The sequence below is a fragment of the Lineus longissimus genome, chromosome 15 (assembly GCF_910592395.1).
Source record: "Lineus longissimus chromosome 15, tnLinLong1.2, whole genome shotgun sequence".
NCBI lineage: Eukaryota > Metazoa > Nemertea > Pilidiophora > Heteronemertea > Lineidae > Lineus > Lineus longissimus.
Genome location: NC_088322.1, coordinates 5,955,232 through 6,026,878, shown reverse-complemented (window position 1 = coordinate 6,026,878; position 71,647 = coordinate 5,955,232). Strand labels below are relative to the sequence as shown.

At 43.2% G+C, this 71,647-nt stretch overlaps 9 protein-coding genes across 9 annotated transcripts; 3 read left to right on the top strand and 6 right to left on the bottom strand.

Annotated features, from left to right (window-relative positions):
• The first annotated feature begins 8,172 nt into the window (after positions 1-8,172).
• On the top strand, positions 8,173-9,096 carry LOC135499385 (uncharacterized). Its single transcript, XM_064790130.1, has one exon. It carries the CDS (start codon positions 8,173-8,175, stop codon positions 9,094-9,096), a length of 924 nt encoding a protein of 307 aa, XP_064646200.1.
• Positions 9,097-13,943: 4,847 nt separating this feature from the next.
• LOC135499384 (uncharacterized) lies at positions 13,944-14,624 on the bottom strand. The gene has a single exon (XM_064790129.1). It carries the CDS (start codon positions 14,622-14,624, stop codon positions 13,944-13,946), a length of 681 nt encoding a protein of 226 aa, XP_064646199.1.
• A 12,004-nt stretch (positions 14,625-26,628) lies between these two features.
• LOC135499383 (uncharacterized) lies at positions 26,629-29,340 on the bottom strand. The gene has a single exon (XM_064790128.1). The coding sequence runs from the start codon at positions 29,338-29,340 to the stop codon at positions 26,629-26,631; it is 2,712 nt and encodes a 903-aa protein (XP_064646198.1).
• An 857-nt stretch (positions 29,341-30,197) lies between these two features.
• Positions 30,198-31,531, top strand: LOC135499382 (uncharacterized). Its single transcript, XM_064790126.1, has 2 exons — positions 30,198-30,897; positions 31,455-31,531. The coding sequence occupies exons 1-2, from the start codon at positions 30,198-30,200 to the stop codon at positions 31,529-31,531; spliced, it is 777 nt and encodes a 258-aa protein (XP_064646196.1).
• A 1,054-nt stretch (positions 31,532-32,585) lies between these two features.
• On the bottom strand, positions 32,586-34,329 carry LOC135499381 (uncharacterized). The gene has a single exon (XM_064790125.1). The coding sequence runs from the start codon at positions 34,065-34,067 to the stop codon at positions 32,694-32,696; it is 1,374 nt and encodes a 457-aa protein (XP_064646195.1). The 5' UTR covers positions 34,068-34,329; the 3' UTR covers positions 32,586-32,693.
• Positions 34,330-36,596: 2,267 nt separating this feature from the next.
• LOC135499380 (arginine and glutamate-rich protein 1-like) lies at positions 36,597-37,443 on the bottom strand. Its single transcript, XM_064790124.1, has 3 exons — positions 37,364-37,443; positions 37,002-37,177; positions 36,597-36,775 (listed from the first exon to the last, which is right to left on the bottom strand). The coding sequence occupies exons 1-3, from the start codon at positions 37,441-37,443 to the stop codon at positions 36,597-36,599; spliced, it is 435 nt and encodes a 144-aa protein (XP_064646194.1).
• A 1,807-nt stretch (positions 37,444-39,250) lies between these two features.
• LOC135499378 (uncharacterized protein K02A2.6-like) lies at positions 39,251-40,180 on the bottom strand. Its single transcript, XM_064790123.1, has one exon. It carries the CDS (start codon positions 40,178-40,180, stop codon positions 39,251-39,253), a length of 930 nt encoding a protein of 309 aa, XP_064646193.1.
• A 2,209-nt stretch (positions 40,181-42,389) lies between these two features.
• Positions 42,390-44,672, bottom strand: LOC135499377 (uncharacterized). The gene has a single exon (XM_064790122.1). It carries the CDS (start codon positions 44,670-44,672, stop codon positions 42,390-42,392), a length of 2,283 nt encoding a protein of 760 aa, XP_064646192.1.
• Positions 44,673-55,496: 10,824 nt separating this feature from the next.
• LOC135499376 (uncharacterized) lies at positions 55,497-55,964 on the top strand. The gene has a single exon (XM_064790121.1). It carries the CDS (start codon positions 55,497-55,499, stop codon positions 55,962-55,964), a length of 468 nt encoding a protein of 155 aa, XP_064646191.1.
• Positions 55,965-71,647: the final 15,683 nt, after the last annotated feature.

The window sequence follows — 71,647 nt, the reverse complement described above, 5'->3', positions numbered from 1 at the left end:
TCTACTAGGAGAACCGCTAGTTGGCTAATTGGCGTAATTGGTGTAATTGGGCCTGGTGTGCAGGCAATCTGATTGTTTTGGGGCTAACATGAGCTTTTATACCCCCCTACGGGGTCCTCCCACGGGCTACCCCGTCCCCAGACAAATCACGATACTTGAAAGATGCTCAAAGTTTTGAAAGACGCACCAACTTTAGGCACAATTTGTGACCACACTTCAAAATCCAGAGCATTGAAATCGACATCCCCAGATGCTATAAACATAGTTTTACCACATGAAACACTTTAAAACACTCTTATGCTCAAAATATCCTGCTTTTGAACCACTTTAAAACTTACAACATGTGAAAACAAGGGTCCAGCTTCCAAACAAATTGATGAGAATGACGTCCTCAAACATGGCGGACAAGTTTACAAAAGTCCGAAATTGCACCCATAAAAACACTTATTACAAATATACGGTTACTTATAAACTTACCAGGAAGCTCTAGACGCAAGGGCCCAAAGCCCAAACATTTATAATGGGTCACCGTCACTTATTATTGGACTTATAGCGCATTTACGGGGTTGCAACTATTTTGCTTTATAGTGTCACCAGGAAAGAAAAGCATGCGACCTAACGCCGATCTATTTGTATAAAGTGATAATTGGAAGGTATATAGCAGGAAATATCAATAAAATAATCATTCTATGTGGTCTTTTGAGGGCATTTTTGATTGTAAAAAATATATGTGTACGTCACAGGAGTCTCTGCAATGATAATTTTATCACAGCAGTCTCGCGCAAGTAGAAGTTCTTTACCTATTAGTTCTTCACTTATTAGTCTCAATGTCTGGCGCAAAGCCAGACGTTTTCCATTACGATTTCACTACGATGTTTGGCAAGAAGGAGCAGTGCGCGAGATATGCTAATGAGCAGACTTCCCTCGCTTGAGTTTCGGAAGAATGTTCCATATCGCGCTAAGCTGACCACTGCTGACCATGACAGGCGTGCATTGGACTGGTACAGGTTGGAACTGAACATTGAATATGCTGGTGGTGACGCTTTCTGATGAGAAGTTGGTCGTGACTGATGCAGTATCCTTGGACTTGTCCACAGCATCGTTCAATCATTGCTCTCTGAGCTGGCTTGATTCTGTACTTACCCAAATACTGAGACCAAATGCCTGTTGACTGTGCTTTAAGAGAGACTGGCGCCATGCCTAGTCTCTCTTAAAGCACAGTCAACAGACACCAACCCCCTCAGACTCAGAAACCACAAACGCCCAACCCTTCCTGCTACCTTAATACTTCTGGATAAATTGGTCCTAAGGAGACAAAGGTCTCTCCAAAGTTTGATGATCTAACACCACACAGTTTTGTGTAAAATTGTCTTCAAACACGAAAATCTGCTCCGGTAAAAATCTCCTAGGTACACATAAAATTCAAACCCGGAGAACGGGAAGAGACTAGAGAAGCAGGTCCAGGACAGATTGCCGCGAAAATTTATAAATAGTTCGGGAAACTTATAAATAGCTTGGGAAACACTGTGATGTCACTGATGACGTCACTAGGGAATTCTCGTTGATTAAAATAGATCAATGCACGTGGGTTTGTTTACGTGGAAGACAGCTAATGAAATGAATTAATATCAAGGGAAATAAAGGAAATATTGAAATATTTTTTTAAGGAAACCAAGTCTAAGCCCTTTCACACTTAACTCCAAGATCTTATTTGTGTTTTTGAACACCAGTGAGTAGACTCCATGGCACCCTGGCACACTCTCTATTCAGATAAAGGGGGATAAAGGGCCGGGTGGCTGGGGAGATATGGCAATTGTGTAATGCATTTTCTGTCTCCACTGATCCAATGTTTGTTAATGTTGACTACATATGTTGCCCACATAGCTGCCAATAGGGTCCCTTTAAGAGAGGTTCTTTTGCCATAGCTGGCCCTTCTGGAATAGGGGAGGGGAGATTTCCAGAATTCCATGGTAATTGGCGCATGCCTCCAACTATCAATCCAGCATCCTCTTGCAAACAGGGCCTACTCCTTACGCATCTTTCTGATTGAGGGAGTAAACATATCGAGGCCACATATCGAGTGATCGATGGCCGGATTTGTCAGGATGTCAAGCCAGCTGCTCCTACCTCTTCGAAGGGGGGGGGGGGGGTTAATAGAAGACAAGGACTTGCTAGTTCTTCTTCATCACCATTCTTCATAGTAAATATTTCAGATGCAAAGATACAAAACAAAAACAAAGTACTGCTATTTGTGACATAACACAAACTCTTTATTTATCCACAAAATGATGAATTTCCTTTACTGTACTCTTGAGTGCCGTTATTACATCGTAAAACACCTTTAAAAACTTCTAAAGCTGTCAAATGAAATAATTTTGAATAAGCAACCTCAAATGCCATCCCATATATGAAAAACAAAACTAGAGCAAGCCAAACTGTTTCCCTGTACATAGGGCCAGGAAATCGAACATCAACCCCTGATTTCCAGCTCAGACATATAACATTTAAGTAAAGATTTAACAGATCTATTTTCGAGCTGGGGAGAGAGCAATAAATGTGTCAATCTACAATGTAAATGTAACTCATGTTGCGAATAATACCTTCCGATTCCTTATGGCTGCTTCCCTCGCCTTCTTCTTTAAATTCCTATCAATTCCTTGGTGGCAACGAAGTTTCTTAATGCCAACCACAGCAAATGGTGTTGCTCCTTCCCAGTATATCTTAGGGGGTTTCTTTCTTTCATGAAAATCTGGAGAGAAAAGTATGATTATCAGTACAATACAATATTACTTTAAAAGGGCGACAGAAAGGCAGCCCTTACTTACTACCTTACTAATGCCATGGGATTTATGCAATATCATTCCTTCCTTCATAGCTACATGTACAGTATAGTTAGTAGTATAGTTATCGACGGACGGTAGCAGTACCGGGTGGGCAGCATTACTGAGCTATAGACCAAGAGGCCCTACGCCTAGGGGTGCCTAGGCTAGGCCCTACAAAAGAAGAGTGGGAAGTGGCAGCGCTGCCCGCCCCCCTGGCCCTGGGCAAGACTGACATATGGGACTGACATATGATTCGGCTAGTCTGTAAGGCGTATAGCCTACACGCCTATAGCCTACACGTACCCGGTTGTATGCCGGGTACGTGTAGGCTATAGTATAGGCCTAGGCTTATATGTGCATAAATATTATGATCGATAAATCTGTAGGTAGGCCCTACCAACATCATGATGTGATGATAAAAGCATGTATGTGAGGCAAAGACGCCTACAGTCGAAATGATAATGACTTAAATATATATGCCAAATATATATGCCTGGCTAGCAATGGGCTAGCAATAGCAATTCATGTAGGAGGCTATCGTGATGTACAAGGACCGATGTACCATGTACAATGACAATGTACATGTACTTTGAATGTATTATATATACGTCATGTACATGCCTTTGAGGAATTTACCAAAGTCGGGATCTTTCCAATACGTGATAAAGGTAGTTTTCGTAGCAGTTTCGAAACTCCGGATGGGGAGATGAATACGGGATAAATCAGCCTCTGTTCTGAACTTCGTCTGATCCTTATACATAGATGAATCGTCAATTTCTGCGTCCCAATACGCTTGCCACTCCGGTTGAACCGGAGGGGCAGCTGTCATAATATTGGTCGCCATATTGGGTTGATATTTCCCGCAAAGCAGGCAACCCCATAATGACGTCATCAGGGACTTTCCCAAACTATTTATAAATTTTCGCGGCAATCTGTCCTGGACCTGCTTCTCTAGCCTCTTCCCGGAGAACGAGTACTGACGGCACAGCGGTTGTATGTATAATGCGGACTCAAACCGGTCCCAAGACGAAACAAAGAAGCTAAAGGTTAATTTTGTTACACAAGCAAGAGTTAATGCCAAGGTGCCCTGCATGTATCTTATCTTTCATTTCACGGCGCATGCTTTTCGGAATCACAAAACGTTCACCGCGCATAATAATGTCATCCAACATTGAAAGTTCGTCTCTGTAATTGAAGTACAACACTTTTAGGTAGGTCACTTTTGATGTCAGGCCATCCTTGCGCAATGGTTTCCATCAATGCTGTAAGTTCAGTGTCTCGCGCAGTTTCATCGCGTATTTTGCTCAGTTGTTCCTGTTTGATCGGAGAGAAATTAATGAGGTTGACTGTTACAAGTTCGGTTTCAGGCTTATCAGCAAGTGGAGCCCTCGACAGCGTATCTGCCAGAGGAATCGCGGTCCCAGCCTTATGCGTAAGGTCAAAATCATACTTTTGGCTACGTAGGAGGAGTCTCTGCAGGCGTCATGGTGCCTTATACAACGGTTTTTACATGATCGGTACCAAAGGCTTGTGGTCGGTGATAACGTGAACTTTACGACCATAGGTGTAATGATGGAATTTTTCGAGACCAAAACAAATTGCGCACATTTCCTTCTCTATCTGAGCCCAGTTCTTTTCACTATCTGTCAGTGATCGGCTTGCATATGCGATAGGTCTTCCATTTTGGAGTAGGGCTGAGCCTAGCCCATACTCACACGCATCATTCTCAAGTGTCAGTTCCTTTTTAGGATCATAGAGAGCAAGCACGGGTGCTTCACAGACCATTTTCTTTATGGCAGTGAAAGCAGCGTCCTGAGAAGAGGACCACACAAAGGGTGTGTCCTTCTTCGTGAGGTTGCGTAGCGGCGTAGCTACAGAGGTCAGATTCGCCAGAAATTTCGACAGGAAGTTAACTATGCCCAGAAAACGTCGAAGTTCCTCCAGATTTGTTGGAGGGGGCATGTCAGCAATAGCACGGACTTTCTCAGGGTCCACTTGTAATCCTGTCCTACCGACTTTGTGTCCCATGAAAGTAATCTCGGGCATGCGCAGTTCCAGTTTTGACAAGTTAAGCTTGATCCCCTTTTCACGACAACGCGATAGAAAGTTCCTCAAGTTTTTGTCATGGGTTGCAACATCCGGACCATGGATAACAATGTCGTCGGCAATACACTCAACACCATCGAGACCATCGATGGCCTCCAGAAGCTTTTTCTGGAACAGTTCGCTTGATACATTCAAGCCGAAAGGTAGACGGCGCCACCTATATCTGCCAAAGGGAGTTTGGAACGTTGTCAGCATACTAGATTCATCATCAAGTTCCACGTGCCAGTACGCGCTTTTCACATCCAGCTTAGTGAAGACACGGGAATTTGCCATGTTATGGAGAGTGTCATCCAAAACAGGCAGTTGATAATGCTCACGTTTAAGAGCACGATTTAACGCAAGCGGAGAGAGACATATGCGTATGTCACCAGACTTTTTCTCCGCGATAACCATCTGGTTAAACCATGGGGTCGGTTCCTCAACAGTAGCCAAAACCCCAATATCAGCTAGCTTAGGGATCACGTCCAAAGTCCTCACGCGATATTAGCCGGCGAAATTCACCCTTTCGCCTGCGAAATCTGTCCGAAAATCGACCGGCGAATGTGAGGCGATAATATGAAATCGCCGGAATGTCAGATGCGAAATTTGCCCACAATCGCGCCAATTCTTTGATTTCGCCCCAAAAATCGCTCCAGGCGATAATGGAGCGATTTTACGAAATTGGTGGCTCTTGCATGCTTGTCCGATATTCGGAACGATTTTGCAACGACTTTTGTCTTGTTTTATTTGCGGAAAAGTGCAGTAACGTGAACAAATCGGGTCATACTAAACAGCGTCCACCAGGTTTAAACACATACATACATTAAAACCATCCAAGTAAAATCTAATGGTCTTAAACAAAATAAGCATGAAATTGTTAAGAAATGTATTTTTTATGGTGTACGTATGACGTTTTGGCCACAAAATTTTATTTTGATGACTTTATACCCGACTTTAAACCTGGTGAACGCTGGTGGGCGCTGGTGGACGCTGTTTAGGATAACCGGATACTACAACGATCTTGATTGGTTGGCTGAGACTCGGAAACATAAGCCTAACTATGATTAGCTGTATGATTCGGTACATTCCGCCACAATCCTTCGGAATACATACCATAATACTAAGAACCTCAGACCTCTGTGCCATATTTGTGTAGCTCCTTGTGGATAGATGTGATGTATATGATTACTGCAGTCAGGTTGACCGGGAATTCCAGTTTGTGTTTTTATTCGGTCTGCTATCAGCTGATGTCGGAATAGGCATACTACAACACATATAGGCCTCTAATATTGGCTTCGTTCCGATGGTTGGTGAGAGCGAATTAGGCGCGATTATTATTTTCGCCTGCGATTTTTATTCAGTCTGAATTTTCGCCTGATCATAATAGAATCGCCGAAGCAGGGAGCGATTTGGAGGCGAATGAATGTGGCGATATTCGACCAGGCGAATTTTCGCCCCGATTCGCGCAGCGAATATTCGCGTGCGGACTTTGGACGTGATCCCTTAGTCAGTTCAGTTTTCAGTCTGTCACGAAGTGATATAAGTGTGCGGTGAACAGGAGAGATAACAGGATGAACAGAGTCATCGACCTTGAGAGATACTTTGCGTGGGAGTTTCCCAAGGCCACCATCGAACACATCAGCAAATTCCTCAGTTGGTTCAGATGCCATGATATTGGCAACACGGTCCATTTGAGAGTCATTAATGTGAACGAGTTTCATAGCTTGAGCTGCTTTGAAGCCTATCAGTGGTGTCAGATCCTCGCGGACAATTATGAATTCAACATTGTAACGCCTTGAATTTTTCGGATTGACAACAACGACACGAGCGACACCTAGCGGTACGAATGGCGAGTTATCCCACAGCTTGAGTTTTCGGTCGGAAGGCCTTATTTCAATGTGAGTAGCGTATCTCATTGGCAAGATATTGACACAAGCTCCAGTGTCAACTTGAAAAACAACCTTTCGTTTCTCAACAAGCAGCCTACACTTGACCTGACTGGCCTTGTCACTGATCGAGTTGATCGACGAGATATGACTGATCCAGTGAGGTTCAGCAGAGTCAGAATCGCAACTAGAGTCACTTTCAGAGTAATCTGCAGCATGCACTTTCCTTGAGGTGTGCCTACCAGTACCAGTACACATGGCCTCAAAGTGGTTTTTACCGCCACACTTATTACAAGTTTTGCCCCACGCGGGACATTCAGTTTTCTTGTTTCATGTTTCTGAGTGCAGAACTTACAGTGACGAACAGCCGTCCCTCCATGCTGTTCCGATCGTGAGCGAGAACCAGAGTAAGAACCAGAACTTCCTTTCTTAGAGTAAAAGCCATGTCAAGACGAGTACGATTTCTTAGACGATGTGTACACTTTATTAACAGATTCATTTCGGAATTCCTTTCCATGAATATTAGCAGACTCCGCAACTTTCCCAATATCGATCGCACGAGCTAGAGTCAGATTGCGTTCCTTGAAAAGAGTTCTCTGAGTTTCCGAGTCTCGTATGCCGAGTACGATCCGGTCTCTCAAGATCGATTCTACACTATTTTCGTGGTAGTTGCAGGTCTTTATCAGTGCACGAATTGCAGATAGGAAAGTCTCGAAGGTTTCGTCTGGGAGCTGGTCCCTCTTGTTAAAGGCAAAACATTCATACGTTTCATTGGTTTCCCAGACAGTGAAAGTCTGAAACTTCTCCAGGATTTCAGCCTCCGTACGGTTCTCATCCGCAGTTTTGAATGTGAACCCGTTGTATATCTTCAAGAGATCATCCCCCAAAGAATGAAGGAGCAATGCCACCTTGTACTCCTCATTTTGCTCACCCAGGCGGGTAATAATCGAGTAGTTCCTCCATTTCTGGCGGAACACCTTCCAGTTCTGAGCAGAATTTGCCGTAAGGTCAGGTGCCTGAGGCGGCTTGATGCCCTGTACAGGTCTTGGAACGGGAGCAGGTTGAGGTGGGTCAGCCATTGGGTGAGGTCAAATGTCTGAGTTAACTCAAAGTTAACACTAACACTAGCACTAACCCCAGTGTTAACCATGAGACTTGACCTCTTGCCAAAGTGTAGAGTTAACCCAAAGTTAATCCAAAGTTAACACTTTTTGGCTCTGGAGTTAGTGCTAACTTGGAGTTTACTCGAGTTAACCTGAGCACATGGAGCTATTCAGTCAAATTTGTATTACGGATTGCACTAGGCTAACACTAACCCCTAGAGGTTAACTCTGAGTTAACGCTTTATGAGGTCAAGTATCAGAGTTAACTAGGCAGCCATGTTGTTCCTCCCGATGATTCAAGCTGTTGCTGGTTTTCGCCATGCTAATTACCAGAGAACACCCGCATCTTCAGAAGAACTACTTCACAGGCAGCTCCATCTGATGGAGAGAGACTTGGAGGAGGTTACGGAAGAGTATCATAGGTTTCGAAATGCTAGAGACTGCTATTTCCAGACATCTGTGAAGCGGATGAGAACATTCCTGTTGTATCTGGCCTCTGGTGGTTACCATCGGCAGGTGGGCTATACTCAAGGTATAGCCAAATCAACTGCAATTCTCCACAATCAGGATGTTGCAGACTTCTTTTTCCAAGTTAGCCCCCGCTACATTTCATTGCCAGGGCGTGAGGAACTGGACATTTTGAGTTCAAGACTGCAGGATGTGCAGGGGAATGAGAGAAATGTTATTCTTTATATTGACGGAGTCATTATAAAGATCCAACGCCCAGATCATGCTGGGGATGCCTACTACTGTGGTCGTCATGGTAAAGGATGTGACTCAATAAATGTCCAGATAATCTGTGACAAATTTGGTAGAATTAGACACGTGATAACTGGAATACCAGGGGCAACGCATGACAAGACGGCAGCAGAGTTTTGTCGCCAATTCAGGACTTTTCTTGATGGACTCCCCCCTGGGTATGTTGTTCTTGGTGATCCTGCCTACAGGGGTTTACACCCATCGGTCCTTCATACTTTCATCGGACGCAACCTGAATCCAGCGCAACTCCAGTTCAATGACAGGTGCACTCGTCTCCGCCAAATAGTTGAAAGGACAATTGGTGCAAACGAGTTAAAGTGGAGGATGAACCAGCTTAAGGAGAACCGGTACCCCGCCAAATCTGGGCCAGAGTTCGCTTCTATGTGTACCATTGCTACATGTGTTCTGCATAACCGGTTCACAAACTTTCTGAATAATTAAGATTCTGGATGGGACTGTTTGTGAGGACAGCTTTGCACCAGATTAGTCTTGGTTTCTTGAGACTACGGTACTGTTGCGGCTTAGTTTTTTGAGACTACTGCTGCTTGTAAACATTGTAAATCCATGAACCAGAACCTGGAATAATTTGCTTTTCAGGGACCACCACAAATACATGTATCACCAATGCCATGAAACTATGTGTAGAAAGATTGAGTTTCATTTCAGCAATTTACATTTCAATAAACCATGTACATGTAAGCCATGGTGTTTTCTCTATTTATCGGCAAACATGTACCGGTAATTATAGGCCCCAGATCCCGTCTGGGGACTATATTGTTATCACTGGAATTCTCGAAACTGTTATTTTCTTCCACCAACACATTTATTGCGGTAGTCCAGCAAAACGGCGAAATAAGCCAGAAATCAATCACCCTTACACCACCAAACCCAATTCCATCTATGGACTATCGCAAAAGTATTTTTAAAATCCTGAGTATTTCGATACTTTTGAAGCATTTCTGCTGAGATATCGTTTGATCGTCTTCTCCCAACATGCCGAAGCTGCGATTCAATCTGACATGCGCTGTGACATGCGCAGAGGCGAGACGCTGATACATTAGCATAAGCTCCGTCCCGTCATAATGACGTCATTATTCTCAGGAGTTGGTCGAGCGATGGGACAATGGAGGTATTATAAAGAAACCCAATTCGATTCATGGACTATCGCAAAATGATTTTTCAAAACTCAGAATATTTCGATGCTTTAGATGCGTTTTTATGACTCCAGCTCCTCCCTCTGAGAGCTGGAGTCAGTATTGTTTTCGCTCAGGTTTCTCGTCCAATCATGTGACCTCTCCAACGCTCGATAATGCACTCTTTTCGTCCACGTTTTAGGCCAATCTTTGGCATGAACATGAAATCTAATAAGCGCAGTACTTAAATCAGATGTTTCTCTCGCCTTGAAAACATTCCTGGGTAAAATCCATTGAGATTAGCCGAGTTAATCTACTTTTTCCGTGCTTAAAATCTCTGCCGCTGAATTCTATAAATAGAAACTATTAACATCGCGGCAGTGTGGTTCCCATTGTGTGCCCTCCCACTTCACACCATGTCAGGAAGTTTTACGGAGAGGAAGGGCGTGCGGTAAGAAGAATGGCCAAAATGACGTCACGTTTTCCTGACAATGCCTCTTGCCAGACCAGTCAAGCATTGGGAAAGCATCTTTAATTCAGACAACGTTAGAACTAAAGTAAAAGCAGATTTCACCACTAACCAGTCAAATCGGAATACGACGGCGCAAAATGTTCTCGCTTTCTACTCTGTTGACATGACGACTACCTGGGGACTATCAAATTTGCTACCAGCAAATTTCGGAATTCTAGTTTGAGATCTGATGTGTCCCTAAGGAGAGTCTGATAAATGATTTGAAAAAAAGGAAATTTAACACTCTAACAAATAACTTTTTTCTCTCCATAATATTAATACATGTATAGCAAAACCAGTAACAACTGCTATCTACATGTAGTATTATTTTAACAATCAATGAAACTTAAATACTTTAGGAATTGATGAAAAATTTCATAATGTCATGTTTTGTATTGCACCGAAGCAAACAAAATGCATAATATCAACTGATGACGATCTAGTTCAGTCTCAGCGTAGAGTCTTTTAGTTACATGTATCTTTAAATCTACTTGACACCAGTTCCTGTCTTAGATCGTTAGAAATCATCATCATATATTCAGTTCAGTTGAGGACTGGGACTCCCTCCGATTTCCACGTGGTCTGGTTCAGCTTCTACTACTACCACTCGGTCTGTTCCTTGAACAGTCATGCCGGCTTGGGACATCATGACATGTCGAATCAAGGTCAACTCCCCTAACAAGGTGCCAAGAATCTTATTCCTCTCCTTCATGAGTTTGTTCTACTCAGCCATCAGTGAAATGTTTTGCTCCTGCAGCTCTACAGAGTTCACCAAAAAGTCACCTTTGGGTGGGACTTTCTTACTAGGAGTGAAATCCTCAGGCATGTTGTCAGGGCAAGAGGCAGATGCGCGTTTCCTCCTCTCCACAGCAGAAGGTTGATGACTGACGTGGCCACTTTTTCTTTTCGTCGGCAGCAGGGGCACTGGTCTCCCACTCCCAGCCATCTCAGAGAAGAAACTTGTATCCTCCTCAGAATGCTCAGGCATGTCACCCAGTCTTGGTCTTCCGACATTCAAGCTGCTGCTACTACTACTAGCATGACTAGTGCTGCTACTTGGTCTGACAATCGTCCCAGGTGTCATAATGACACTGGGGCGAATGGCCCCTCCCTTTGGGTAAAACATCGTGTAATATTCATCATACTTTCGAAATAGGATCTCTGATCCACGTAATTTCAACGTGGGACTCATATCATCCGTCTCCAGCCCAGATGTTTAGCTTTTAGCTAGAACTTGACGGTACTCTTTTCCCAAGTTCTTTAGAAGATTGTCCACAATAGACCCATCGGAAACACCAACAGCGGCCTCAGCTATTTTGTGGTACCAGGTTGTTACATTTCCGCCTTTTTTTGCAATTAAAAACTCCCCATGCATCAGCAGCATCTGTTCTAACACATCAATAGTCTTTTCTTCAGTCCACTTAAACCTTTTGGAAGCAAATTCAGTCATTTTGTCAATGCAGTAACAGCTTTTCTCTCTAAATTCAGGCATCTGCTCTGTTTATGTTGTTGTTGTTGTTTTTGCACATTTGTCTAATTCCGCTCCTGCCGTATTGCTTGTTTTTGTCTTTTGGGACAAATTCACAGTATTTTAGACCCAAGGTATTGCCAAATGACTTTGTTCAAAAAAAGTGCATTTGTTTGCGGCTACAAGGTCAAACCAGACAAGTTAAATTCTTACAATTTAGTTAACTCAAAGTTAATTCAAGGTTAACTCAGAGTTAACTCAGTGTTGACTGAGTGTTAACTTTTAGTTAACTCAGTGTTAACCTGGTGTTTACTGCAACCATGTTTTTTTCTGGCTGAGGTTAACACTAACACTAACACTAACTGGGACACTAGTGTTAACTCAGACATTTGACCTCACCCATTGCCTCAAACACAGTGTTCAGAAAGATGTACACGTAGAATGTACAGGTAATGCACTAGGGGGCGGATCAGTTACAGCATCCAGTGAGCACTTGCAGAAATCTCTTTTTATGGGCAAACTGCACGAAGTTCAGAGGTCACTCACGGTTTAATAGAATGTCCAGTCACTTTGACCGCTGCCACCATGTTGAGTGGAGTGTCCACGTCCTTAGTGAGGCTAAGAATGATGAAATAGAACACGGAGGTATAGCACAGGTTTGATACACTGAAGAAGCCATCTTAGAAGGAAGAGCACATGCTCATACATGCATACTAATGATGCAGACAAGACGATGCTGCCATCTGTACTAATAGAAACTAACTAGCATTAACTAACAGAACTCAAGTGATTTAGGATCACGGAACACAGCCTATCTTGTAAATACTTCATGCTTGGTATCCTCCAAGCGGCCTCGTAATAAATTAGCAGAAGGCAAGTTCTTGTTTAAAAGCCGATTTTAATCACCGAGAAGAACACATTGATTTACAACAACCTCGTCTCCAGCCTTACATCAGTCTCACGCCCAGTAGCGCAAGGCAGGTCTCACTCGCGGGTGGGGCCCGTCTCAGGGGTATCATACATCACCCCCTTCTCTAGCGTATAAGGCTCCTGCCATACGCTAATAAAAAAAACATAATACAACGGTACTTCTTAAGAAGGCAAAGCTAGGCCTAAAAATACTAGGCCTACTCATAGTCTGAAGTACAAACCAATATAATCACTAGGCAATACTATGCCTTATCTATCTTTGATTAGTAAAGCATAGGTTCCACATGAACAAAGATACATTGTATAAACGGGTTTTACGAAATGTTGGCAGCGACTGGCAACAATCCAATCAACTGTCTACAAGAAATCAGCTACATGTACACAAACGTCATAACTATCCTATCCAAGATACATGTAATAAACGAAATATGGGCAGTGACTGGCAACAATCCAATCGACCGCTCTATCATGTCCACAGTTTATATTTCATGGCGACCGGCAACAATCCAGCCAACCACTACAAGAGTTCGTTAGTGGATCATGCGTGGTGACGAGCAACAATCTAGTCAACCGTAGTAAGAAGAATGTAACCACACAAATGGCGACAAGCAACAATCTAACCAACCACTGTGGCTACGCGAGTCCAGAACAACAGCAATAAGGAATTTTCAGAGTCAAATACAGATACCATATGGGTACAATTATCAACATCGTAGCATAAAGAGCAACAAGTGGCCCAAACAATCACTTAAACGATAAAGTTAAAAAACATGTACCAAGTATGACTATGGACTTAACGTGGCCTACAACCTGATAAACCTACTCGTAACAATAATATTCAGCATGATGAGTGTACCATCTGCAGTGAGCAGGAGTTCCAAATGAACAGTTTCGCTTACAGCACGGAAGAGCAAATTTCCAAGTGTTCCTAAACTGGAACATTGAATACACAGCGTATGGAACAATAAATGCTAGCAAGATGCAAGTACCCGAGTCCACCCTGTTGCAAAATAATCACATGCACACATCACAATATCCTGCAGGAAATCACACAAGGAGGCAAACACACATTCACAGCTAGCGCAACAGATTTTAACACAAGGTCACAAGCACAAGCATATGCAGAGGTTGATACAACTCACATCACGCAATCACACCATTCCAGTAGGCAATGAATGTCCACTAGCAGTCAAAATCTAGTACCCAAGTATGGTAGCGTACAGCTTGTTCGGGATTTCTAAACTCTCTATCGTGGGCGCCACTCCAAATTAGTTCCGCGTGCTATCCGCAGCTTATCTGCATGAGTTCTAATTGTCTTCCCATTCTCATTACACTGTAGCAACACTGTGAAATCCTCATTTACCTCCAACACCAAATATGGACCGAACCAAGGGCGGTGCCGATCACCTTTGAACGACTTCCTAGGGTTGAAGTAATAAACAGCATCTCCAGCTTTCAATGCCTGGTACTTGGGTGATGATGTCTCATACTGTTTCTTTTGGCTGCGTTGTGTGGTTTTGAGGTTGTCTCTAACTATCGCGAAAGCCTTATGGAACTTGGATTCGAGGTCCTTTACATAGGTAGGAACATCCGTGGATGCCTCAGATGGAGTGGTGTACAGAAGATCGAGGGGCAACTTCATCTCCCTAGATGTCAACAGGAAGTGAGGGGTCTCACCAGTACTCGAATGGACCGAGGATCTGTAAGCCATCAGAAATATTGGGAGCATTAAATCCCAACTGCCTACGCTTTCTTTGTGATTTTCTATGTACGTCTTCATCATGTTCTTGATTGTCTTGTTGAAGTTTTCGATGAGTCCATTACTTTTAGGGTTGTAGGCTGTCGTCAGTGTCTTATCAATCCCTAGCTTCTTCATCAGGGCAGTATACAACTGTGAGACAAATTGTGCACCACGGTCGCTATGCATTTATATACATGCATCCAAATCTCGAAATTAAATCCTTGATGATAGCATTGCAGATCTCCTCCGTTTCCATAGTGCGAAGTGGTGTGGCCTCCACTCACTTTGTAAAATTGTCTTCCATTGTGATCACGTATCGGTATCCTCTGTTGGTAACCTTCAATGGTCCAATCAGATCAACGCTTACCCTCTCAAACGCTTCCCCAAACAACTGCTGGGTAAGTGGTCGTCTGATCTTCTTGTGGGGACGTTTTACAATGTTGCATGTGTGACAGTAGGAAACAAAACGCATGGTATCCTTACGCCATCCCACCCAATATAACCTAGTTTTGACACGTTCCAGAGTTTTAGGTGTTCCTAGATGGCCCGCAGTTGGATCGCAATGTAGCTTTTCCAAAACCTGTTGGCGGAGAGCTCGAGGTAATACCACTTGTACCCTTAGGTCTTTATCCTTCACTTCCAGTTTGCGATATAGAATTCCATCGCGTACGAAAAGATTCCTCCAGTGTTGCCTTAGCACTTTTACACTGAGATTTTCCGCTGAGATGGCTCTAAATGTGGGATAGTCAGAACCACTGTTTTTTAATTGAAGGATTGGAGCTATGTCAGGGTCACTTCGTTGTAAGTTAGCAATTTTGCCTAGGAAGTCTGCATCCATCAGTTTGGAGGTTGGTTCAGTTTGTTCTTGTGCAATGCTCTTCTGTGCTTCCGTCTTCTTCATTTGCGATCGTGTCATTACAGCATTACAAGAGATCATGAGGTCGTCAACCCTTTCCTCAAGGCTGCCATCTGTTTCACGGGTTTGCTCACAACGTGGCATTTCAGTTGGTGTTATTACACGCCTAAAGTGTCTTGGCTTTCCAGGACGATCAGTTGATTTAGCTTGTTCACACCGACATCCACACTGTAGACAGGGCATCCTGCTCATTGAATCAGCATTTACGTGAAGGCGTCCTGCACGATGAATCAAATCAAACTTAAATGACGACATAAACAATTGCCAACGCTGGATTTGTTCATTAGCGTCCGTGAGAGTAAGTAAGTGGCTAACCGCACTATTGTCTGTTCGAATCAAGAAATGTTGCCCAAAGAGGTAAGGTTTGAAGTGTTCGATTGAACGAATGACTGCCAGTAACTCACGCTTGGTGATGCAGTAATTTCGCTCGGAGTCTGAAAGTAATCTGGAATAGAATCCAATGACGTGCTCCTGTCCGCTTTGAACTTGGCTGAGCACAGCTCCCATCCCAGTATTCGAGGCGTCCATGTCTAGAATGAAATTGCCACCTTTGACGTCAGGGTAGGACAGTACAGGTGCTGATGAAAGTGCTGCTTTGAGTCGGGCAAAAGCTTCTTCACTCTCGGCTGTCCAAACTAGATTACTGGAACTCTTGGTTAGAGCATACAGCGGGGCCGCAATGTCACTCATGTTTCGAATGAATCGCCTGTAGTAGGACACCAGGCCCATGAAACGTTTTACTTCAGTTCGTAGGCTGGTCTTAGGTACGGTTGACAACGATGGCCATTCCCTGACTGCCTCTATCTTACTATTCAGCGGAGCAATCCCTTTCTGTGAGATGTTGTGGCCCAGATATTCCAGTGACTCTTGCATCAGCATACACTTGCTAGGTTTTATTTTCAGGTTGGCCTTTTGCAATCTCTGCAGTACAGCTTTCAGGTTATTGAGAGTTTCATCAAATGTTTGGCCATAGACCAAAATGTCATCACGGTAGAGGAGACACTTTTCCCATTGCAAGTGACGAAGTACGTTCTCCATCAGGCGTTCAAACGTTGAGGGGGCGTTGCAGAGCCCAAAAGGATGAACTGTGAACTGAAAAGATCCCTGTTTCGTCAAAAAGGCACTCTTTTCTCTATCACATTTGGTGGCCAAGGGGACCTGCCAGTACCCCGCCTGTAAATCAAGGGAGCAGAACAGGGAACTCCCGTGCAATGAATCCACACAGTCGTCGAACTTTGGTAGAGGGTAATTATCCACCTTGGTTAAGGAATTCAAGCGCCTAAAGTCTATGCAAAACCTACTGGTTCCATCCTTCTTACTCACGATCACGGGTGCACTCGCCCAAGGGCTACTAGACTCCTCCATGATACCCCTAGCTAAACCATCCCTAACCGCTTCCTTTATGATATGTTCCTTCTTAAATCCTTGGCGTCTAAGAGGCAGTCGAAACGGCTTTGCATCACCAGTATCAATTTCATGACTGACCAGAGAAGTTCGCCCAATATCTGTTGGTGATTTAGAAAAAGTTTCCTTAAATTGGACCAGCAATGACGCAAGTTTTATTTTCTGAGGCACATCGAGGTCAACACTTGACTTGAGATATAGGTCTAACAGGTGTCGTGGCATGTTCTCTTCGAGCTTGTCCAATAGCTCATCATCATTGGTGTCAGGGCTTCCACTACCTGCATGGTAGATCTGCTCCGGCACACCCTCCTCGACTTCAGGAATGCTACCTGGGAATGCATAACCAACCACACTATCCTTTGGAATCACAATTTCATCTTCCGAAGCATTGAATAACTGAACAACAGTAGATCTTCTCTTTCTCGCTTGGGTGGTTACCGACCTCGCTGGGAGCACACCATTCTTCTTTATGAAGTATATACTCGGTTCAAAGGTCACATCTTCCTTGGAACGAAATGGACTGGTCAAACATGCTTTGGTAATCAGTTCGGCTCCAGCTGCTATCCTAGTTTCGTGTTGCAGCCTCACAGAATGGGGAAGAATACTATGCTTTTCAGTTATCATGGGATACTCTGTCCCATTGAATACAAATGTCTCAGTGCTCATCTTAAAGTCACATTTAAACTTGGCAAGAAAATCCATTCCCCAAATCCCGTCCATGCTATTCATATCTGCAACTGTCATTTCAAATTCAAACCTAGTATCATAGACTCTCACTGGCATCCTAACTGTTCCAAGTATACCAAGCTTCGATGCTCCATCAGCCATCGTTATCACATCTCTTGTTGGTTGCAATGGTGGCCTATACTTTTTCGGTATCTTGAAGTATGCCTTTGATGACAAGAAGGTTGACTGTGACCCAGAATCAATCAGAAAACATGTTGGCCTCCCATTTAAGTATGTCGTCAGATAAGACCTAGATGGAGCTCTATTGGTAATGTTCACATGTGCGCCGTGCCCCACCGCTGCTTCAGGGGAGGCACGGCCTATTGGTTTTCCGATGGATCAGATCGTGAATTTTGACCCACTCCACTGAAGTGCTCAACTCCAACAGGGCAGTCGCGCCAGAAGTGATCAGGCGAGTTACAAATAAAACATGTCCTGTCTGCTTGCTTTAGCCTCCTATCCTCCTGATTATAACGTCCGCGGCCATATCCTCGCCCCCGTCCAAAACCACGGCCTCGTCCACGGCCTCTCTGAAAAGGGGTTCAATGAAACTGGGGCTGCACGTCAGATGATGCTTCCGGAGGGTTGAGAGCTGCTACATCATCTATGGAATTCTCCTTGCGGTTGTGCACAGGTTGATTGACGGCCAGAAGATGTGCTTCATAACTCTTGGCATGTTGGAGGACGTCAGCCAGGGGATGGTCTTTGCGTTCAAATAGCTTGTCTCCTAGTGGCCCATCGCGCAGAGCCAGATAGAACTGCAGCCCTAGGTGTGGTTGCAGACATCCGTAAGCCCTCTTACTGTACAGAGAGATACGGAATGATAGCTGATCAAGAGTCTCTCCGGGCTCTCTTCGCACATCCCTGAGTTTGGCTACCCACTCTGACCTCTCCCCAACGTAATGCTTCTCGAGAGTGGCCACCAACTTCTCAAATGTCACATTTTCTCCTCTCAAGTCTAGGGCCACTAGTACCTTGGCTGCTGTCCCTGTCAATTTTTCCCTCAGTAACGCCAGTTTATCCGGTGATGACCAGCACGTGGTCATGGCATTGAAGTTGGTCATATAGGACTCAATGTCAATCTCACTATCCTTGAATGGGGCCATCTTGGGCTTTCTCTGAGGTGTGGTGGAGGATCCAGGGGAATCACCAAACGAGCAATTTGTGAAATTGTTGACGATGGGGGCACTTTGGTCTCCGGCATTAGCGTCGGTACTGTGGGCTGGCAACAATCCAGTCACATCAGTACTTGTATCAGTCATGATTACTTTAGGCCTACTCCTGGTCGGCTCCACAAACTCATGTTCCTTTACCCGGTTGGTACGCTTGAGTAGCTCAACAACCGTAGGTTCCTCTACATTATGTGTGCTTCTGGGTGGTTCACCTTCCTCTTCCGATTGCCGTAGCATACTGTCCGGCAATGGAGATCTGGTATGTACTGGAGCCGGTGTAGAAAAATACCCCATGGGTATGGGACTGGTGGTTGGTGTCGTCAAATCCACCTTTCTGTTTCGAAGCGGAGCCGCTGGAGTTGGTGTATGAAGCTATCCTGACGTTCACGGTTCCATTCCCGTGGAAAATTCTTCTTCAACAAATTGGTGAGCGGAGCTACCACCTGGGACAAGTTTGGGCAGAATCGCCGGTAGAAACCTATCATACCGAGAAATCGCATCAACGATTTCCTATCATGAAGCGGTGGGTATTCCACCATCACCTTAACCTTTGCTTCATCTGGTCTCACCTGGCCGAATCCTAACTTATGCCCTAGATAGAGAACCGCAGCGTGGACAAACTCGCTCTTTACCAAATTTATGGTCAGATTAGCCTCTGTGCACCTATTAAAAAATGCTCGCATTGATGCCAAGTGTTGTGCAAATGTGTCATGCCCCAAAATTGCATCATCATGTAACGACTCACAACCATCCACCCCTGTAAACACCTTATTGATCAATCTCTGGTATGTACTTGAAGCACCTTTTAGACCAAAAGGCATGACTTTATATTGGTAAAGACCATTTGGAGTTGCAAAAGCTGTGAGCTCCTTAGCTCTGTCTGTCAAGGGGATAGCCCAGTATCCCTTGAGCATGTCAAAAGTTGTAATGAACTTAGCCTTGCCCACTTTTTCAATGCAGTCGTCAACACGCTTGTTTGGGAAACTGTCGCCCTTTGACAAAGCATTGAGGCACCGAAAATCTTGGCATAGCCGAAACTGACCATTCTTTTTTGGCACTAAAACACAAGGTGAGCTCCATTCTGAATTGCTAAGTTCTACTATGTCATTTGCGAACAAATATTGGACTTCCTCATCTTGGTATTCACTTTTTGGCTCACCGTAGGGGAGTCTATACAATACCGCAGTGTCCGTCGTCCGTCGTCGTCCGTCGTCGTCGTCGTCGTCGTCGTCGTCGTCGTCGTCGTCGTCGTCGTCGTCGTCGTCGTCGTCGTCCGTCGTATCCTAGTTCAAAAACAGTGGCACGTTTCTTAACCGCTAGGCCTATGAACTTAAAACTTTGTACACATGACCCCCTAGGTCAGATGACCCGTGACACTAAATTTCTCTCCGATCTGATTCTCTACTTGGCCACCAGGGGGCCAAATGTGGATATCTAAAAAGTGTGATATCTCGCTTATTAGTGACTTGTTTTCGATGAAACTTTTGTTGTAGGTACTCATAGCAAATATACATCTTATATCATACGGGTTTTTAATTTGACCTACTTTTCAAGGTCACAGAGGTCATATGGCGTAAATTGGCCGTTAGAGTGTAAACTATGGCACGTTTCTTAACCACTAAAGCTATGAACTTGAAACTTGGTACATATAACCCCCTATATCACATAGCCTCTGGTGCTGAATTTCAGTTTGATCTGATTCTCAACTTTGCCACCAGGGGGCCAAATGTGGATATCTAAAAAGTGTGATATCTCGCTTATAAGTGACTTGTTTTCGATAAAATTTTTATGGTAGGTACCCTTAGGAAGAATACATCACATATCTTACGGGTTTTCAATTTGACCTACTTTTCAAGGTCACAGAGGTCATATGGCGTAAATTGGCCGTTAGAGTGTAAACTATGGCACGTTTCTTAACCACTAAAGCTATGAACTTGAAACTTGGTACATATAACCCCCTATATCACATAGCCTCTGGTGCTGAATTTCAGTTTGATCTGATTCTCAACTTTGCCACCAGGGGGCCAAAAGTGGAAATCTAAAAAGTGTGATATCTCGCTTATAAGTGACTTGTTTTCGATAAAATTTTTATGGTAGGTACCCTTAGGAAGAATACATCACATATCTTACGGGTTTTCAATTTGACCTACTTTTCAAGGTCACAGAGGTCATATGGCGTAAATTGGCCGTTAGAGTGTAAACTATGGCACGTTTCTTAACCAGTAAAGCTATGAACTTGAAACTTGGTGCATATAACCCCCTACATCAGATAACCTCTGATGCCAAATTTTGGCTCGATCTGATTCTTTATTCGGCCACCAGGGGGCCATAATGGAAAAAGTAAGAAGTGCAATATCTTGCTTATTTTTAGTGAATTGTTTTCAATAACATTTTTATGGTAGGTTCTCCTAGCAAGGATACATCACATATCATATGAGTTTTTGATCTGACCTGCTTTTCAAGGTCACAGAGGTCAAATGGCGTAAATTTGTCGTTTGATTGTAACTATGGCACGTTTCTTAACCACTAAAGCTTTGAACTTGAAATTTGATACACATGACTCCCTACGTCATGTAACCTCGGACACCGAATTTCGATCTGATCTGGTACTCAACTCGGCCACCAGGAGGCCAAAACTAAAATAGGTAAAAAGTGCAATATCTCGTTTATTATTGACTTGTTTTTGATGATATTCTTATGGTACTTACTCCAAGCAACGATACATCACATGTCATACCGACTTTGGTTTGACCTATATACTATACATGTACAATGTTTCTTAATCTGGATGAATTACAAAGCACCAAATATCTATACGGTGAGCACAATGGCCCCTGGCCGTTTCATTTAGGATTTACCCTATATGGATGTTGTTTGACAGGTTTTGCATCTCCTACATCAATATCATGTTGGATGAGAGGGGTCTGAGTAGGCACATCCCCGAATAAATGCTTGTATTCAAGAATTAGCCCATTGACCGCTTTGCGATGAGCAGGATTCTTGATGTGGCCAAGTTTGGCATCAAGGTTTTTCAAAACATCTAAATTTCGCAACTTTGGCGAACAACCCGCTTTTTCTCCAAGACCCGACTCACTTTCATCACCCTCAACATCCGTCAACAACAAAACAGGCTTACAGGATTTGTCAACATTCTCATCATCGTTACCATGATACTTTTTAAGCATGTTGACATGGCAGAGTCTCTTTTTCTTTGTGCGATCTGGAGTACGCACCACATAATTTAGGTCATTGACCTTGCGCTCAATAAAATATGGGCCAGAAAACTTGGCCTGCAGGGCTTTTTTGCGTAATGGCAAAAGCACTAGGACCTGATCCCCAGGACTGAAAGTCCTTTCCCTGCTTTTCTTGTTGTACCACGACTTCATCTTTGAACGAGTTTCCCCAAGATTAGATTCTGCCATCTCACCAGCTTCAGACAACTTTAGTCTAAAGTCTGCAACATAGTCCAAAAGATTCACTTCCTTGTCTAAGTCATCTTCATTTAACCATGATTCTTTCAACAATCTGAGAGGACCACGGACTTCATGTCCAAACACAAGTTCAAATGGACTGAACCCTAAAGACTCCTGCACGCATTCTCGTGCAGCAAATAACACTAGACAGGTTCTGCTATCCTGTTTCCGAGATCGGCTCCGGGCGGTTAATCTGATCCCGATCGCGGAGACGTGACGCTCTATTTCAGGTTCTGCTACGCCGGTACGTGATATGCGATTGGTGATTCGACCGACAGATGTCAGCCTTGTATCAAAGTGAAAATGGCGGCGGATTTTAGTTTTGTCGAGCTGGCAGCTCTTGCAGATGATGACGATTTAATGTTGTACGCATTAGATAAAACTCTAATTACTGTTGAATCAACCTTTGATCCTCAGTTCGAACGATTTAACATCAACAAGTATAATGATGAGCAGTGTAAAGCTATGTTCAGGTTCACTAAAGCTGACATTAGCCAACTCGCCGATGCGCTTGTAATTACACCTGTCTACAAATGTAAACATGGGTGTATTGCGAGTGGGCATGATGGTTTATGCATGCTTTTGAGGAAACTGGTCTATCCCAACCGACTTCTTGAGCTCGAGCGGGAATTCGGAAGGCCCAAAAGTGTTCTTTCCGAAATCATCACTACTGTTCTCGAGGACATCTATTTGCGATTCCACACTAAGTTTTCCAGTCTTGAACAACCATGGATGGGCAGAGACCAACTCCACGAATTTGCAAACGCTGTGCATGAGAAGGGAGCACCTCTATCGAACTGTTGGGGGTTCATAGATGGAACGCCTAGACAAATCTGTCGACCCAAATACAATCAGCGAGCCTGTTTCAGTGGCCACAAAAGATATCATTGCATCAAGTTTCAATCAGTAGTGGCACCAAATGGGTTGATTGCTAACCTCTTTGGTCCAGTAGAAGGCAGGCGTCACGACTCAGCTATGCTTAGGATGAGCAATCTGATCCAGGACCTCGAAGAAGTGGATTTCCGGATGAACTATGAGGACAGGCCACCAATGTCTGTGTATGGGGATCCTGCATATCCCCTAAGAAATCAATTGATTGGGCCATTTAGGGGAGCTGTGCTGAATGATGACCAGAAGAGATTCAATAAACGAATGAGTTTGGTGAGAGAGAGCGTCGAATGGCAATTTGGCAAGATAGTCAAAGATTTTGCCTTCCTTGACTTCGAGAAAAATTTAAAACTCTATCTTCAACCTGTTGGGAAATTGTATATAGTGGGGGCGTTGCTGGCGAACTGTCATACATGCATATATGGATCCCAAACTGGACTCTTCTTTGGTATGGAGCCACCTCCACTAGAAGACTACTTGTCTCTTCAATAGGGCTACTTCATCATAGTAGGAGGGTACGAAGAACAGGAGCCTCTTCATTTGAAGAAACCTCTTTATCCAACTAATTTCATTTAACAGTTATGAAATTGGAATCTTGACTTGAGGTCCTTCAGTTCCTTGAAATTATGGGTGTCTCCTTACTTTGCCCAATATCCACTGATTTCTCTAGGCAGGCTTATCAATTTGTTGTTGTCAAATGTAGCCAAGGATCAGTTATTGCATTTTACATGTATATGTAATTCAAACTCTCACTGCAGTGCCTCCTACCACGTTGCTTTTCATCCACTCAGGCAGATGGAAATAAGTGAGATGAGAAGCTCTGCTATGGGAAAGTGGACTTTTTCATGAATCAAACCCTTGTATATGAATTGAAGATGTGTACATGATGAAATGGTCTGAACCATGTCCTCATCTGTTTACAAAGGACATGAGGGGTGTGTGGCGTCTGTAGTGCAGAAATCAAGTCATAACGTTCAATCTTCTCAATTTCGTCTTTATTACTACTAATCATCACTATGTGCACTACGTAAAACTGAAAATATACAAACGATTGGAATCATAAGAAAACATAGAAATTAATCATAGGAGAATCAAATATCACAGTTAATAGGAAAGGGACGGATAAAGAATACAGCGGGCCTTACATTAGTAGTACGGTACATGAAATGGTGTGTCACAACCTTAGGGACTTCTTACAGGAGACACTACTGTAGAGACAGAATTTACAGCTAGGAACTTGTACAGGAAGACAGTCTGGGATTCTACAAGGACAGCTACTATAGAGACTCTTAAGATGTTACAAGGGGCAAGATGAAAGTCATAAACTATTAAAGATGTTCTGTACTGTCATTAAAACCAACAAGATGAGCAGTGTCTTCACTGACAGCTGCTGCCACCTATCGTTACAGTTGGGAACTACAAAATTACAAAGACCGCGAGGGTGAGGAAACCCATCGATTAAAACACTGAATTTGTATCTAAATGCGTCATATCATTATCATGACAACTACGTCAGTACAGTCTATACATGTTACTTTTGATATACGTTAAGAACATTTACCTCTATACACCCTCAGTCCTCGAGAAATTCAAAGTTTACAAGACAAAAATCCACGGATTCTTCACAAAATCATTGTATAGTCTTAGGCGGAAACACATGGGGCTGCGCACGCATCCAAAACATCCCATATCGCCGCGCTTCAGCTCAAAGGTTTGGAGGCGGGAAAATTCAAAGGCATGCGCGCACCCACATGGCTCCCCTAAATTGAACACATAACAGGGCAATTTACCAAAAATCAACTTCCGAAAGTGAGACACTCAACAGGGTTGAGATACCAAAAACCAATACAGTTCAACTTTAAGTTCTGACAAAGTCTCATTAGAAAGACAGTTCAGCTTTAAAAATCTGATTTCTAGACCGATTCTTTATCATTTTCACATACAGTGTAATACAAGTAACTAAGTACACAAACAAAATGGAATCAAACTTGATTCTTTACATGGTCTTAGCAAACCTTTGTCCCAAAGACAAATAAACACTAATCACTCAAGAGATTAAACCTAATTCGCATGTCTTACATTGCAACAACTAAATTTCACCAACTTCACCCAAAAAACTGGCAACGTCAGTGTCTTTTCATAGAAAGTCATAGGAGCATTTCACTCACAACAGTTATTTTTTTTTTAGCAGATTTTAAACCTTATCCACTAATCTTTCAAATCCAAATACAGCAGTTCAAACTTGGAACTTCAAAACATTTGCCTGGTAGGCAAAGAAAATGCAAGTCTAAAAATACAGAAAATACAAATATGCAATGTGCAAGTTCGAAAATACACAAAAAATACAATCCACATGTACTCAAGTACTGTGTCTTTACCAAATACTCGAAACACTCAAAATACTTGTTAGTCAAACCTTGACTATTCTCGAATGCCTTCAAATGGTCAAATGCAACTTATACTAGTATGCAAAATGTCTTTAGGGAAACAGTCCGGACCGAGGCGCCAGCTAAGAAAAGGACATGGCACCAGGGCCTAATATCAGGTGTCAGGTCTCTAATCCTCAGAAGGCTCCCCGCTCGGGACTTCCCGGGCAATCAACAAAACCACTTTCCCGATGGGCCGTTCCAGTGTAGTTTGGCTTTTACCAAGGGTGACCTGGACCTTACGGACAAGTCCATCTTCGCTGGGGTATACTCGCGATATCCGGGCCAATGGCCAGTGATTTCTAGGCAAATCGCTGTCTACTACAATGACAACATCATCCACCTTCAGATTCCTGTGAACCTTTTCCCACTTTGGTCTCTCTTGGAGCAGGGGCAGGACCTCCGATCTCCACCTGGACCAGAACTGGTCTGCCAAATACTGCACCCTCCTCCAACGTTTCCTCGAATATACGTCCTCTTTCACAAATTTCCCTGGTGGAGGCGCCACGACAGCAGATTTCAAGGTCAGCAACTGACTGGGACTAAGAGGCTCTACGGACTCTCCGCTCTTAGAATCAACGTAGGTGATAGGACGACTGTTCACTACTGCCTCTGCCTCTGCCAGGAAGGTCGTCAACAACTCATCATCGAGTGGGCCAGGATTCTGCAGCAAGATGGCAGACAGGACATCTCTGGTGGACTTGATCATTCGTTCCCAAACTCCTCCAAAGTGTGAAGCCTCAGCCACCTTGTTCGGTGCGATAACCACCCAATCACAGTTGTCCTTGCCAAGCTCGGAACGGATTTTGTCATGATTCATCTCCGCGACAGCCTGTTGCAACTCGTTCTTACCCCCTATCATATTTGAACCTTGGTCACATCTACAAACCCTCACAGGACCCCTCTTACAGACAAATCTACGGTAGGCATTCAGGAAACTACTCGTGTCCATGGAGTGGGCAACCTCGATATGAATTGCTCTCGATGCCATGCAGGTGAAAAGGACGCTCCATCGTTTTAGCTCCTTTCTACCCTCCTTTACGAAGAAATGGCCGAAATAATCCACTCCACAGTATGTGAAAGGTGCTGCTGGGTCTAACCTATCTGTGGGCAGGTCTGCCATCTTCTGAAGATAAACCTTGCCTCTCAATCTACGGCAAACTACACATTTCACAATGTGCATCGTTACAGCTGCACCCTAGCGCCAACTATCCAGAAACCTGCCTGACGACTAGCATTCAAGGTTGCGCTGCGACCCCCATGGTAGACCGATCCATGAAAGTGCGCGACAATCAGGTCAGTAACATGTCCGTGCCTTGGAACGATGACTGGATGTTTCAACTCCTCTGGTATTTCCGCTCGCCTGACGCGACCACCGACACGTAGCAAGCCATCCTCATCCTCAATCGGGTCCAAAAGCTGTAGGTTCCTCCTTTTTCCATCGAAAGACTCCATCTGAACAGCCTGGAGGATGGCCGTCTCTGCTCGCTGGAGGTCCTTGACATCTAGCTTCTTTTCCTTGGCACCAGTTCCCTTTGCAACCCTCTCACGAAGTATGTCCTTGTACTTCAGGCAGCAGGCGACGGCCCTCTTCAAGCGATACCAGGATGAGAAACCCTCGAATCTCTCGGACATCTTGCCAAAGGGTGCGATCTTGGTGTCTAACACTCGGACAGTTTTCCGGACCTCTGGGTCATCATCGATCGTCTGTGCGTCGTCTTCAGACAAGGGGACGGGAACCTTTTCCTTCCTCAAGAAGTCTGGACCTTCCCACCAGGACTTGGCTCCGAGTAGGTCACGGGCTGACATTCCACGAGACGCTATGTCCGCCGGGTTGACACTCGTATCGACATGATGCCACTGGTCTGGTGTGGTGGATTTCCGAATCTTCTCAACTCTGTTAGCCACGAATATGTGAAAGCGGCGCGTTTCATTAGCAATGTATCCGAGAACCACCTTACTATCTGTATAGTAAAAATGCTCTATGCCCTCGTACTTCAACTCCCTCTCTAGGAATTCACCCACTCGAACTGACACAACTGCGGCGGACAACTCTAGCCTAGGTACTGTGATCGGTTTTAGAGGAGTTACGCGCGACTTTCCCATAACAAGCGAGACACTAACATTTCCCTTGTCATCTGTGAGTTTCAAGTAGCTACACTGGCCCAGCCCACCAGGTTCCAAACTCGCATCACTGAAATGATGCAGTTGTACTGAGACAACCTCACCAAACACTCTAGGGTGGTAACAGCGTGGGATCTCAATATTCGCCAAGTTTGACACCTCTGAGCACCATTTTTCCCACTGTACACTAATTTCAGGTGGGACAGGGTCGTCCCAATGTAGCTTGCCATTGCACAAATTCTGCAGAATGCGACGTCCTGTCAGTATGAAGGGAGCAATCAGGCCAAGTGGGTCAAAAATCGAACTCACTGTGGACAATATTCCACGTCTAGTTACAGGCTTTTCCCGCATGACCACTTTGAACTGGAAGGAATCTGATTGCGTGCACCACTGAAGGCCCAGGGTCCTCTCTGTAGGCAAGTTTTCTGACAAGAGATTCAACTCCTGCACACCCTTAGCCCTAGCCTCCAATTGTACAGCCATCGTAACTTCCCTATCGTTGCTTAAGTAGCTTCTCAGTGTGAATTCACCCTTCTTGCAAAGTTTCCTACTGCCACATGCTAGGTCCTTTCCATCATCAGTAGTTTTCTCAGCCGACAATCCGTTGTCGCAATAGAACCCAGCACGGACAAACTCAGCCGCCTTTGACCCACACTCAGATTCATACTTGTCAGCATTGGCCCTCAGTGCGAAGGTGGCACAGCCTGGCGAAGATCGAGCCCCAAAGAGATGTCTCGTCATGCGATACTCCACCAGCTTGCCATCCTCATACCAAAGGAATCTGTGAAAATTCCTGTGCTCCTTCTTCACCATGACCATATTGAAAAATGACTGCACGTCGCAGACTACAGCTACAGACTGTTTGCGGAAACGCAAAAGGACCTCTACCAAGTTGTTGGTTAGGTCTGGACCCTGGAGGAAATGCTCGTTAAGAACCTCGCCCTGAAACTCGGCGCTACAATCGAATACCACCCGGATACGTCCAGGTTTGTTTGGGTGGTAGACCCCATGATGACTCAAATACCAAACCGAGCCTTCGGGACAGCTCTCATTTTCTGGCACTCGCTCACAGAAACCCTTTTCAATCATTTCCTTCATGTACTGAAGATAATCCTCCTTGAATTGAGGATTTTTCTCCATCTTGTGTTTCAAGCTGGACAGACGCTTCAAAGCTTGGGCTCTATTGTTGGGTAACCTTACATTCTCATCGCGGAATGGGAGTGGTAACTCATAGTGACCGTCGTCAAGTTGACGAATTTGTGACCCTAGTATCTGCAGAAACTTGCGATCTTCAACTGAGAGGCCAACGCCCTCCTCACTACCTGACCTTTCAACAAATTCTACATCAAACATATTCATGACAGCTTGAGGGGTTACCTCCGTGATCTGTGTTCTAAATGAAAAGTGATGGCGCTGTTGTGGCCTTGAACCCTGAGGAGACATTCCAACCACGCCCCAGCCAAGTGCAGTACGTACACCATAAGGGTCATCCTCTTTGCCAGGAAGGACTTCCAGAGGCTTTATGGCCTGCAGACAAGACAGTCCAATCAGAAGTCCTATCTCAACATCGGCAAAGAAGGGAGCTAACTTGCTATGGACTGGCTCTAAGTGGGACCACTGCCGAACATTCTCTGGTCTAGGAACTTGGCTAGGCTTGGCTGGGATGCCTCCCCTGGTGTAACATACGGGCATGTCAAAACTCTGTGACTCATAAAGACCTTTAACCACAAGGCCACGAACCTGCCTACATTCAACAGTAGTATTGGATGTCATGGTAGCCAACCTCAAGGAGTAGGGTTCGCCCTCTACCCCTATCTTGTCTAGAACAGAATCGATCACGAAACAACCATCGGACTGCTCGTCAAGTAGGGCGTACACGATGGTTGTTTCGTTCACGTTATCCCTGTGACGCAGAGTCACAGGGACTATCAAGCTGGTACATTCTCCGGAGTCTGCTCCGATGAAGTGGGTTGTGACCTGGGGTGGGGTAGAACTATCGTCCTTCGGTACGCCGTTGTCCTGGTCTTGTGCCGTATCTTTGTTGTCTTTGTTGTCGTTGCTGGGGTGGTTCCTATCCTGTCCACCCCTTGGCCCTTCTCATTCAGCCTGAATGTGTGTGACATTGTGGTGGAAAACGTCATGGAGGTAAACGACCAACCATTTAAAACACTGGTTGCAGCTGATCATCCCTACTCTTCCGCAAGCCCAAATACTGCTAAGAAACCGAAATCGACAAAGGGACAAAAGGTTGGTTTTGCAATACTGGCTTTGGCATGTTGTAATGCTGTGGAAAGTCATTAAGTCATCATTTGCTGTGTCAGACAGAATTGGTTTGCCTCATAAAATTATTCCTCAGAATCAGATCACTTTGATTTACATTGATTTTTTCTAATGGCATCATTGTAAAAAAACCCACTATATTTTCACTATCTCTACAATACAAGATACCGTTAATATATTTTGACCAAATACTGCTGTAAGTCCTGTCGGTATTGTACTGAGGTATTGGTTATCAACTCAAGTCATGTCCTCTCCTATTTTCAGAGCCACCGGAACTGCTGTGTTCCTCATTGCACTAAACATGGATATCATGATGTTGAAGGGCATGGAAAAGGGCAACGAAACCTGACATGAGGAAAAGGTGGATTGCCAAGATAAGGCGAGACGAGGACGAGAACTTTCAAATCAGACACCATACATTTGTGTGTTCACAACACTTCAAAGACAGCAATTATGAATATTCACAATTCGCAGGAAGGCGCTTCTTAAATGCAGATGCTGTTCCATCGTTGTTCAAATGTTGGGAAAGTGTTGGGAGCAGGCATCTCGTAAAGATAAGTAAGCCTAGGAAAGCAAACAGACTCCAGCAGAATCGCACAACAGCTGCGGAACCATCTCACAATTCTGACTCTGACCCTGACATGACAGAATTGGTTGGTGATACACCATCAATGGAACAGGATGCACCATCAGATGGACTCTCTGATGAGCTTGAAGACATTTCTTGTGAAAATGAAAGTGCCGATATTATGTCCAATGAAGAGGTTCTGCAAGGGAAACTGGCTGATAAGGAACTACAGTGTAAAATATTGCAAGAAAAGGTCCGATCATTGACGCAGGAGCTTGAAGCTGTGAAATTAGAACTGAAACAATGTGAATTTGCCATTGATAATGTTCGATCAAGTGATATTGTGTTCTTCACTGGTTTTCCAAGTATTGAAGTATTTGATCAAATGTTGACTTACTTGAATCCTGGAGAGAATGGGGAGAATGTCATAATGGCAAATCAAGAAAGCCAGGCTTCAACCCCAACTTCATCTAGCAAGCGTGGTAGGCCAAGAAAACTGACACCAAGAAACCAGTTCTTCTTGTACTTATGCCGTGTTAGATTTAGGGCTGCTCGAGTTAGATTTGTCTTACAGATTTCGTATTTCACTGTCTTCTGTTAGCAAAATAATCATAACTTGGGCAAACTTTGTTTACTTGCGTCTAGGGTCTCTGAGCATTTGGCCTACCAAGGCACAAGTCTTGAAAAGCATGCCTGAAACCTTCATTCAGAAGTACCCAGACACCAGGGTCATCATTGATGCTTGTGAAATCAAGCTTGAAATGCCCTCTTCACTTGTGCTGAAGTCCCAAAGCTATTCCAACTACAAGAGTTGTAATACACTGAAAGGCCTCATTGGAATATCCCCTGCTGGTAACTTAAGTTTTGTTTCACAGCTTTACACAGGTTCCATCTCTGACAAAGAGCTGACCATCCGCAGTGGCATCTTGCAATTGCCGTTTGAACGAGGCGATTCCTTGATGGCAGACAAGGGTTTTGATATTCAAGACCTACTGGATAGAATTGGAGTAAGACTCAATATTCCTCCATTTCTTGGCAGAAATGATCAAATGCCAGCGGATGATGCTAGCAGTACGCAGAGTATTGCGGCTGAGAGAATCCATGTTGAAAGATTAATCAACAAAGTGAAAAATTTCCACATATTTGACCAAGTCATTCCACTAAGCTTGGCTGGAACAATAAATCAGATTTGGACTGGTTGTGCCTTACTCACCCTCTTCCAAAATCCTATTATCTCTTGTACAGACCCTGTTGATGATGAGAGACTGTAAACTACAGTAAGAGCACTGGTACCCCAGCTCAGTCACTTGCTACAGATTTATAGGCTAATAGGATAATTGCCAAGTCAGGTTACGCTCCAGTTGAATATCAAGCCAGAAAATAGTGTTTCGGTACAATGTATGTAGGCCTACATGTAGGTGTATGCCAAGGTGCCGGGCAGTGTTTACTTTCTGCCTGGATTTGGTGTCCTGTCCCCCAAAATTAAACGGTGTCAAGGTGAAAAGTTGTAGTGACTACGATCAGTGAGGTCTGGTAGATCAGTGTGTCAAGTTTCTTCAAACGAACTGTAGACCGGGAAATTTTCGTGAGTTAGGAAGCAAATGAAGACTAGTACTGAGGCCAACACAAGATTCAGTCCCACTGAAGTTTCTTGGCCATTAACCTCCACGGTGGTACAATCTGTCTCTGCCAGCCCAGGTCTGATGAGAAATTCATGCTGAGCTGCTATGTTGCTAGTGGAAACACCTCCTTATACTGCTGCAGAGTTAATCAGGAGATATCACCACCTTCTGGACAGCTGCCCCAGTATGCTGATGAGAAATATTAGATCACCCAGATTGTACTGCCACCTTAGCATTTATCTGCTGTGGGTTGGGGATCTGAGGGTGGTCTTCCTGCAACCAAGGTCTCTTGCTAACCTATGGCTCCTACAAAGAGCAAGATTATGAGGTAGAGGTGGCTGAAACTTTAGTCAAGATTGCAAGTAGTAAAAAGGAGTCGCCTGTACTGTAAAATAATTTTTCCATTTATTGTAAAAAAATACTTCAACACCAATAAATTTTAGCAGCAATGCATGGTACCTCACTGAGTTCAATTCATAAAACCAACAATACATATAATACAAACTTGATTCAGCAGATTTCCACACCAGTTAGCAATAATGCGCGATACCTCATTGAGTTACATTCATAAAACCAACAATACATATAATACAAACTTGATTCTTCATTCAGCAGATTTCCACACCCATTAGCAGTAATGAGTAATGCATGATGCCCTAAGCCTGGCAAAGTAATTTCAAACAAGTAGTCATGTAAAAGTCTGTCAGTTTGTTGAAGACATCCAACCAGAATGACTCATCAAATTTTATTCGAGAAATGAGCAGGCCTTTTTTAGTGTACACAACAAAATCGCACCACTCAACACAACAAATGCCCATCTGACCTTGGACCTGATAAAAATAGTTGTGACTCCTTTTCAAAGTTGGCTTTCCATCTACCAATTCACAGTAAAACTCGTCATCTTTACATGCATCTAATGGGTCTATATCTTTATATGACATGGAACACTTTATCTCCAATAGCCCCAAGCCTGATTTTTCATCCAGGATTTTTCCATCTGGTGAAGCCCCCAACCATGGAGATGATGGATTGACAGCTAGTCCATTCTCTAACACTTTGATATTAAACCCAGCATTAGTCATGTACTTCTTGTATCTGTCAATGGCTACTGACTCGTTCTCTCTCCCATACCTAATGGCAGGTACATGGGACAAGTCTTTCACATCCGTCAAAACCGAACGAGTAAATTTATCAGTGAATGCAGCCTTTCTCTTGAAAATTAACCCAAAATTACTTGCAGTCAACCGATTCGATCTGCTGGTTGTCCACAACTCATTGGTTGACTGACCAACTGTTTTTGACTCAAGCTCATGGGCACCTTCCAGTGAAATATCCAAGTTACCAACAAGTTTCTTGCATTGTTCTGACATGTTGTACCGATCAAGATTGACAGAGGGTCCCAATGTAGTCGGCAAAATTGGACAGCATGTCAAATCAAAACCTTCACTGAGTGAATCTGTAGCACTTGTGTCACAAGTTACATAAAAATCACCTTCAGTTAATGCTAACTGATGACCTATGGTAGAGCCAACCAAAGCTTCACAGCCAATCGCTGTGGACACATACAAGTCCTGTTCAATATCAAGGTTCTGACAGATTCCCAAATGTGGGTTAATCTCCGCCATGGCCTCCACAAGTTTTCTGACCTCATTCAGCCTAGCAGTTTCGGGACCACGTGCTTCGTACAGAGTACAGCCTACACCACGGGTGTTTTTTGACTTACTGTTGTAGGACGGGCGTATAACATGATATCCCATGATGGGCTCTGGTTTCATTCCAGAGGTTCTTGGTTTGTGCCATTGCTGTGGATTATCTGTACAGGTTCCAGCCTCAGGAAATTCTTTGAGACCCATGATCAGGACATGGTTCAAGCTGTACAGTAATCCAGCAACATGGTTACACAAACCTTGAACCCCTGCAGCACACGAACACTTTGCAGACACAACTTTTGCAGCCTGAGACAGCTCAACATTAATGGAATGGGGCGGTTCAGTTTTTTTTTTGAGAGCGATAGCACTTGGCCTTAACATGAATACATGTCCGCCTCTTCACCGCCTGAATGTTGTGCATGTAATTTTCATAAAAGAATTTGTACCCCTTTTCAAGAGGCTTCTCAACATACATGGTGTGTTTGCCCGACTTCTGAATATGATCCATAATGGAATGATGGCCAAATGTCCGGGGCAAACAACTCGTATCCTTCGACCAGCCGTCATTTGGCACATTACCAGCAGAATTGTCAGTGGTCGGTGATACTGGCCGATTGATGGTGCTGCATTTAGGGCATGAGGCTTGTTTCCTGCGTATGTTGCACTCTCCGGGGTCTGGATCAACGATCCTATGGGGTATATTTTGCTCATGGCGAACTCTGAAAGGAGATTATAGGAATGTACTGATACCGCTACTGCAAATGGACAAGAGGATGAAGAGACATGCACTGTACATGTATTTGGCATTCATAATGATCATATTACCAATACCACAGTGTAGTATAATTTATCAATGGGATAGTCAGGTGTAGCATTACCCTTCAAAAACGAATCATGGAGACAGCTGCCGGTACATGCTCACCTGTTTACCAGAACTGCCCTCGTATCTCTGCCTCGGTACTTTAAATTTCGGCAATTGAGCCAAAGTTGCAGTTGCGTCTTTTTACATTTGGCTGGGGTTTTTGGGAGTTTGGCCCCCAATACATCCTCTTCAGTGAGCTGGAAATGAAAGGGAAAAAGATAAACCTTTATCCAACTGACCATGAAGTGTGTGCAGGGGTTGACAATAAAGATGCCCTCTGTGGATCAAGGCAACTTCTATCATCAGATGCTCTGGAGCTGTGTCATTCATGACTGGAGCAGTATAATGTAATGATGAAATAGTTGAAACTGAACTTCTTTCTGGCTCTGTTTATATATGTCTCCAGATACCCGTCTATCTGGATCTAATGCAGAGTTATGTGAAGTTGTTTTTGCTCCACAACCCATGTTTGCACATCAAAATTAAAGCCAGAACAGAATGCATTTTGGAACTTTTAGTAATTGCATGGCAATATAATTATGACCAGATAGATCATATCAGTTCACATACCTCGCCTCCACATGTGCACTGTGGGTTGTCGCTGTTTGACGTGTGGGTTGTCGCGGATCCAGCTGTGGTTGGCAATACCTGGAATACGAGTGAAATATACGTTTTGTGTTTCATTTTCATCACATTCTGGTTAAACTACACTAGTCCCATAAAACCTTTTCTGTCAGGAAGATCCATATCTCTAAGGTAATACGGTACACTGGACATAGCTGCTGCTGAACTAGCTGGCATTGGAGGATTGAAAACTTGTCGAGCTTAAAATGACAAATCTTAAGTTGGCATCGGCTACAAAAACACAAGTTTGACAAGAAGTTTGACTGTTGTTTTACTCACATTGGTGATGTCCAACAAGCTAGTGCCAGTAGTGGTACGACTGGTATCACTACTATTAGTATTACTGGAACCATTTTAAAGGGTTGTCATCTTTCAACCTAAAAAAATAAAATTAAGAACATGCTAAAAAGTAAAACCATTTTAAGGAAATGTATTACAGGCTACCCTTCGCCTATGACACTGATCTGTAGCACAGGCCCCTGAAGGCTAGTAAGTTACAGGGGTTTAGAGGGCTTAACAGAAGGGATAAGCCTAGGAAAGTAGGGTCAAGCAGGAGGCTAGGCTTATCTGCTTCTTCTTCTATTAAGCCCTCTCTACCCGGTCTCTATATTAGTAGGCCAACTCTAAACCCCTGTGTAAATCAAGTGTAGCAGCCGACCTGCCTTGTTTCTTCAGGGCCAGGGGCATGTGGCTTTGTGTCTATACTCATGTACTGTAGCTAGCCAGTGAGCATGGCATGACGATTGACACAGTCCGACAGGCAGTGTGGGGCTGACTGTACACAATGGTACATGTAGGCCTATGTGATGTCATGGAGCTATGGGCGTATGGCTATACGACTAGCTCAATGTCATGTCACTCATGAGCGCAAGCTGCTAAGAGCGCAGCTCCAGCCTACTACAGTACACCACTACACTAGCAGTGTTAGCACCACTAACAGGCCTGTCATAGCTCTCTAAGACTCTAGTCTACTACAGCTACAGCATGCGAAGATACTCTAAACTGCTTTAGAAACGATGCATGTAGGCCCACTACAAAATTATTGTACTTTGCACTGTGAATGTGTGCAATGCTGTAGAGTAGAGATGTATGTATATCATGTATGTATGATGATGCATGCAGATGCAGCAGCAGTGCCAGTGAACAAGAACGAGTGAAAGTATCTTAATAACTGCAGTTTTCAATGCAATGTGGCACACAAAATGGCCAGCAAAGTCACTGCCAACTTACATTAGGTCCTTATCTCTTTCATGGATCGTATTATAAGTAAGAAATTCAACGTTCCATGTTCAAATCCTACTCATGTACTTTACTTGAAAATATTGTGGCCCAATCTGATGGATTTCCTCGTATGACGTCATTTCCTGTCAGTTGAACAATAGGCGGCGCTGTTTTATGAGAGTCATGTATAGCATCAACTTTTATTATTTCATCTGACTATTTGTTACAGAATTTGAGAAGGGCCTCCATGAAACCCTCCTCTCCTCCCTCTCAGCCTCTTGCTTCTTCTCCTCAAGGGAAAGCCTCCTTTCCTCAATGTCCGCCTTCCTCTCCAAATAATCACCCACATCAAACTTGGCTTTCTTCGTTGGTGTTGGATTTTCTGAAATGAAACAAAATGTGACACCAATGTTTCTTTTTATTCAGGAAAACGTGGATTTCAAAGGCTATTTTTGGGAGTCAGTTCTTCTGAAATGACTAAGCCAACAAATATAGGTATTTGTAAAATATATTTTGTATTGCACTTGGATTCAAATTTGACCGAGCTCATAATTCACATTTATTCATGTACGCCATTGCTCAGCAACAACTGGCCGTATTTGACTTACTTGTCATGCCCTCCATTGCCTTCCGACGAATTTCTTCACCTTGACACTCTTCCTTTTCCTTTTTTGCGGCCTTGTCTGCCTTCTTCTCCTTTTTCACATTCTCAGCCTCATTCTTCAACTCCCTTATTTCCTGCAGTAGCTGCTCCCTTTCATCATACTCCTCCTCTATACCTGATCTACAAGGACAATGAGAAAGCTATCAATTTTTACAGCACAATTCACCAATGAATGAAACGTTTAAAAATGCGTATTTTGGAGATTCTGTTTTAAATTCAGGGCTTCAGTCTTTAATCCTGAATTTAAAAGAAAAAGCTACTGGAGGCGTTTTCACTGGACATGCATGATTTCAATCAATTTCTTACCTCTTAAGGGAATCCATGTCTTCTTTTATATAGGCAGCTAGAAGCGTTGCTAGTCTTTCAGTCTTTTCTTTCAGCCGCATTGCTGTTGTCCACAACTTTAGTCCATTTGGTAGGATTGTCGTGTGGGTTTACCGCAGCTATTTCTCTTAAAACTAAGATGTCTATTGCTGGTGTGAAGCGAATAAAACGTTTTGGGCTGGGTGTTGCCATGATTCTGAAAATATACAAGAACAAGTGAGAAAATTTCATTCTCATCCAGTATCCACAGCATGGGGGTTAAAAGCATGTTTTGTACTAGTAACTATTTATAAGAAGCGCTGATGATGACCAGAGTCAGACGGAGGGAGAAAGGGTAGTAGGCCTAGTCCCAGTTTAAGAAGCTTAATAAAGGCCTAGGCCCCATGCTCAACATGCAGTCAAGTTTCAACGCTGTCAGAGTAGATTATGACCTGTCAGATCATCATGGTCATGGATGGCAGGCGTCTCATCCGTCGCCATGATCAGTGAGTGAATGAATTAGAGATCGTTTTATCAATTGCACCGCATCCGAGTTCCAAATTTTAAATGTATCATATTTTGGGACCTCACTCAGGGGAAATTCTATGACTAGGGCCGGGAGGGGGGTCTTGATACGACTGGAACACAGATACACGTATGGTTGACCCGCATATGGAGGGCGGGGGGGGGAGTACCAGTAACATACAGTTTGCTCTTGGACTGTGTGTCCGTGTGTACCTAGTATGTAATGCATGCATGTAGGCACAATATAGTACACGATTCACAGATCTTGTCATGGTCTGTGAACGGCACTTCACTTTACGGATAAAATGATCATAAATACCATGAAATAATTGCGCAAACTGCCCATTCACTATGGTCTTCATGGCTCAAGTACTGTATAATATGCAATACGTGGGAATTGATATTGGTACTTCCTTGGTATAGCTGACGCGACTTTCTACATTTTGATTTCGTGTTTCCTGTAAGTCATTTGAGCGCATTAAGAGTGTGCTTGGGAGGCTAAATAATCCTTCTTCAAGATGTGTTTTCAAAATGAGATTGGAATAGATAACTCTAGGATACACAATTGGTACGGGAGTCTTTTGATAAGTCACACTTCAGAACTATCGTTGGCAAATCAAAATTCACAAATTGTAGGCCTATTTTACACAATGTACACATGGGTGTCCTGTATATCAGTGTATGTAAGTATAGTCTGTGCATTTGAAGTATTTTCTATTGTTATGTTATGCATCTAGCATTTTTGCATGCTTTGCATGTGTAATGGTTTGGAATTGGTCTATGTCTGTGTCCTTGGGTTTTGTTGCTGGGAAGAGGGAAGATGGGGAACTGTGGAAGTAAGGTTTGTCCTCCTGTGGAAATATGGACCTGTTTCTTGCTCAGGCATAGATGCAACACGCACAACGGTCGACAGGTATAAGCCAGTTTATTAAAGTAACTAAGATATATAAAGATACAGGTCACGTGATGATTAGTAAGCTATATAAGGTATATGGTTAGTATGGTTAGTATAACGAATAATAGGTAATATCATAACATTCCCCTTACGGAGAGGAAGCAAAGCAACACAAAATAGTTAACTGCAAATCCAAGAGTCAATTACAAACATCAAAAACTCATATCGCACGAGACGCTGAATAAAGATTAATCCAAATAGTCTGCAAGTAAATCACCTTGTTATGTCTGAATGAAAATAACTATGAACTGAACTAAGGTCACGCTAATACTAAAACATAAACATTTAAAAGTTATATAAGAACCACACGCATTTTCCGAAACCTAAACACAAGAGATTAGAGGCTGGTCTGCTCTAATTAATCAGTCTATTCACATCTGTTGAGTTGAGTAACTTTAGCATAAGTTGAACTAATGACCATATCTATCCGGTGGTCTGACAAGACGACCTGACCTTGTTGTAACTAATTGCGGGGTGTCAGGCGTAGTGTTTATGAGGAGTTCATTCTCACGAGATTCTAGTCTTTCATTAGAGATTGTTGCGTCAGAGTCTACATCTTCAATTTCCTGTTCCAGGTCATTTTCCTGGATACTGCCCCTGGGCACCTGGCGGAGGTGTCTACGGTTACGTCGCAAAGTGTTATTCCTTGTTCTGACCAGATATGATATCGGATCAGATGTCTGCTGTTCCACAATTCCTGGGGATCCCTGTTTATCCGGAGAGGTTATCATAACATTATCGCCGGGGTTTAGGGGTTTGAGTGCTCTAGACTTCCCATCAAAGAATGCCTTTGCCGTATCCCGTCGCGTTTGTATCTGCTGCTGAACTTTGACTGCATCCACTGGTAGGAGTTGTGAAGTTGCCGTTGGCAACCTCGTGCGCAGGTTTCTACCCATAAGCAACTTGGCAGGCGATGCAATGTCTGCTTCACGTGGTGTACTCCTGTATGCTAAAAGTCCTAGATACGGGTCTTCTCCTGTGGAGAAGCTTCTCTTGAGAATTTTCTTGACGGTCTGCACAGCTTTTTCAACTAGTCCATTTGATTGTGGGAATCTTGGTGATGATGTCACCAGCTTAAATTCCCATGCTTTTGCGAAAGCTTGAAAGTTCCGGCTAACTAGATTAGAACCATTGTCTGTGAAGAATTCGTCAGGTATTCCATGGCGCGCAAATATAGATTTACAATGTTTGATTATGGTTTCACTTGTAGTGTCATCAAGCAGAGCTATCTCGAAATAGCCTGAGTACGCATCAACTATCACTAAGTAGTCTTTCCCATAGACCACACATAGATCACTAGATATGTTTTGCGACGGCCTTTGCGGTATGGGATGCGACATGAGCGGTTCCTTTTGCTGTTTATTGCAATGTTTCTGACATGTTGTGCATTTTGAGACCATTTCAGCGATTTGACTATTTAGTCCTGGCCAATATATGACCTCCCGCGCACGTCTTCGACACATTTCTATTCCTAGATGTCCCTCATGCACTTTTTGCAGCATGTCTTTGCGCATTGATGGCGGAATCACAATTTTGTGTCCTTTGAATATGTATCCTTCAGTAATGTATAGTTCATCGCGACAGTTCCAGTATGGTTTCACGACATCTTGAACTTCAGAACAATTTTCCGGCCAACCTGATTCTATAGTTTTATACAATGTCTGCAATTCAGAGTCAGTTTGTATTTCACGTTTTAGCTCATCAGCTTTTCCTGCGGTTATTGGTAAGCTAGACACTAGCGCATGAACTTGTAATTGGGCTTCCTGTGAGAGTTCATTATCACGATCTGAGTCCTCCAAGTATGCTCGACTTAACGCGTCAGCTACATACATTTCCTTACCAGGCACAAAACGCAAGTTGAAAGTGTACTTTTGCAACCTCAGTAGAAATCTCTGAATTCTGGGCGGTGCCTGCCCAAGTTGTTTCTTAAGAATTGACTCAAGTGGTTTGTGATCTGATTCGACGTCAAAATTCCGCGCATATAAGAATTGGTGGAAACGCTCGCACCCAAACACAACTGCTAATGTTTCTTTTTCAATCTGGGCATAACGCTGTTCGGTTGGGGTTAATGCCCTTGACGCATAAGCTATCGGTGCCCCATCTTGCAAAATGGCGCCACCCAGTCCTTTCTGAGATGCAGAGACAAGACCACTAATGAATATTCATAGGTTGGAGGGTCCAGGCCTATCTATTAGACGAGTGCATGTTTTTTACTCTCAAGTACATATTTGGAGAGGTATTGAAAAAATATTTGTTGTGGCAAGTCTACAGATATAAAGAAATTATTTGATGAAAAAATTAATTTCGAATTTTGCTAATTGGGTAATAGGGGGCGTGTTTTGAGTTTTTTCTGCCAGTTGGCTGAAAAGAGTGGAAATATCAAAGTCTGTCTAATTTGTCGATTAAAAAAAAATTTCCGTGGTCAATCACCATTTTATTTTTCACCATTTACTTGCCCGACTGTCCGGAATAACATAATCTAAATTTCAGATTCACAACACCACGCGTTCTTTGATGCGTCGCGGTCAAACATTGACAATTTAACTGCTAAAAGGCTTAAAAAATCAATTGTGGTCTTGTCTCTATTTACACTACATTTTGGGTCAATATAGTGAAAAATTTGAATGTGCTCAAATCACTCTAATTCATTTAGAATATTGTATTGCTGATGATTTAAGGTCAAAACAAGCCTAAATAATGAGAAAAAAACTTAATTTGACCCAAATAAGAGTCAACCTAACCCCGGTCTAAGTTCGGTTTCATTTTTACAAGTCTTGTTGTGTTGCCATTCATTTTGTAATTTCTTTGAAACTACTTAGGCCTTGATTCTGAAAGTTGTGCCCTAAGCAGCAAATATATTCCTAAATCACATCCTAAAGTTTCAGCTCCATAGCTTGCTTATTCTGGCCAGGGCAGGTCTTTGAATTTGGTGCTGTTGGGTGCAAAATCATGACTTTTTGTCGATTTTGTCCTCTTTCGTCGCTTTGGCACAGTTGTACCACTCTTTGAAATGTCTCTCATTTCTCCAAAAATGTCCAGATATGACTTTCCTTTGTTGGAGAGTTGTGGGATGTCATGTACATTAGTTTGAAAAAAATCTCAAAATGTTAACCCCTGAAATGTACCTTCATTGAGACAAGACCACTAATGAATATTCATAGGTTGGAGGGTCCAGGCCTATCTATTAGACGAGTGCATGTTTTTTACTCTCAAGTACATATTTGGAGAGGTATTGAAAAAATATTTGTTGTGGCAAGTCTACAGATATAAAGAAATTATTTGATGAAAAAATTAATTTCGAATTTTGCTAATTGGGTAATAGGGGGCGTGTTTTGAGTTTTTTCTGCCAGTTGGCTGAAAAGAGTGGAAATATCAAAGTCTGTCTAATTTGTCGATTAAAAAAAAATTTCCGTGGTCAATCACCATTTTATTTTTCACCATTTACTTGCCCGACTGTCCGGAATAACATAATCTAAATTTCAGATTCACAACACCACGCGTTCTTTGATGCGTCGCGGTCAAACATTGACAATTTAACTGCTAAAAGGCTTAAAAAATCAATTGTGGTCTTGTCTCTGCATCAACTGTCAATGTCACTGGTTTTGTTACATCATAGAATTTCAGCGTTGGTGCTGTTGTCAACATTGTTTTTAATTGCGCTACAGCATCGGACTGCTGTTTCAGCCAAGCCCACTCAGCATCTTCTGGAAGAAGCTGCCTGAGCGGTGACGTAATGTCTGACAAGTTCGGCAAATACTTTCCAAAGTATGTTACTAATCCTAGAAATCTGCGTAATGCGGCCTTGCAATCTGGTTGAGGCATATCCACGATTGCTTGCACTTTCTGCGGGTCCGGTTTGACCCCATCTGCGCTTAGTAATCCTCCTATGTAAACAACCTCTGAGAGTCCAACTCTGCATTTGCGTCTATTGAGCTTTAACCCCTTCTCCCGTAGGCGATCCAATACTTTCCTAAGTCGCTCGTCGTGTTCCTCTTTCGTGCGTCCCCAGACTAACAAATCGTCGATGTAGCTGATGACTCCCTCCAAATTTTCCAGAATTTGCGTCACTGCTTTATTGAACACTTCAGCACTCGAGGAGATTCCGAACGGAAGACGGAGAAAGCGATACCTCCCAAAACATGTGTTGAATGTTGTGAGCATAGAACTTTCCGTATCCAACTTTTGTTGCCAGAATCCATTGGACGCGTCAAGAACAGTAAAGTACTTCGCCCCAGCGAGTTTAGTGCTAATTTCATCCAATGTGATCAATGGAAAATGCTCCCGTTTCACAGCAGTGTTTAAATCTTTCGGATCTAAACAAATACGTAGCGATTTATCTGATTTTTCAACTAACACAATTGAATTTACCCAATCAGTGGGCTCATCCACTTTTTTGAGCACATTCATACCAACCAATCGATCAAGTTGAGTTTTGAATCTATCCTGCATTGCAATGGGAAATTTCCTCGGCGCATGAATCACTGGTTTCACTGATGGATCAATTTCAATATGATGCTCTGGCACATCTAGACAACCAAGACCTTCGAATATATCCTTATATTCGTCGAGTATGCATTCACTATCTGACGTAGGCCTATTAAGCGCATCGATACGTTGAAGCAAATTCATCTTGACAGACGTGCGAAGCCCTAGGACCGGATCACTGCGTTTGTCCACTACTACGAAATCCTCGTAAAATGTGTTATCCTTGTATATGCATCGAATCCTGCAACTCCCTGCCACCGGTAGCGGTGTTCCGTCGTAAGTGGTTAACCGTATTTTCGTTTTTATGAGATCTCGTTTGTTACAGATCCGCTTGAATAGGTCATACGGCAGCACGTTGGCCTGTGCTCCCGTATCTATCTTCAAATTCACGAAAACCTGCCGCTGACCCATCTTCAGTTTCGTTAGCCATTGTTGATCAGACTCGTCTGTTCCCTTTAACTGATTGATGCTGCCAATGAACAAAGACTCGTACGTACCGTCATCGTCCTCCTCCTCTACGCTGTGGACTTGTTTATTGGTTGACCTGCAGCAGCGGATGAAGTGATTTAGCCTTTTGCAACCCTTGCATTGTTTGCCATAGGCAGGACATTGCCGTGGTTGATGAAAAGTCCCGCAATTCCCGCACTTGGCTCCGCTGCCTTTATACGTTGATTGGTTATGATAACCCGAGGCGGCTTTGTTGTATCCTTGTCGGCCTACTGCATTTACTGTTTTGTCAGTCTGTTCATCACGCCGCTGTCCGTTAGACAGCGAACTCATCTGTTCCTTGGTTAACTCAGCTGCTCGGCATATATCTATCGCCTTGGTGAGGGTGAGTTCCTTCTCCCTAAGCAGACGTTCCCTCGTGCGATCCATTCGTATGCCAAATACAATGCGATCCTTTATTAAGGAGTCTCTTAGAGTGTCAAATTCACAGTCCTTGGCTTTTATTTTTATATCCGTGAGGAAACAGTCAAAGGACTCGCCTTCCTGCTGTATCCTTGAATTGAATCTATGGCGTTCAAATGTTACATTCTTCTGAGGCGTGCAATATTCCTCGAATTTTTGAATAAGCGGGGCGTATTCGACATCATCAGGTAATCCAAATGAATTGAAAACTTCCAGTCCTTCATCTCCGATTGAGTGGAGAAGAAGAGCGACCTTGATAGGTTCCTCCGTTATCCGTGATGCCGTTAGAAATATCGTAAATTTCTGCTTCCATCGCCTCCAATTCGCCGAAATATTCCCCGTTAGAGCAAGAGGTGCTGGCGGCTTGAGATTCGGACGTTCTGCCATGACTATTTGTGGGCCCGTGTTTTCCTCCTCTGTCTCGTCATCGGATGACATAGTCCATTAATACTGATAGTCCACCCTAAGAACGTTATGATCGTCGAAGAGTGACCACTTCTGTCACCATGTTCTGTTTCTTGCTCAGGCACAGATGCAACACGCACAACGGTTGACAGGTATAAGCCAGTTTATTAAAGTAACTAAGATATATAAAGATTCAGGTCACGTGATGATTAGTAAGCTATATAAGGTATATGGTTAGTATGGTTAGTATAACGAGTAATAGGTAATATCATAACAACCGGGGAGGTGGGAGTTGGGGAATTGTGGAGCGACTTGTTGGAATTTGTCTGTGTCAGTGTCCTTGGGTTTTGTTGATGGGAAGAGGGAAGATGGGGAAGTGTGGAAGTAAGGTTGGTCCTCCTGTGGAACTTTGGACCGGGAAGTTGGGAGTTGGGGAATTGTGGAGCGACTTGTTGGCTGTGTCTGTGTCCTTGGGTTGTGTCACTGGGAAGAGGGAAGATGGGGAGGTGTGGAGGTAGGGTTTGTCCTTCTGTGGAACTATGGACCGGGGAAGATGGGAGTTGGGGAATTGTGGAGCGACTTGTTGGCTGTGTCTGTGTCCTTGGGTTGTGTCACTGGGAAGAGGGAAGATGGGGAGGTGTGGAGGTAGGGTTTGTTTTTCTGTGGAATTATGGATGGGGAAGATGGGAGTTCGGGAATTGTACGGAGTTACATTTAATTGTTAGGGTTCTGTGAAATTGTAACTTGGAAGATGGTAGGAGTTGGGGAATGAAGTGAAGTATATTTGTCATTGGTTTTGTTGTAGTGGTCCTGGGAGTGGGAGACACTAGTTTCAGCAAATTCGTGATGAGAACTGCACTACGGTATTGTGTATCCCCCACGGCATTTCTATTTTCCAACACCACCAGTGAACGACGTACCCCTTCCAAATGTTGTAATATCCAAAATGAAAGTAGTCTTTTTCCAAAATAGTGGGGGCAGGGTGAACTGCATGTGCAAGTACATGTACCATATTCAACTCTCATGAATGAGATTGTCCCAGAAATGCATGTTTTATCCTAGAACGACAGCCTTTGGTTATTTGTCTGTACATGTCGTCAAAACATAAGCCGATAAACATGAAAAGTCAATAAATTATTCAACAAACATAATATTTTATTTCTAGTATTATAGGTGCCATCATCAAGTTCAACTGATGGACGATCATCTTGGGGAAATCATTTTTTTTTAATTTTCAAAATTCTTTTCACCATTTCCTATTCACAGTTGACACTTTGTATCCCGTGCAAGTGCAAGTACATGTACCATATTCAACTCTCACAGTCCGTGACGTTATTAAGACAACAAATAAAAAATATTATTCGTAGCCTGAAAGATGTGGTAATCACGTGATGTGGATACAATAAAACATGTACATGTACGTACAATCATGGTCAAAAGTTTATGGACACCAGTTTTTGCACATTTTCTCAAAAACGGCCAATCCTATTGAACCCAAATTTTCACCAATGGTGAAGAATCTTCTTGGCTATCGAATGACGTGATAGTTGATATCAGGACCAATTGCATAACAAAGTTATTACATAATTTTGAGAGGCATATTTTTTTTACTTTTTTGTAGATCAATTTTTCAAAACCAAATTTACCCTACCTTATATCTTGCACATTGCTAAGACTTTCTGTGAAAAAAATTTGGATAAATCTCATTTCGGTTTTGAGATATATCGAAATATTAAAATTTTGATATTTTGATAATTTGATATTTTTGGATTTTTTGCAACTGTATCATTGAGAAGTCATACCCAAATAATGATTGGCACCAATTTAGCACAGCTAGCAACTAATATTGCTGAGAAAAAGGTGGATACTTGGTAGTATGCAAATATTCATATATATATGCTACCTGCAGCAATGTTGCGCGAGTTCGACGAATCACAACAAGCAGATCGGTCACATGATTTATAGGTCAGTCACATGATACCAAAATGGCAGCGCCCGGGAACTGTCAAATCCTATGAGAAGTATTATGGACCAAGAAGACCAAATTGCCCTTATTCTCCTGCTGTTACTCCGTCGGAGGCGGCGGCGGAGGCGGCGCCGCGTGGACCGTAGTCTTTGGACAAGGCCATGGATTCAGAGAAGAGAGGATAAGGGGGCCTATGCAAATCTAATTGCTGAATTGCTGTCGACTCAATGGGAGCTGCCATTTTGGTATCATGTGACTGACCTATAAATCATGTGACCGATCTGCTTGTTGTGATTCGTCGAACTCGCGCAACATTGCTGCAGGTAGCCCCCACACGGTGATTAACTTCCTCGCGTGTCGAGAAAATATCAAACATGCTAGATCGGCTGCGTCTCGACTCGCGAGGGAAGATACGCAGCAAAAAACGACCCCACACAGTGAGAATTTGCCTGTCGCAACATGCACGCGTGTCACTTGCATCACGCAAATTTTCACCGTGTGGTGCAGGCTTTACGGGATACAGCTGATTTTTCTCGGGTCACGGCAACGCGATAGATACAAAGTGCGCGCGGATCGATGACGTCACGACATTTTATGATGACGCGGCGCTGCGCTATCCCGGAGCTGATCTCGGAAACGGATTAGCAGAATCTGTCTACTAAAGGTACACCTTCATCCCACGACTTCTTATGGTCAAAACAGTATGCTGTTAACCTGTTTTTTAATGTGACATGGAACCGTTCCAATGCACCTTGGGATTCTGGGTGGTAAGCACTGGAAGTAAGGTGGTTAATCCCCAACTGATCCATGATTTGGGCAAAAACCTTGGACATGAAATTGGACCCTTGGTCCGACTGTAACGCGTGCTTGGGTAACCCTACCCAGCTGAAAAATTTTATCAAACTTTTTATAACAGACTTGGCTGTTAAATTCCTCAGAGGGAATGCCTCTGGGAACCTGGTTGAGGTACACATGATTGTCAACAGGTACTGGTTTCCACTAGAAGTCCTAGGAAGCGGACCTACACAGTCTATCAAAATCTTTGCAAAAGCTTCCCCTACAGAAGATATAGGATGGAGTGGAGCGGGAGGGATTACCTGGTTAGGTTTGCCAACCATTTGGCAGGTGTGGCATTGTCTACAATACCGTACAACGTCAGATTGAAGACCTGGCCAAAAAATGCATTAATATGCGATGGTAAGTTTTTGTGATGCCTAAGTGTGCACCCATTGGCAATACAAACCGTGGGCCATTTTCAGGACTTCTGATCTGCGTGATTTTGGAATCACAATCTGGTGTCTATAGCGCCAGCTTTCATCACAAGCTGCATCAGGAGGTCGCCAACTCCTCATAAGGACGCCAGATTTTTTATAGAAAAACACTGGTTCCTTCCCCGCTTCACCATCCTTCACAGCAGTCTTACACAACTCCCTGATCTCTGGATCACTGTCCTGCTCTTAGATCAGGAGATCTATACTAGTAGGCAAAACACTGACGTTGTTACAATCGCCCTCAACGTCAGTTGACTGGTTACCGGAACAATCTTTTCCGACAGTACCAGCATCTTCTATGATTACACAGTCATCATCACTATCATCTATCACAATAGGCTCTTTCGCCTTACCCAACTCGCTTTGAGTTTCACATCTACATAATCATGATCAACATTCTGATCAAAACTGTTACAATCCTCAAGCATGCCAAGATAATTTTCTGGATCACTTGGTGTATTTTGAGCAGCCAACGACTTTGCTCTAGTCATAACACATGAGGGGAAAATACCAGGAAATTCTTCCTCCAACTGACTAGTGTTGTTCTCAGATACAGGCTTTACAGTCAAAATTGGTTGAACCTTAACCAAACCACCAGCCAAATCGTTACCAAGTATAAAATCAACACCTGGAACAGGCAACGACTGTCGAACAACTACTACAGCATCACCGTTAAAAACATTACAATTGAGAACAATCTTATGTAACGGTACAGCAATAGGGTTGAGCCCAACCCCTTCAATCAACATAGTTTGGTCAGTGTCGGACCATGGGCCTAACCCAACAACATTCTCTAAAATGAGGCTCTGAGAAGCCCCAGTGTCTCGTAAAACTTTCAGTGGTAGCTTTTTGTCTCCCACAGACACATAACCCTCAGACACAAATGGTCTGTACTGCTCATTGATCTCATCAGACACTCTTTGCCAATTAGTACTAACCAAAGCGTTTGGCGACTTCTTATTGTTCCCTGAATTTTTCCTTGCAAGGATTGTGCAGTCTGCCATTCTGTGCCCTTCCTTTTTACAATAGAAACACGACATTTTGACCTTTGGTTTGGACACACTCGAATCAGAATTACCAGAACTATTTGAGTAACTGTGGCTCCCCTGTGCTCCACTGGCAGAAACCCCACCAGCACTAGTTGCCAGAGATTTAGACTCACTTTTCCATTTATTTTGATGGTGATTTTGCCCCTGAGATGCTTGTTTACCAAAAAAACTCTTTTTGTGAGCGAGCACATAATCATCAGTCAACACGGCCGCTTCGTGTAGTTTGGTAACGCTTCGTTCATCTAAGTACGTCCGAACCTCAGAAGGCAGCTGTATTTTGAATTCCTCAATGAGGACCAGTTGCTTTAGGTCTTGAAAACTTTCCTCAACCTCAACAGAAGAACACCACTTCTCAAAAGACACTTCTTTTCCCTGGCAAACTCAACGTAGGTCTGACTGTCGCCCTTCTTTTGTGACCTAAACTTTTGCCTGTATGCTTCAGGCACCACCTCGTACGCTTTCAAAATAGCCGCTTTTACCGCTGGATAGTCAGATGAATGGTCTAACGACAGACTAGAATAGGCCTCTATAGCCTTCCCTTTCAAAACACTCTGGACCAACATTGCCCAATGATCCCTCGGCCATGCCAAATTTGCGGCTACCTTCTCAAAATGTGCCAAAAATTTGTCAACATTTTTGTCATCAAATGGCGGGACCAACCGTACATTTCTACTAGCATCAAAAGTGCGGCCCATAACCAACAACACGAGCAGTAGCTCGGTGCCTTTCCTCCTCAGCTAACTCTGCCTCACGTAATCTAACCGCTTGTTCTACTTCCTTCCCTTTCAGAGCAAGCATCTGCTTAGCCTCTACACATTTCATTTTGATTTGAAAGTCTAACTCCTTCTCACGCATTAGGAAGTTTTGTTTCATTTCGGCCAATTTGAGGCGTGAGAGAGTGACAGCCTCACTTTCATCCTCCTCATTCTCATCCACCACCTCAAACTCAATCTCATTCACAACACCTGCTTTCACAAGCTCGTCCACCAACCGACTCAAAAATTGAGTCCTCTTCAACTTTGGATCAATGACCACCTTATAATGAGTAGCCAAAGCCACCAAATCAGCTTTCTTATAGGTTTCTAAAAGATCCCACGGTGGATCCGCTACAAACTCTTTCACATCAAAAGGCATGGTTACATATGTACACTGTGTTCAGAGTAAATACTCAGGCTGAGTCAAAAGTATGATACATGTACTACATACACTGCCAGGTAAAAAGTGTAAGAAATACTGTACACAGCTACAGAACCATCACCAAAAGAACCAGCACAGTCAGGTTCTCACTAAAAATAATAAATCCAGAATATAACAGATTTATAACACAGACAGTTGGTGCGTCTGCAACTCACATAAAAGACAAGCTTAGCCTACTCAACATATTTTACATATATCACCCAAAATATGGAACTGCATGACAAGACACAAAAATACACAAATCCTGTGTAGGGCCTACAACAAATCTTAGCGTTTGCTATTGAAGAAGTTCAAAACTTGACACACATTCGCAAAAAGTGGCGATCAGAAGAAAAATCTCACAAAAGTAACACTTGACACTTGCGTGGCCAGTAATTTGCCACATCAAACTTATGTTACGGTTAGTACTGGTGCGGTACACAGATAAGTCACGAATGGACATCACAAAGTTCCACACACTCTTGAACTAGGGCGACAAACTTTCGCCCGAAATTGCAGTGCAGTGTAGTGCATGCATGAACACGTGCCGTTTATAACATTACAAAAATGTACAGGAAATGTACATGAAAAAAGCACGTGGGTACGGGATAAGATGGCGAAGGATGTCACAATCACCTATCTGTTCAGTTCCAATATGTGACCCGTCACAGCAAACCAGGCTCATGTCGCACAGGAGATGAGCCTAAATGACACCAGGAGATAATGGAAGAAATTGGTCAGCTCATATTTCACAAAAGGCAGACAATAGAGAATTGAACAAACAGTCCGTCTCAACCTGTCAAGCTCAGAGCGACATGCGCCTGGTTTTGCTGTGACGGGTCACATATTCCTGCCATTCTTCGCACTTCTTTCATCAGGTGGTGAATAAACATCGCACCCACCACCATATACAACCTCACTCTGATAAGGGAAACGCTGCCTCTCTAGGGGTATTGTCATTTGGCCCGACCTGTCGGCTCCGGAAACCCTCACAGTCCCCACTTGAGTGTAGCTGGGCTCAACCACAGCGTCATGATTGTAGTTTCTAGCCGCCCTAACATCACGTTGATCATGTTGATTGGAGAAACTCTGCCTCTCTTGAGCCAACGTCATTTGGCCCGACCTATAATCAGCTCCGGTGACTCTTACGGTCCCTGCTCGAGTGTAACTGCGCTCGCCCACAGGCACAGCATCATGTTTGTAGTTTCTAGCCACCATAACGATCATGTTGATTGGAGAAACTCTGCCTCTCTTGAGGCGACGTCATCTGGCCCGACCTATAATCAGCCCCGGTGACCCTTACGGTCCCTGCTTCAGTGTAACTGCACTGATCCACATCATCATGTTTGTAGTTCCAGCCGCCATAACATCACGTTGATCATGCTGATTGGAGAAACTCTGCCTCTCTTGTGGCAACGTCATTTGGCCCGACCTATAATCAGCCCCGGTGACCCTTACGGTCCCCGCTTGAGTGTAACTGCGCTGATCCACAGCATCATGTTTGTAGTTTCTAGCCGCCATAACATTACGTTGATCATGTTGATTGGAGAAACTCTGCCTCTCTTGTGGCAACGTCATTTGGCCCGACCTATAATCAGCTCCGGTGACCCTCACGGTCCCCGCTTGAGTGTAACTGCGCTCATCCACAGCATCATGTTTGTAGTTTCTAGCTGCCATAACATCACGTTGATCATGTTGATTGGAGAAACTCTGCCTCTCTTGAGGCAACGTCATCTGGCCCGACCTATAATCAGCCCCGGTGACCCTTACGGTCCCCGCTTGAGTGTAACTGCGCTGATCCACAGCATCATGTTTGTAGTTTCTAGCCGCCATAACATTACGTTGATCATGTTGATTGGAGAAACTCTGCCTCTCTTGAGGCAACGTCATTTGGCCCGACCTATAATCAGCTCCGGTGACCCTCATGGTCCCCGCTTGAGTGTAACTGCGCTGATCCACAGCATCATGTTTGTAGTTTCTAGCCGCCATAACATCACGTTGATCATGTTGATCGGAGAAACTCTGCCTCTCTTGAGGCAACGTCATTTGGCCCGACCTATAATCAGCTCCGGTGACCCTCACGGTCCCCGCTTGAGTGTAACTCTGCTCATCCACAGCATCATGTTTGTAGTTTCTAGCTGCCATAACATCACGTTGATCATGTTGATTGGAGAAACTCTGCCTCTCTTGAGGCAACGTCATTTGGCCCGACCTAATATCAGCCCCAGTGACCCTTACGGTCCCCGCTTGAGTGTAGCTGCGCTCATCCGCAACATTTTGTTGGTAGTTTCTAGCCGCCATAACATCACGTTGATCATGTTGATTGGAGAAACTCTGCCTCTCCTGAGACAATGTCATTTGGCCCGACCTGTCATCTCCAGATACCCTTACGGTCTCCGCTTGAGTGTCCCTATGCTCATCAAGTTCATAGTGTCTAGCAACATCACCTTGATCATGATACCGGGGATAACTCTTTCTTGAGTCATTTGGTCCGACCTATCACCTCCAGATACCCTTGCAGTCTCCGATGTCTCCATGTCTCTGCAGTGTTGGATCCACTCTTCTCGACCCCCACTCAGATTGTCAATTTTCACACTGTTTATAACACCGTCACCGTCTTCTAGGGTTTACGACAAGTTGTCCGAAGTGCTGCTCTGTCCCCTGTGCCCCCACAAGCAGTCAACCGAGCTTGATCCAGATCTCTCCATGACCGTGCTGCTTGGACCCTGAGGCCGAGGGGCTTCTTCAATTTCATCTTTTCTCCCTGTCTGCTCTTCAGGAATCTTCAAATGTTGCATCTCAACCCAGACATGCTGACTATTCATCATCGTGATATTGTTGGTATTGCTGCTGGCTTGAGCATTGGGCTTACATACAGACTCGTCTTCCATTTTGGTAAACGGGTTGAGCACTGATTCCTAGTCAAATTCTTCTTCAGGAAGGCAGGAAACTGGATGGAGAGGGGTGGACCTGGTCATACACGTGATCGTTCATGTACATACGTTACGTACTCAATGCACAGTGCTTCTCAGTGGATTTCGAGCGGCTGGCGACCGTGAAGGTAGCTACTTTTGAATCGACGATTTTACTCATGTAGTGTGTTACTAATGTGACTGAAGGACTTCAGATGACTCCTTGTATACTTAAATGATGATTAATGATACTTGTTGATTTGTTGGCCCGTTATACGCTGTGCTTGAATACAATTCGGATCAAAACGTGTAGACGCTTGTTGTCGTCGACGGTTCATACCGTGGATACCCGCCGAAGACACAACCGTCACAAACATATAAATCGGGTGTAGCGCGCACAATCTTCACATACAGTGTTACAAAAAGTACAATTTACAAGTTATCATTTCTCATAATGTTTAAGGTGAATATTTGACATATCGAACATGTCAAAACACAAAACTACTTAGCTAATTCTGAAAACAATGGTTACTGAGGGTTTAACTCTTTCACTCTAAGGTCATTGCTTTATTAATCAAGTATGTTCAGACAAGTTGGAGACGCTTGATTGGCAAGTGTAATTAGTACATACAAGTCTTTCAATCAGAAACATGTTTGATTTGTCAAAGTTTGTATTATGTCTCCTCGGTGATTTTGTGTTGTTATAGTTTTCATGGTAAATCAAAGATTGTATATGGTCATTCAGGTCTTGGACTCCAGCCTGTGAACACCAGATTTGGACTCGCCAATCTGTGAATGTAACTATCCATTATATAAATGCTGTATTTTTAAGAATTTGGAATATACAAGAAGAAAGGATCTCCATCTTCAAATTGTTTTGTCAGAAGCTAGTTTTCCCCCATAATATAATCCAGTAAATCTTCCTATCTCAATCTGTGCGGGCAAAACCCCGCATCTCATTTGCGCAAATACGGCGCGCTGGGCTTTGTCGATAGCGGACGAAACGTACGGTTCCATACTGAAAGAACTTATAAGTCTAATATAGGTCCTCAGTTTGGGTTTGCTAGCCACCAGTGCCCGCCATTCTGTTTGCTGGAGACTCTTTAAGTTTCTCTTGAAAACGGCCACGTCGCACGGAGTGCAATTGTCAACAAGCTCATTCATGTCCAATTTGGTGAGGATATCTCTGATTTCGGCGGACCAATTTCTATTCTGGCGGCTCATTAGAACGTCAGTCCTAAATACATGTTTTAGAATCCCGTCCCTGCCTAGCTTGCATAAGCGATTCCAAAAGTTTATCATTCTTCACCACCTCCTGTAAAGCTAGATTTACGTTGAAACGGATGCGTGATACGTTTCCATTTCCAGCATCCGAGTTTCCGATACACATTTATACGTAATATCGAGCGCTTTATTAAGGGCAAAACTTTTCTATAGATTCCCATGCATTAAAGCATTTTTTTGAATCGTGGTAATCAGCATGCTTCGGATTGTACAGGAATGGACGATCTCGGACAGCGTTCACCAAGTCCTCCACGAAATTTTTCTTCAACCCTGTCTTCCTCGGCATGGTTTCGTAGACAAGAGTCGACTTCAAGGGAAGTATATCCCAAAATGACGTCATTTCAAAGGAATTTCTATCCGTTCACGTACCTGATAGCACGGATGCGTTGGATTCGACCAACGTATGCGCTTAAACGCACCCGTTTTATGCAGTTGTCGGAGATATGTGAATGCGCAAATGGTTAAGCATGTGTTGAAAAATTTTCGTTGGACGGATGCGTTAAACGCATACGATATACGGACTATAAAACGTATAAATGTAAATCTAAGCTTAAGGCGCACATTGCCAGCCAAAGTCCCCTTGATATCATGCTATGGTGGCTCGGTTCGGAGGCCTAAGAAGTATCTAATTGCGCGGTTTTGAACACTGTACACGATGCGTTGATTTAGAATGGATGTGAACACTTAATAGACCGAAGATAACAAGCTTATCCCCCTGTAGTTCAGAGGAACGCACGGGTCCAATGATGCACTTTTTGGAATTGGAATGATAACCGCCAAGACGTTGGGAAACAGCCTATATCCAATACCACGTTGAAAAAATGCATTAAGGTTAGCATTACCCGGTCATTTCTTAAAATGAGGCTATTGGATATTATTCCCCATTCGACCAACAGTTACAACCTTAACATCTACGTCAACTGCGTATTCTTAAAAACAACTGTGGCTCTTGGTTTTATAAATAAATAAACATTAATGAGTGAAATGGATGATTTTAATTGCTTATTTTATAATCAAGTATGCCGCCATCTTGGTGGATTTTAATCTGGTCTCTCCTCCAAACGGAGAGCTAATGACGTCATGGATGCAGCCATTGTGACAATCAGCTGTTCGAACAATGGCAAAGGCTTGGAATGACAGCGAAATGACAGATGACAGTAATTCTTCGATTTCTTCGGGTTCTTCGTCGACGTCCGGCGATGAATCCTTCGATTACAACCGTGCATCAGCAGAAGAACGAGCAGGTCAGTCCCTATGCGTTTGAGCCAGAGTACACACCTGAAGAGCTGGCTGAACGTGAACTTGATGATGGTCATGGTGGTAATGTGGTTGCCGTTGAGCTTGAAGTTGAAGATGACGTGCCACTTGATGATGAAGGCCACGAGGATGGCACCCAGATGCCTTTGGAGGAATGGTGCATGTGCCGTGGCTGCATGGTGATGCCCACCAACTTTGAATGCGACTGTTGCCAGGATATCAACGCCATCACCACAAAATTGGAAGAGGCTACTGGTGGTGACATTGATCATGTTGATCTGGAGTGCATCACTCAGCACCCAGATTTTCAGGCAGTCTGCTTGAACAGGGCCGTCCTGGACACCATTGTGGCCCGGCTCCATTATGCCTTCATAGAAAGACTGGAGGATAATAACCCAACAAACAAGTAGGCTATAATGCATTATTCCATGCCCATATGTTATATCAAATGCCAAGACAACGCATGTCATGATGTGATGCTATAAATGCATGGGGCCGAGAGTGTAACAGAGTCGGAGAATATAGACACCTTGTTTGGCCGGAGGGGCCAGGGGTTCGAACCCAGAACCCTTGACAGACAAAACACTCTGACAACTGATCGAGCTGAAGTGTGTCACTATTACGAACACTACAGTTGTTGAAAAAATTGATAACTAGTAGTAAATATACAGGGCCTAAATCTGCTAATTTGCTTGCTGCACATCAGTTTTTATAACTGAACTGATTTATAGTCAATTGTATCTTTCAGATGCTACCGATTCACAGTCTACAAGCAATTTATCTTTTGGATCCATGGTTTCTTGGTGTTACCCCTAGCTAACAGTAACTCCGAGTTCTTCAATACGGTGGTGAACGAAATAGAGACGATATAATATATGAAGGTGTTGTTATTCCTTGACCGGTCTATATGGCACTGCCGAACACTGGGCGTCAGCCTCATTATATACAAAGAGATACAAAGAGTTACATAACACCAGGTCGTAACATTCAAGATTCCCTACATAGGCCTATACAGAAATACTCTGGATTGGCCAGAGTCTAAACATATTGGGCCAAATTCATAAAGGGCGTTTAGCTTAAAACAGCGTTTAACTACTGAATAGACATATTCAGGTCCTTCATGTAAATCGTCACAGAATATGAATAGGCCCTGAAACTGATCAGGGAGAAGTTACACACGTCTAACCCTTAAACGCCCTTTATGAATTTGGCCCATTATATAAATACTCTAACCCCGGATCTATAAGACCAGAAGACACCGCCCAGAATAGGTTGATTCATATTCATTCCAAATTGAATGGTCACTCCCGATTAATACTGATTGGAGCACATTCCTCTGGACACGGCCAATGGCCTAAGAATATGGTGTGCTGTGAACAAGGTGCGTTGGTAGGCCTGTATGAAATGAACATGAAGACTCGCGTGTCCAATAACCTTTCTTTTATTCAATGAGAACAATAAGCAACATCAAATCTAGGCCCTGTGATTCATACATCGTTTAATCAGCGACATAGAGAATTAAAGGTAGAATGCCAGAAAGTAATGTCGATGAATTTTTAAGACATCCTCTTCAACGTAATGAGTATAAAGTTAGGACAGATCCAACTTACATAATGAGTTACAGGTTGGGACAAATGAATAAGAAGCCCTCATATGATCGAACTCGGACTTAAGTCAGTTTTAGTCTTGACCTTGAACAACAAGTCCATATATCATCCATATCTAGAAACTGAAGTTCATCGTTATCCTGAGCCTCCTCTCCCACGTCACCGAATAGCAGTGGTCCTGCATCAATGTCCCGAGGACGAAACGCTGCCTCAAAACCGTTAATGTAACTCGGGCATCAACTGCATCCCATGCCTGGCTTATGATGTTTACCACATCAAGTAATGTGATTGGAGGACACTCTCCATCATTGTCAGTGTTAGCTGTTTTCCAGGTTTTCCACTGCTGCTTTGCGTGCGATTTAAAAGATTTCATCACTGCCACATCTAGCGGTTGAGCAATTGATGTACACCCAGCCGGTACGAAGTCAATGATGCCGCCCATTTCCATCATTCCATTTCCAAATATTTCGGTCCTGTGAACTCGATATCTGTCAACAACTATGAGAAACTGTTCGCAGTTTTCTGTTTCCACATGTGGTCTAAAAACTGCATCGATCCAATGCACAATAGTTTCTGTCTTCATCCATCCTGATTGAAATGAGGTTACTCGAACATTCTGAGGCAAGTCATTCTCGAGGAGGGCATCCAACTGCCTTACGAACCCACGCCTTGGAAATGTCACATGGGCAGGCAGTTTGCCACCCGTGGCAGTGATGCACAGCGAGACAGTGCATCCAAGTTTGGGGTTTGATCGAGAAGTCCTGATATCGACTGATTTCGTTCCTTTGTTTTCACAGCTGTAGAGTGGACGACAGTCCAGCAGAAGGAAGGTTTGGTCCATGTTAAAGATAAACTGAAAACCGATGTCGAATTCATCAATCGTCTCAGCAATTCCATTTCTGAACGCTTCTACTCGCTGCAATGCATCAGCCGGGATCGTAGTTGTATTTTTGTTCGATTTTCGCAATGTAATGTCCTTTCGCTTCATGAAGTCACACACCCATCCATTGGAGGCATGGAAATCATGGCGCGTGGGTTTAGGCTCCACAATGTCGTTGCGTCTTTGGTCGTCGATATTATTCCACTAATTTGCAAACAGTTCTAGTGCTTTTTCTTGTAGATCCTGAACGGATACCGGCAAGCGTCTGGCCCTTAACCCCGGAAACCACTCATGTAGCTCGTTTTCAACCTCAATCCACGTTCCTATAAGTTTCACTTTTATCTTTCGTGATTTTCCATAATTTTCTTCGGCTGCTAGTTCGAGCTCATTCCGGTCCCATTTCCGAAATGTTTCAACCGGAATTCGGTAATGATCGGCAAATTCCTTGCTGCTCGTGACAGTACCATTTTCAAGCGCCTCGTCCAGATCTCGAAGGTACGCTAGTTTTTCGTGTACACTGTAACTTCGCCGTCTCTTTCTCAAAGCCTGTGCAGCTTGGGCCTGCATCTTGTCATGTAAAGATAACCCTAACCTGACAACAATATTAGAAGAAGAGCTCACAGGACTACAAAAGACAACACGCAATTGCAAACTCTTACGGCAATGCACAAAAGGAGTGTCATCGGTCACTGTCAATTTTAAGATTGCTATAGACTTCATATTCTGATTATACTCATAATTTACCTGACAGTAGGCCATTGATTGGAAAGATTTCAAACCTGACGAGTGGAGAGATAGTGCTTGGGATCTGTCAGCAGAACAAGGACCGGCAGAAAGTAAATTGCTTGACAGTCGTGACAGTTATGCTAAGGTTCTTCAGAGTCAGAGTGCGGTCAGTCCCTCTCAGACCCGAGTAGTGAGTGGGCGCGGGAGACGAGGGGGAAGAGGCAGAGGGAGGGGTACTGCAAGACAGTCTTCAAATCTTATGGTACCGCCAGCTGTACTGAGGCTAAGGGGGAGCAACAGCTCCTTACATTCTAAAGGAAGTGTCGAGTCCGATGACTATACCTTAGTGACGAGAAAGAAGGTGAACAAAAATCGAAATGTGATTATGGGCAGTAAATCTGACTGTGTGATTAAGGGGCCCCTGAGCCCAATAGAGACCTATTTATCTTCCGACTGGACGCTGAAACAACTGAGGATAAGTTGAGGAGTTTTATTTCTGACAAAGGGTTTAAGGTGAACGAACTTGAGCTTAAGTCCAATGAGAAAGCAAAGTATAAGTCTTACAGACTAAGGGTTCCAAAACCACAATTCTCGCGGTTGTTCGACGAAAACATGTGGCCGGCAGGTGTTGGTATTCGGAAATACTTTGCTCCAAAGGAGTCCCAAGATACAAATTAATGATGATGTGTATAAAGACAATCTTACTTTTATTGGCTGTCATGAGTGTGTGGAATTTTGGTTCATACAACAATAACGGCCTTGGGGCCAGGACGAAAGGACTACATTAGTGAACTATTTGGTAAGACTGAGTTCTTGTTGTTACAGGAACACTGGCTCTTTAATGGGAAAATTAATGAAGTTATAGGTGGCATTGGGGAGAATGTAAATGTCCACGGGGTATCTGGTATGGAAGATACTTCCTTGTTGGCCGGGAGACCCTATGGTGGTGTAGCTATAGCGTGGGATGCAAATTTCAAAGGAGTTGTTACTCCGGTGGAATGGGACTCTAAAAGGGTGTGTGCTGTAACTATCAATGTCGATTCACTTGATAACTTTATTATTCTGGTTAATGTTTACATGCCAACGGACAATGGTAGTCAACACAATATGACTGAATTTCAGAACACTTTGAGGGAAATAGCTGCTATATTGCAAGCGCATGACACACCATATGTGGTCATAGGGGGTGATTTTAATACGGACCTAAGTAGAATGCAGTCGCAATGCAGGAGGGCATTGATGGAATTTGCGGCAGAAGAAAATCTTGTTTTTGCTTTAGACCAAGAGGTAGCACAAGTAGATTATACTTACGAGAGTAAGGCGAATGGTGGTAGATCCTTAATTGACCAATTCATAGTATCTGAAAGCGTGTGTGAACGCATCAACCTGTATAAGGTTTGTCATATGGGTCATAATCTATCTGATCATTCCAGTTTGCATCTTGGTATGGATGTCCCTCAAATGGTACGCGGCAACCCCAAGGAGGATACCGCGGTGACGTCACATCACGTGATCCCGACCCATATTAGTGATCGCTATGGCCAATCAGATTCAGTCTACTGACAGCACCAGCACTGAACACAACCTCCACGTCTCACTGTCTGGTGCGCTTCTGTACACAAAAACACCAATAGACATGAAATATTGCAATACCTAGTATGGATTCTTCCTGTGTAAAATAAAATTTACAGAGCAGATTAACTTCCACGAATAAAAAAGACGTTTGGCGTGGCCAAAGTGCGGAAATAATGTCTCCGCTAAAATACACTACGAAATACACTAGGCAATGCACTACGCAATATACAGTAGAGATGCAGTTGAGTTTGTTATTGTTTTAACTTAGAAGCCCGCCCATATCATAATATATTCATGTATTCATGAAGTATGAACTCATTTCTGTCCCATACAACTCTAAGAACAGTCAATTTCTCCTTAAATCATCACCGAAACCGCGATATCCGCATGAAGATTTCGTTCTAGTGTCCGAAAATGCATGATCTTACAGGGGCGCTAACTCGACAAATAGAGGGGATCTATGGGGATCTATGCGAGTTTTAGGTATTACAGGTCTCGAACTTGTAAAATCTGTAAACATGCCTCCAAATCCCATTATGATAATGAAGAGATTGCCCCATATCTGGGAGACTGTTTTGAAACCATCGCTAATTTTGGAAGATCGGTGCCCGGCTATTTGGTTTAAAAAACCCTATTTTCCCCATCAAAACAGCACTTTTCATTATTCAAATGATAGCTTATTGTCTGAAGACTTATTTCATAGCAGAAAAGTACTAATAACTCTGATTTGATGCCAAAAATCTAACTTTTTTGATGACTTGATTTTCCCTTGGCCGTGGATCGAGTTTGTTTACAATATGCAGCGCCATCTTGGAAAAACCGCGACGTCACCGCGGTATCCTCCTTGCGGCAACCCCAAGGCAAATGCGCCTAGGTTGGAGGCGGTGTGGGAAAAGGCTAAACCGGGAGACATAGTAAATTACGGTGTCTTGCTCGATGGGTACTTGGGTGATATACATATCCCATTTGAGGCTATCAACTGTAGGAATCCTTTTTGCGATATACATCATGAGGAAATTGAGTTGTTCCACAATGCAATTACTGAGGCATGCTTAAATGCCAGTAAGGCCACAATCCCAAGTTCAAAAATTAAACAAGCTCCGGGTACTGCAGACTGGAATGATAAGGTGAAAGAATACAGAGAAAAGGCCATTTTATGGCATTCTATTTGGGTAGATAACGGTCGACCACATAATGGTATAGTTGCCGACATACGTCGACGGACTAGGGCGGTTTATCATTATGCGGTTAGGAGGATTAAAAAGGATAAGGAAAGGTCAGCGGCCAACAAATTAGCAAACAAAATGGAAAACAAGAATAGCAGGGATTTCTGGAAAGAGGTCAAAACAATCAATAAGGGTAAAAACGTCCTTCCTAATACGATGGATAAGGTTGAAGGGGACGAGGCAACTTGCAAAGTTTTTGCAGATAAGTTTAAACGTGTATATAATTCAGTGTCCTACGACGATGGTGATATGGAAGTGCTTTTAAGGGACATAGACGTTGGGGTTAGAGAAAAGTGCTGTATCGGTCGTTGTAAGGAACGTCATGCAATTTCGCTTGAAGAAGTAGAGATGGGTATAAAAAAACTGAAGAAAGGGAAGAGTGATAGTATACAGGGCCTGAAAACAGATAACTTTATACAGGGGAGTCCAAGGTTGAGAGTCATGATTTCATTGTTATTATCATCAATGGTCAGTCATGGTTGTTGTGTAGGAGACTTTGTAAAAACTACGGTGATACCAATTCCGAAAAATAGTAGGAAGTCGATTAATTCCTCAGATAATTACAGGGGGATCTCGATTAGTAGTACATTAGGCAAGATTCTGGACTATATTTTTCTTCATAAATACAATGGGGTTCTGTCATCTTCCGATGGTCAGTTTGGCTTTAAAACTGGTTTATCAACTGCAACCTGTGGTACCGTTGTGAACGAAGTTATAGAGTATTATAATAAACAGGCTACAAATGTCTACTGTATAATGCTTGACGCTTCTAAGGCGTTCGATAGGGTACAGTTCATTAAGTTATTTCGTCTTCTATTAAAAAAGGGGTTATGTCCTCTTATCGCTCGTTTTCTAGCTGTGTTATACACCAACCAGAGAATAAGTGTGAGGTGGGGTGACCAGAGTTCAAATGCATTTACAGCCAGAAATGGGGTGAAGCAAGGTGGTGTTTTGTCCCCAATCTTGTTTAGTATCTATCTTGATGAGCTGTTATTTTCATTAGAAAAGTCGGGGGTTGGATGTTATATTGGCATGTTGTTTGCTGGTGCATTTGCCTATGCTGATGATGTGATTATTTTAGCTCCAACGTTAGCAGCACTAAGAAAGATGCTCAAAGTTGCGTCCAGTTACTCGGTCGAGTTTATGATAACATTCAATGCTGCAAAGAGCAAGTTTCTTATATTTGGGAAAAATGGCGGTATAGATATAGGGGTCGAGTTTGAAGGGGTGGTACTTCGTCCTTCTATTTCAGAAATTCATCTGGGTGTGATTTTTGGAGAGTCTTCAATGAATAAAAAACTTCAGAGTTGTGTAAATGATCTGTACAAGAGGACAAATTTATTGATATCACAATTTCGGTTTGCAAGTATTGATGTTAAGTATCGGTTATTTAAATCGCACTGTATGTCTTTATATGGTTATCAGGGATGGGATCTGTCAACGCAAGGCATGGAGAATATATTTGTTGCATGGAGGAAGTGCATTAGAAACCTCCTTAACCTGCCGTATCGCACTCATTGTGCCCTTCTCCCACTAATATTAGACGATTTGTCTATAGAGTTTCAAGTAGAAAAACGATTTGTGAAATATTTTGTTAGCATCTTTAAATCTAAGAACATTTATGTTAAGTTGTGCAAAGACATTATTATAAACGGTAGTCGTTCAGCAATTGGGAAAAGCTTCAATTTTACTGTGAACAAGTATAGGTGGGACCGATTTGAGCTCCCAAGTTTACCCCAAATGACTAAGGACATTGTACAAAGAAGTACTCAGAATTGTAGTATGGACTTGAGACTGGTGGCAGCCCAAATTAAGGAGTTGCTAGGTATTAGAGAGAATGGGTTAGGTATCTTGACGATGAATGCGATTGGCGACATCATTTTTCATCTGTGTGTTAATTAATTTCCACTTGTCATTATTGTAATACGTCTAATTAATGCACGCACTATACATGTAAATGCACTGCACCATTATGCACTAGGTTAAGAAGTGTACTCTTTTGATGTACGAATAAACATACATATATATAACTCGGACGAAGAGTGAAATCAAAATGCCACTGGTCAAACCTTCTATTTACAAAGATTCAGGCCCTTTGCTCAGCTCATGACATTTCCCATTTGCCAACCTTCATAAAAGGTATGGTAATAAAATGAATAATAATCAGTGGGCCTGAGCTTAGTCAATTTATATTGTCTGGTCTTATAGATCCGGGGTTAGAGTATAACACCCAAGGTAAAGATAACAATTTTACTACGGATTACACATTCCCCCCTCACGGGAAAATGCCTCCTGACATTTCCCTTAAAGACCGACAGAATAAGAACATACAAAGAATAAAATTAAACATTCATCCACGCACAACCAACAGTCATACGACAATACGATCCAACGACAATACAAGACCTCCGAAGAGAAGATATCCAAATAGATACCACAGTTGACGTATAAACTACACACCAGCATCCCATTTCCAAAAAAAATTCTCGATGAATGTATAGACTGAGCTGCTGAGGAATGAAACATAGATATAAAGTCACAGAATTAATAATTCTGCGGGAATTTTCCCCATAATGTTGACAATCTATTTACAAGACCAGATACACGAACTATCTATATTGGTACAATGTGAAATGACCAAATTGCATTCCACTAATGATTAGACTTTCAAACAAAGACCAACACTGTCAATATAATAAATTATTTATAGATTATTCATACATGACATATAGAGGAGACTCACGGATGGCCGTCCCTTCTTACTTCCTTCTTTCAGGCACCTATAACAAAAGACTTGTGCTGAAAAGAAAATACTCCTTGTCGACCGACACTTTCGACTTTCCAGGCCGGAGAATTCCTTAAACAACTATAATCATGATATTCAATCCATTCAATTGGAATTATATTATATTAATTTGCTACTCGGACAGAGCAGAAATAACGAGCAATATATGAAACGGAATAGCATAATGCTCATATATAATACACGTTAGTAGATGATATATACATTTAAACGATTGGTTTAGCGTCAGACCAAGGACGCATAACCGAGATTTCACCAAAAGGCAACGTATAGCAAAAGATAACACTAAGACAAAACCCAATGCTGAACAATTCAACTGTTTAATCTTTCATCAGTAACAACAATTTGTCCATAACAACAGGATTGTTTGAAACTTGTGGTTTATCTGACAAGGTTATAAAATAATCGACTTTGGATCTCCATGGTTCTAAAGGTGTTGGCTGCTGCGAGTATAGCACATATAATCTTTTAAATCAGCAGGCTGCCGCCTCTCCCTCACCGGTCTGGCATGAATGGGGTCGTCGGGAGGAATAGAGTCATCATTGGACGAAACAAAAGTACTTCCTTCTGATGGCACCTCGGCTACCGGTTCTAATGACGTCTCCAGACTTGCACCACTGAGAGCAGTCGCAAACGATGTAGATGACCTAGATATTGAGCTTGTTTCTGAAGAAGACAAGAACGAAAAGGATGAAGAATGGGAAGATACATTTTGTTAATTATCTTCATTGCGAAGTGAAATTGACACCGGATCCTCTGATACACCCTGAGGCTCCAATACCACGTCACCCTGCGAAGGTGCAGGCTGAACTGGCTGAACACCAACAGCTGGCTGAGAGGCATTCTCTTCCACCCGCGGTATGACAACCACCTCAACCAGGTTTACGTCATCCTCATCAACGTCTTGAACGTCAACTACCGGTACGGTTTTCCTTCTAGGAAGACGAGGCTTTGGAATTGGTTTTTGCCTAGCTGCTGGCTCATCTCTGACCTCCCCCACTGGCAACAACAGGTTCCGGTGGAGAACACGTACAGTACCGCCTGTGGTTGGCTGTACAGTAAATACGGGAACATCTAAGTTTGGTTGACCAAGAACCGTATATATTTCAGAGGACCATTGTCAGCTAGCTTCTGCCGGCCCCGCAAATATACGGACCAACACTGCATCACCAACTTCCAACAAAGCCGCTTTTGCCTTCAAGTCATATTGACGCTTGCTTTTGTTCGAGGCTGCACCTTGACTCTTCAAGGCAGCCTCGAACGCATAGTCTAAGCGTTCTTTTAGCGACTTAGCGTACGAGCCATAGGATTCTTCAGTATTGGTTTCACCCAAACCGAAAGAAACATCTACCGGAAGTCTTGGCTCACGCCCAAACATCAAAAAGTGGGGATTAAAACCAGTCGAATCATGTTTTGTACAATTGTACGCATGAGTCAATGACGACAAATATTGCGTCCATCGCCCTTTTTTATCAACGGAGAGAGTGCCCAACATGGACAACAAAGTCCTGTTAAATCGTTCACAAAGCCCATTTCCCTGTGGATGGTAAGGAGTAGTACGGGATTTCTCCATCCCTCCCAAAGCGCATACTTCCTTGATGACAGCTGACTCAAAATGTCATCCCTGGTCACTATGAATCCGACCAGGAAACCCAAAATGTACAATGAAATTGTCATATAATGCTTTCGCAGTAGTACGAGCAGTTTGATCACGAGTGGCTATAGCCATCGAATATTTAGTAAAATGATCAGTAATAACCAGAATATTCTCACAACCTCTGGAAGGTTCAACAGTGAGATAATCCATACAGACTAGTTCCAGTGGCTGTGAAGTAGATATGCTTACCAATGAGGTTTTACCAGAAACAGGAGTTTTCCTCCGGGTACATCTCCCACAAGACTTGGTGCTGTAAAATATGTGATAAGCGAACGGCCCACAAAACTGTTCGAGAGGAAATCATTGCGTATACATGTTCAGGTCCTTTGAAATAGGCCTAGATGACGCTGATGACAAGTGGCGTTTTCTTGTGGTTAGGTGTATAGCCTAGAGGTTATTGGTGGTAGACTTCTACCGCGTTGGTGCAAAAGCACTTGGGCTCATTGAGTTGAATTGGATGAAAAGAAAGACAAGCAGGATGTGATGATTAATACTGGGTTTAAGTCAATTCTTCGTCCAAATCTACAAATTCTAGACCATTGTCTTCGATTTCAATGTTATCAAAATCAATAATGTCTTGATCAACGTGCTCTGGCACTGGCTCATCTCCTTGAAGCAGTCCGCACGCACGCCAGGCCGTATGGATTGCATCTTCCGTTGTCGGGGCCCAGGAGTCGCTGATAATGCGCAAAAGCGTATCCCTAGTAATTGGCTCACAACGACCATGTTCATCATTACTTTGGATCTTCCAGGCCTTCCACATTTTACGCATGTTAATTTTGAAGGAACGGATGACAGTTTTATCTAATGGCTGGACCAAAGAAGTACATCTTCCTGGAACCAACTGGATAAAACCAGGCGCATCTTCAATGTGATGCTGAACCTGGGCATTTCTATGGGCTGGGAACATGTCCCATATCAATAAAAATGGAACGGCATCACACACAAAAGGGAGAAGACTGTCATTAACCTACGATAGTAGTGTCTGCCAGTTTGCCCAACCCGTTTCAGACCTGGTTACTCGGACATTGTCCGGTGCATTTTCCCTCAAATCCTGGATTACTTCCCCGTCAGCCCTCAGTCCTCTGAGTATCACACTCGCAGGCATCTTTCTCCCATCCCTTGTTATCCCTAAAGTTACGGTACATCCTAGTTTCGGATTCCCTCGGGACGTGCGAAGATCAATTTGTTTTGCCCCCTTTTCATTGTAGGTGTATTGTGGCGCCATGTCAAAAAGAGCAAACGTTTCATTCATGTTTATCACAAGTTCAATCCCATTTTCATCAACCGTCTGGGCAACGTTTTGCTGAAAATTGGCCACAGTTCATCCACGTTTTCGAGAATAGCCGTAACATTTTTGCATTGTTTCCTAAAACTAATCCCGTTCCTAGAGAGAAAACCAGTTAGCCACGCTCTGGACGCCCTGAAGTCTGTTAATTATGGCCGATGCTGCCGGTATTCCTGTTGCTGCTGTTCGGGAAGCACTGCCCACCATGTTCGGAAAGACTGTTCAGCTTTAATCATCATGTGGTCGCCCGAGACAGGTACCCCCTGTTGTCGCCTTGTTGCCATCCATTCACGAACTGACCTGTCAACCTCTGGCAATAAGGCTGAAAACAATGTGGACTTTAGAAAAGAACAATTTCAAATTTAAAGTTCCAGGTTCTCATGGACATCAAATTTGAAAAGACAATGACATGAAAGATGGCGTTAATTTTCTGTTAAAAGTACAATACAGCACTCACCAATGCCCCTTTTTCTTTCTCTGCGCCTGTTGACCTGCCTGCTCGTAGTTTCGCGATGTCTCTTTCGGAGGTCATCCTCTTCGCGGAGCCATCGGCGCATAGTCCCGGAGGAGATGTTATGCTCCCTGGCAAACTGGGCCGATGAAATCCCATGAGGCTGCCTGATGTTTTCGTTTACATAGTCATCGAGCAGACGGATTTTCTCCGCCAGTGAATACGATCGGTGACGCCGAGCAGGAGGTTGTAAGGCATCGACATTCTCATCAACATTATTGATGTCGCCATTATCCATTGGATGAACGAAATCAGAAAACATTATCAAAATGCCAAAAAAGTCGGTGCACATCATTTTGGTTTCTTGCTGACACTTGCGATTGACAATCTTAAATGCACGAGTAGGCCAGCGTTAAATCGGTTATTCAATGTCATAGTGATAATTCAAAGTGATATCAGACATGGATTTTGTGGTACATGTACATGCTCAATTAATCATGTCGCTAGCGTCATCTAGGCCTATTTCAAAGGACCTGCACATGTATACGCAATGATTTCCTCTCGACCAGTTTTGTGGGCCGTTCGCTTATCGCATATTTTACAGTATATTGTTCTATGCAATCAAGATATCCTGGCCAGAAAAATCGACTGCGAACAAGATCAACCAATCTCTCCTGTCCCAAATGTCCCATGTCATCATGAAGCTGCTTCAAAACACAATCATGGAGAGAAACGGGTAAAACAACACGATCTACCTCTTTACCACCTAACACACTGGTTTTGTATACAATCTCATCTTTGATATGATATGAACCCCAATGCCTCAGCCAAGGTTTTAACTGGGGGTTGCAATCCGGGCGATTACCATTTACTAAACCTTTACGAATAATAGAAATACATGGATCAAGTTCTTGCGATCCCTTTACATCTATCTTATGAGGAGCAGAAGAGAGTCTATCAAAATCTACAGAGTCACCAACATTACCTGCAGATCCTAGAGTTTCGACAACTGATAAGTTACTACACGTAAGACCATGAGAAATAGCAGACACCACCTCTTCTGAAAGCAAACTGGTTGTTTGTCTAGGCAACCTCGAAAGAGCATCTGCAGCAATATTAGATCTACCTGCAAAATATTCAATCGTAAAATCATAACCAGACAACTCGGCTAACCAGCGATGCCCTGTGGCATCTAGCTTCGCACTAGTGAGAACACAAGTGAGAGGGTTGTTATCAGTCTTGACCACAAACTTGGAACCAAACAAATAATCATGGAACTTATCCGTCACCGCCCATTTCAAACCTAGAAATTCCAACTTGTGCGGTGGATAGTTCTTTTCAGACGGTGACAAGCCACAACTAGCATAGTATATTGGTTTACGAAGTCCATCTTGTACTTGGTACAATACAGCACCAAGACCTTCCCCACTTGCATCTATCTCCAACTCATACGGTAAAGAATAGTCGGCAAAACCGAGGACTGGTGGTTCACACAGTAATATGTTCAGTTTATCAAATGCCGCTTGCTCCTTTTCACCCCATAACCAAGTAGGTTTGCCCTTGCTCTTCTTCCCAGAAGAACAATGCAGTAATTCGTTAAGGGGTTTGGCAATCATGGCATAATCCTTTACAAATCTACGATTATAGGACGAGAATCCAAGATAACGTCGGAGGTCATCAACAGACGAGGGCCGCGGCCAAGTCCGGACCGCCTCGACTTTGTCGGGATCCATCTCAATACCTAACTCTGAAATAATATAACCAAGATATTTTACACGTCTCATCAGAAACTGACATTTAGAGGGTTTGAGCTTCAAATTAGCTTTCACCATCCTCTCGAAAACAAGTTCCAACCTATTCAAATTATCTTCCACAGACTTGGAAAAAACAATAATATCATCCAAGTAAACAGGACAGATATCTAGATTTATGTCCTGCAAAGCAAGTTCCATCAAACGTTGAAATGTACTTGGAGCATTTGTAGCCCCGAATGGCATAACATTGCACTCGTAAAATCCTCACGGTCCTACCGAGAAAGTTGTGAGATGTTTTTGAGATTCCTCTATCTCCACTTGCCAATAGCCCGCCTTCATGTCTAGACATGAGTACCAAGTGGACCCAGCAATAGCATTGAGGGTCTCATCAATCCTGGGTAAACTATATGCGTCTTTGATTGTACGTTTGTTAAGCTCCCTCAGATCTATTCAAAACCTAAGAGAGTTGTCCTTTTTACGTACAATAACGACTGGAGAAGCATACGCACTCGTAGAAGTCCGAATAACGTCACATCCAAGCATTTGTTTCAAATGGATTCGGACATCATCATACATAGTAGGAGGAATGGTGCGATGACGGGTCTTGAATGGTTTATTGTCTGACAAATCTATACGATGTTTTCACAGGTTGGAACGACCTAAATCAGAGTCGTGTTGGGAAAATGCTGATTTCCATTTCACCAAACGAGACTGTAGATCGGACAAATGATCAGAGTCAATGTCTTCCTGAAATTTAAAAAGTTACAAAAAGTCGGAATCCAACAGAGGACCATTGCTTATCCCAGCATTAGAAGCATCTGGAGAAGAAGATCGATCAACGTCATACTCATCAGACTTAGGAACTGTACCACAGGTTTCTGTAGCATGAGTGCTAACTGAAAGAAGAGAATCGTCGATCGCATCTAAAACAGGTGGTTTGATATCCAAATTGGCCTCTGTCGATTTGCATATTACAGATCTTCCTGGAACAGAAATAGGTTGAGATGTAATATTTTGCAGCAAAAAAGCCACTTTCTTTGTCTTACCTGCAGAGGAAATCTTCTGTAATGAAGATACCAAAATCAAACCTCTTGGTAAGAACTCACAGGATGTCGGGGATGCCCAGGTTCTAAGGGAATAACGACCACCCAGTTCTATGTGAAACTTCAACTGATTTATTACTAGACTCGAGTCAGAATGAACATGTGATATAGTTACATAATTCAGAAATATATGTTTCTAAAAGACATTCAATAACTCCAATAGACCAGCTATTGGCGGCGACTATAATCTGTTCCCAACATTACTCCCGGGCGGGAAGTGACTGGAACATAAACTAATAATTGGGTGAAACGCATATCAAAATACAATGATGTTATGAAATGGCAAACTATTTTTTTGATTTTCTCAAACATACAAATATTGAATAAATAGAATTGAGTGACTAGATTCAAACGCAACCAAATGTGAAAGAATGATTAAAACCATCGAAGTATGTAGCAAAGATGAAATGCGTAAACAACAGATAAAATGAATCAAAATATTGACACTAGAAACAGTTGACCGTTTAAGATTATGTCATGTCATCAAAACACTCAGGTCAGTATTCAAAATGTTCAGCTCAATAAAGGCATGAAATCCATTTACGGATCGGTCGGTCATTGAGTATGGCCTCAATCTCGGTGAGGACAGTCTGTAACTCATCAAGCGTTAAGAAAGGGCGGCCTAGCACCTTTTTCAAGGCTGTCTTTGTCAACCCAATCAACCGTTCCCAAAAACCACCGTACCAAGGTGCCCGTTTCGGTATGAACAACCATTCAACACGGCGGTTAGCTAAATAGGTTTTAACTGATTCAGATTCAAACAACTGCTTGAGTTCTGCAGCCGCAGAGAGATAGGTTGACGCATTGTCAAAAATCATTTTGCTCGGAAGCGATCTCCGGGCGGCAAAACGTCTGAACGCACGAAGGAATGTTCCAACTGAGAGATCAGTAACAAGTTCCAGATGAACGGCTCTGATAACGGCGCATGTAAAGAGGCACACGTACGCCTTCGATTCTGAGTGTTCGTTTCGTATGAATAAAGCACCACTGAAATCTACACCAGTCACAGTAAATGGGGGTGCC

Coding starts and splice junctions, on each gene's coding strand:
- LOC135499385 (XM_064790130.1), top strand. CDS start 8,173: ATGTTGTTCCTCCCGATGATTCAAGCTGTTGCTGGTTTTCGCCATGCT.
- LOC135499384 (XM_064790129.1), bottom strand. CDS start 14,624: ATGCATAGCGACCGTGGTGCACAATTTGTCTCACAGTTGTATACTGCC.
- LOC135499383 (XM_064790128.1), bottom strand. CDS start 29,340: ATGACATCCAATACTACTGTTGAATGTAGGCAGGTTCGTGGCCTTGTG.
- LOC135499382 (XM_064790126.1), top strand. CDS start 30,198: ATGAGGAAAAGGTGGATTGCCAAGATAAGGCGAGACGAGGACGAGAAC. Junction 30,898..31,454: donor AACTTCATCTAGCAAGCGTG/GTAGGCCAAGAA, acceptor ATTTCTTGGCAG/AAATGATCAAATGCCAGCGG.
- LOC135499381 (XM_064790125.1), bottom strand. CDS start 34,067: ATGTTAAGGCCAAGTGCTATCGCTCTCAAAAAAAAAACTGAACCGCCC.
- LOC135499380 (XM_064790124.1), bottom strand. CDS start 37,443: ATGCGGCTGAAAGAAAAGACTGAAAGACTAGCAACGCTTCTAGCTGCC. Junction 37,178..37,363: donor GACATGGATTCCCTTAAGAG/GTAAGAAATTGA, acceptor TTGTCCTTGTAG/ATCAGGTATAGAGGAGGAGT. Junction 36,776..37,001: donor GGCAATGGAGGGCATGACAA/GTAAGTCAAATA, acceptor GTTTCATTTCAG/AAAATCCAACACCAACGAAG.
- LOC135499378 (XM_064790123.1), bottom strand. CDS start 40,180: ATGTCGCATCCCATACCGCAAAGGCCGTCGCAAAACATATCTAGTGAT.
- LOC135499377 (XM_064790122.1), bottom strand. CDS start 44,672: ATGTCATCCGATGACGAGACAGAGGAGGAAAACACGGGCCCACAAATA.
- LOC135499376 (XM_064790121.1), top strand. CDS start 55,497: ATGAATCCTTCGATTACAACCGTGCATCAGCAGAAGAACGAGCAGGTC.